Here is a 72,089-nt window from a genome sequence, read left to right on the forward strand (position 1 = left end):
CAAATCAATTTGAATTAAATTGAATTGAATTAATATCCTGATCCTGATCCTGATTTAATTTCAACTCATTTATTTTTAGTCATGAATAGAATAGTTAACTAGTAAAATATCAGTAAATAAATTGATAAACCTTTAACTCTATTTTATTTTATTCCACATCAATTAATGCATCAGCTTACTTTATTATGTATGTGTTATTAATGACTAAAATTCCATGATCGTCAATGTGAGATTCTTGAGAAAAGCCTGCTTTCAGATCTGTGTACACTTGAGTAAAACCTGAAATGTCAATGTACTTAAGACGAGTCAGCATGGAAAAAAATCAACACTCTTCTTGGCCTTGGTTTTGAACCTGTGTCATGTTGAGTTGGTGTAATAGGACACAACCGCTGTGTTTTGACATGCATTTTCAGCACTTTAGCCCTACTCTGTCTTTTGATCTTGCAGCTGGATAACACACTGTGAGAGCTAGTGAGCACAAAAGCCTGAGAAACTCCGAAATTTGAGTTCATTCCATGTGTCTTGGTGTAATAGCATTAATGAAAGTGTACAGTCTGGCTTTGTTTTAGCATTTACTCATTGTACAACATACAAATAGGGCCACACAACTTAAGTCTATGGAACAAACACTGTAGTAATTTTGCACTGAATGTAATTTTCTCTCTGGTCCGGAATGAATGGGACTCCACCTAAGATTAGCATAATTAGATGTGTGATTAAAGTGAAGTTTGTGATTAAAGCATCTTCGTTATTGATGATTAAGGACAAGCTGACCTGGACTTCTTTTCTTGAACTAATCATTTATGAATTAATATACAAATAGTTTTACATTTACTATGAAATGAGTGAAACATGAGATGATGTGATAGTATAGGAAAAAAAAAATCAACAATAGGGTAGGGTGATGATTTTACATATTGTAGTAATAACAGGAATTAATAGGTGTTCTATCACCAGCTACTCTTTTGTTCACTCTCTCGATGCTAATAAGACAAAAAATACAGCTTGTCATATTAACAGCAACATCACAGCAACAACAAAAGATTTACTCCAGGCTTTATAAAGCACATGTATGTGACCCTTTGCCCTGTAAGTCCCAGAGAAAGCCGTTATTATAGAAAACAATAAGGTCATGTCAGTACTGATTTAAGCCATTATATTGTTACCTTGGACTTCACTTCCCATCAGGCCCTTCAGAGCTTAACCAGATCACATGACCCAGTCACCTGCTATTCCATTTGATCACATTAATCTACTTTATAATTCCCAACGTCATTGGTGTGGCTATTCCTGTTCCTGACCTTCCTTTGTCTTGGTACAAATTTGCTTGCTTGTTGCTTGTTATTGAGCATTTTATGCCAGGCTCTTGGTTTGCACAGGTTATGACTTTTAATTTGACCTTGTATATATTGTTTACCTGTTATTTAATAAATTGTCTGCACTTGCATCCATCTCTTTCATTAAATGATACAATTATTAGAACATAATTGTATAGTAAAAAAAAGTATGTCTTGCGATCAGAACTGCAGCCAAAACTATCCATTTATAGAAAAATAATCACTATCTGACCAGATAGATTGTAGACGTGAACAGTGCAGCGGTATAAGAATATCTAATGTGGGTGCAGATGTTGGAAAGCACAGTCCAAAGATACTCTGCTGAAAATATCTTCCTGTTGGTCTTGTTGTAAAGGGGCCAGAAATAATATGACAGAAAACAACTCCGCAACAGAAAAGCAACACAGTGAGTTGGCTGATCCCATGACCTCAAACTGTGGATTTTTCTTAATGAAAACCATTGACAGGACTTCTTCTTATTGTCATTTCCTACTTCTCAGAAACTAATATATTTGTAGCATAATAATACATGTGTTATTGTATTAATCGCCAGTGTAAAGGAGACTTAAGAATATTGGATCACGGTTGTTTAAAGTCCTTTTTATGACCCAAATGTTAAATGCTCAGATGCACTAGATAACGATAAATTGAGTGACGGGGAGTGGTGTGGGGATTTCACTTCATCGTCATATACCATGTATGTGTAATGCTCAGTCAAATAATGCCTGGAGAATGTTACATCATATTGGTATATTGGTTTGATTTAAAGTAAGCCATAGATTTCCACCCTGTCTTTCCAGACTTCATGACTCATAGCAAGCAAATGTCAGAATGAATCAGAATGCATGGTGAAATACTCAGAATGCCACAGGGTTCAGACGATAATATTTTAAATAGCTTGGAACAGTTGTAGAACATTTTCTTAATTAAATATATTTCACTGTAAAAATGCTGGGATATACAAAAGTTGCTAGGTTGAGGGGATGAGCCGTTTGGCTCGGTTGTTTTATGATAAACCGACTTTTGTTAAATTAGATAAATAAAAGAAATAAATAAGATAATTAAATATTCAAAAAAGTTGATTAATTTCCTAGAACAGTTGCTCTGATAGTAGTTCAGGCTGCAAGACAAATGACTACTTGTTTTAAAGTTTAATATATTAATTTGAATATTCTTTCAATATTCTTTTTATTTATTTATTTTAATTTAATTTAATTTATTTTAATTTAATTTTGTTTTATTTTACTTTATTTGAGTATTTACCATTGGGCATTGTAATCTTTGCAAAAGTGTCTGAAAAGATTTTTCTGTTCAGTTTCTAATAAATGTATTCAAATCACTTATTTGGATAAAGAATAATCATGAATATGCTGAATGTCTGAGAGAGAAGGATGCATTACACCCACACACTGACTTGTGACTAGGTCATAATGAGCCTGTTTTGAGGTTAAAGCAACCGAGCAGACGTAACCCAACAGTGTCGGTCAGATTAACCCAGGGTGTGTTCTTTTCTAAACTGACCAACACTGGATTTCCGAAATGACTCTAAGATCACATTTCCTTGAAGAGTTTACAAAGGCAAATACTGTGCATATTACATCATTTTTAACATTACTGTTAATGTTTAGAGGTTTAATATAACATCTATAATTTTGGTCTACAATGGTCCTGAAGGAGCAACTTTAAATAAAACCTTACAAATAAAAAGTGGAAAAAAGAAGTTAGGGCCAAAGTGGGAGTGTAAATTGTGACATGACCAAAAACTTCATACAGAAATGCTCAGAAATAAAAAATAAAAAATATTGCATGTATTTGTGTATTGCATGTATATATATATATATATATATATATATATAGATATATATATATATATATATATATATATATATATATATATATATAGAGAGAGAGAGAGAGAGAGAGAGAGAGAGAGAGAGATTATATAAAGGCTAAAGGGCCTGAGATCTCTGTCCTCAGCCAGGTACAAAGCAATTTATAATCCATGTGGTGAACACATGTCTACCATCCATAGATCAAATGATTCATTCTCCCTCACTCAATTTGACAGGATCTTATCTCTTTTGACAGGGTTATTCATTTTCCAAAAGAAATCGGCTAGGAATGTATAAGGAAACTGGAAAATAGTCAATGTGACCTGGTGTGCCCCAGGGATATTGTGCAAATATGCGTAAGCTCAAATCTAATCAACAGAGAAGCTATTAATCAGAGCACTGATCACTGATTTATTGAATGTGAAAAAAGCCAAGCAAGAGACAAAAGATACACCTACAATGGAAAGAATAAAATGGGACTAAAAGTATTTTCAATCTATATACCACAATTTGGTCGAATATCATTTCTATTATGTTAACATTTCTATATTAAGACTTGCACAAGAACTTGGGAAGTAGGTCAGAATCTAAGGCTAATCTAAGGCTTATACCATGCTTTTTGTATGTAGATGGTTTTGTACGTTTTTTATAAGTAGATGATCATGGTCTCCAGTATCAGCTCTTCGTAACAGTCATTACGTTTTCCACCATGAGAAAGTATTCAGCAAAGAGGACAAAATCGCGGTTTCCCCCAAGTTTTTTTTTTATATTTATTAACTAAACAAGCATGATAGTTGCTATATATAAGTGATAAGAGAAAATAACATTTTTCAGATGGCACAATTGTAATTATAAAAGTGTTATGTAGCATTTTAAAATAAATTAAATGTGAAGCTTATGTCAAACAATCACATAATTCTGTCATGGTGGGAATATATTTATCGATTTTTTAAAGTTAGTTCTTAATTAAATTACTGCAATCGTTAGTGAATAAAACACATCGGTATATGCTGTTAGAGAAAAATAATAAAATTTAATATTTTACATTTTTAATAATTCATTTTTACATTAATCCACACCTATGGATCATTGAGTCAGTTGTCACAACAAAATGTTTTTTTCTTTTCTCACTAGAAAAAGAAACAGATTTTTTTTTCAGGTATTCTGATGCTGATGTTGCAGGAAATAAGACATCATTATAATTTTGTACACTGACCAGAAGCACCATTTTAATACTCTAAATAGATGAAGAGCCTTCATCTCCACAAAAGTCCTACAGAAAGTAGTTCCAAATGTAAGCATTTAGGGTAAACTGATTGAACATGATGATGTTGCCCACAGGAGAGTCTGAGGTACAGGCCACACATCTGTTAGGCATATTGCCATCTACAGTCATTATACAGAGATCATCAAAGAAGCTGGAGTGGTGTGGTTTATTTCACACTTTCTTACTTTCTTGCTTTTGATACCGAACATTCTTGAACACTTTTACGTTCCAACCTCGACATACTTGAAGAGCTTCACAGGATAGCCTGTCAAACTGGACATTAAGAATGAAAACACATTCAGATGGTTTCAGTTAGTAACCACTCTCCATACAGCTCATATTAAATAAGACTGTGGTCACTGATAACTTGCTGTATTAACTATTCTATTGATAACTGTAATGGACATGAACGTGATATGCAGAAATTCTTTCACTCAATCAGTCAGAGTAAAAGTGGAATAGTATATTGTAGTATATGGAGTGTACTGTATCTATTTTGCCTGCATGTCCACATGGTGGTTACGATTGTTCCTGGAACCTCAAATGTGAGACATAAACAAGCAGGTGGTGCAGCTCTTGTCCAAGACAAAGTCCTCCAGCAACTCCAGTAATGGCTCTCTGTAGGAGATTTATTTCCAAAAGGAGTTTATGCATCAGCAGCCAGGGTATGTGCGTTTCCAAAATGTTCCACTCTTTCGGCTGGATTTGGCCTCGGAGTCAGTGCTGTTACTTGACCTCATGACAAAACACAAAGAAAGAGTGAACATGGCTGGGTGCGAGTGTTGCATTAAACCACGTGATACTTGCTGGATTTGTGACCTTGAACTCTGACTTCAAATCATTATATATTAAAAGAATCAGACAACTGACAATTGCAGTGTCAGGAATTTTTTCCAAACCAAGAATAGATCGTTTGTTTTTTTTCAAGAACGTATGAAGAAATTGAGGGTATAATGCAAGTTCCAGCAAGTTGCAGAGCTGTAGACATTTGCTCTTCAATGTTCTGTAGCACTTATCCTATGCAGGGTTGCAGGGAACCTGGAGTCGGTCTCAGAGAACTCTGGGAACAAGGCAAAGGAATCCTAGACGGAGTAACAACAACACACCCATTCACACACTATGGATAATTTAGAGATGCCAATGAGCCTACAATGCATATCTATGGAAAGCGGGAGGAAAATCCACAGTAAACCCCAGATGCACAGGGACAACATGCAAACTCCAAATACACAGGGATAAGACAGGACTAAACCTCCAACCCCTAAATAGCTGCAGTTTCTACTTAAACTTGAACTGTGTGTGTCTTAAACAAGAAAGTTTTATTCTAATCTCACACCAATGCTCTATCTGGTGTGTGATCTAAGACAAAAAGAACAAAAATAGGTGCAAGTGTAGAAAAACCTTGTGCCTTTTAGCCTCTGTGTTATCAGGTCTCCAAATTTTAACCGCAAAAAAGTAAATGTAAAAGTAAAACTAACTTAATGTTGCAACCTTCTGCTCTAAGCTTTTCTTCCAGCCTTTTGGGCTGTTGAGAAGGTATTCATGTGCACATGGGGATCAAAATACATACTGCCAAAACCACAGTTATTTGTTATATTTTTACATTTGTTGATTAATATTTTCATTTACAAGACTACATTTATCACTGCTGGGCAAACTGCCTCAGTTCCAGATCTTAAATTTCATATTTTTCATTTAATATATTATCTTTTCCTGCCAACACTTTGCCTAAAAAGATATTTATGGTTCATGTATGATAAGTAAGTGCTTTGTTTAAGTATTCATTTAGCTATATATTAATCCAGGCAGAATGGAGGTGCATTTAGAGTTCCTGCCTCACAACTCTAAGATCTCCTGAGCTTGGGCTCCTGTATAAGTATGTTCTCCCAGTGTTCATGAGAATTTCCTCTGGATTTTTTTTTTTCCTCTCCCCCTGCCCGAAAACATGCTTGTAGGTGGATCGTCTACCCTAAATTACTCCATGGTGTGCATGAGTATGAGAATATGTGTGTGTATGGTGCCATGTGATAAACACATGCCTCACACCTAATGTTCACAGAACAGCAACCAGAACTAAGCAGTTACAGAACATGACTATAATACTGTATATAGAAGAAATAAAAGGAATCAAAATTTTTACATGCATGGGCTTCTGGTATAAACAGGTTAGAAGACTGTTCAACAAAGAGGGAAATAAATCAATATAAGGTTTCGTTTTTGGAATCCACATCAATAATGTGTGTGTGTGTGTGTGTGTGTGTGTGTGTGTGTGTGTGTGTGTGTGTGTGTGTGTGTGTGTGTGTGTGTGTGTGTGTGTGTGTGTGTGTGTGTGTGTGTGTGTGTGTGTGTGTGTGTGTGTGTGTGTGATCTCAGTGGCCATCATCTGACATCAGATATTCCAAAGTGCACATTTTCCTATAACGTAAGACATAAGAAGACCTTGCATGTACAGTACAAGCTTCTAATTTAGTATTTAGCATAAAATACAGTAATTATTTTCTGCGAGCAACTGTCATTCTCACCCTTACAGACAAATGTTGCTTTTTTAAAAGAGATTTTCTTTTCTTTTCTTTTTCTTTTTTTTTTTTTTTACATGTGATAACACATTATTCATATGATGTTACAGGGATTTACTTGAGTTCACATGTGTTTCAGGATTTAAAAAAAAACTGCGAAAAGAGAAGAGCTTTTTATGTGATACTGTATATTACTTACATAAGCACAGGTGAAAAACACATGATCTTATGTGAAATGTATGTAGAATGTGGTCTGCAATGCTGACCAATTGTTCACTGAATAAAGAAAGAAAGAAAGAAAGAAAGAAAGAAAGAAAGAAAGAAAGAAAGAAAGAAAGAAAGAAAGAATAAATGAATGAATGAATGAATGAATGAATGAATGAATGAATGAATGAATGAATGAATTGATGTATATTGTTAACATGCCACTGAATACACTGTGTGCTTACACTGTATACATCTGTGATCACGTTTATGTTAAATATTCAAATGTATAAAAAAAAATCATAGAGCATATAAAATATATGTTGTAGCTGTGTATTTCTTATTGATTTACATAATTCTGCTGATCAATATCTTGCATAACTGTCATGTCTACAATCTATTTAAATGCTTCATTTTGAGCAGAATCTAATTAGTGAGTTAATTCTAGATGACTGTCTCGCTGTCGTGAGGGAACGACCAGCAAAGTTATTCCAGGTTCTGATATTATGCACAGAGGACTTTTTTTGACTTTCTGACTGCCACTTGTTTTCTGGACAGCTCCTAATGCTGCTCAACTTTTTTTTCTTTAACAACATCAGAACATAAGAGTCCCTGGACTGGAAGAAAAAAGAAATTCACAAATCACACCGGTCTCTTCTATGAACTTCATATGCTGTCTATAATGCTGTCCAGGAATCTTTTTTGAGTTACAGGCCATAAAACGACATTTACAGAGTCATCGTTCAGAGCCAAGAGTTAACAGATTCAATTGTTTTAAATTCTTTTTCAAATTCTCCTTTGGACAAAGGGGCCAAAAGTGAAATCAAGAGTGACGTGAATAGCAGAAAAGTGTCAGAGAAGTCCAAATGTATGTAGGAAAGGTGATGTCATGATGGTCTATAGCTGATAGATTTATTTACATAGATTCCTAGTTGCTAGATACAATATCCTGAAATTGTATTTTACATAGAAAAGTGCAACGTGTCATGATTTGTTCTGAAAAAAAAAAAAACAGTATAAGACCCAAATAATTGGTGGGTTGAATGAACACTAGACTTTATCATTTCCACCTGTTCTACCACAGGGAGTTCTCTCAGATTTAATGATATGATGAAAGAGGCATGACTAACCGCATCTGACACTACATAAAGGACCATGCCATTCTTCACAGCCTTAAACAAGATCTCCCCGTTTGCTGGCTTCTTAATTACAAGGGCATTTTCCACTTCTCCATGCATGAGTGACAACCTGAAACTCTGGAACCCTTAACCCAAATAGCTCTTTATGTACAATCACAGTGTCTGCTCATCCGCAAGAGCCTAGGATTTACTCTGTGTGCCACCCAGAATGCCAGCTATGCCAACTCAGCACATATCTGGGTGGTCGAGACTAGGTGAGAGTGAAATTGGAATGCCAGTGGTCATATCCGACCACTCTGTATATCACAAATATGTGTTCATGATGCACCAGCAAAACAGTAAGACACCATAATGGACTGTTTACTTACTGTACATATATACGTGGTCTCAGATGTGTGTGGCCTCATCCTTGAGTGGTTTGACGAGACGGTCTGTCTGTCTGTGCTAAATGTGAGTTAGCTTCAGCCATTTTGGCAACATGTAATGATGTACACATAATGTCTGGGTAGTAATCATGACATGTCAGACTGTGGAGAAAACAGGAGTCATAGATCGTGACTTAAACAGCTTTCTCCGATCCTTTAATTAAGGAGAAACTTTTCTTAACTCACTTCAGGAAGATACTTAAGTACAGTAACTCTTAAAGGATTAAGTGCTTTTAGTTTGAATAGAGGAACTGTATGAAACTACATGTCTATGCAAAAAAAGTATCAGAGAACCATAAATGAAGCCAGCCAGTACATACTGGTTTTAATCTTGTAAGCGTAACGTGATTTCTTTCCACAGATTCAATAAACAGAGTTCAGCATGAACAAATGATTATTAATTAGGGTCCTCTTTACACTGTGAACTTTACACTCTTAATAAGAGTGTAAAAAGTGATCTGTATAAAAGTACTTCAATGGATCTGAACCTCTTCAACCTCTTGTTTCATTAACAAATTACCAATCAAAGCTGGTGCTTACATTTAAGAAGGTGTTAATGATCTAATTTCAGGTTTTAAGCATATGAAACATTTTATTAAACATGTAAAAATATGTTTTAAGATTATTTTTGCATCCATGTTTCAATCATTTATGGCATACACAGTTAATCCAAAGAAAATCTATTTAAAGGTAATTCCTTCATAGATCCAGGTTCCCTTGTTCATGATCCTGAGCTTGGTGTAGTGTATGTGTAGTATTTCACTAAATGTTGTTCTCAAGGGTTTACTTTGGCTTCTTTGGTTTCCTTTCCTCACCTAGAAAACATGTATGGAGGCTTACTGGCTATGTTGTGTGCGCATAGTGTCCTGCCTTGGACCGGCATTTCATCTCTGTTGTATTCCCACCAGATACTCATTGTTCCTGGGATCGACTCTGAATCCACAGAGACCCTGAAAAGGATAAAGTAGTATCTCAAGATGAATGAATGTAAACTTAGTAAATGTATATGTGACTTGACAACATTTGAATATAACTACATACATTTACTCACATATACTCACATATATACTGTATATTACATTTACTCCTTTTAGTGTTTCATTGAACATAAAAAAAAAATATCTGAGATATTTAGAGTTGGATTCACTATGAAGAATCATTTATATTGTGACAGACTAATGACTGAAAAATGTTTTGAATATTATTTACAGCCTGCTGACCATCACATGGCATAAATGTGTAAAGCTCCCAGTAGCCAATGATCTGTACAGGATAGGAAAGATTACACTGAGCACCTGATGGATAAATTTGGACATATGAGACCATTTATTACAGATCACATCATTACGATTGCATTTCTAAGGAAACACATTGAAAACAAGATCAGCTGGGGTCTTTCAGTTCCAAAAAAAAGTGATTTTTGAGATGATTTTCAGGTATTAATCACAATAAAAGGCAGTTGTGTGTCGTAAAGAGAGCATGGTAATGGCCGTATCTTTGTCTTTACAGAACAAAGACCTGTAGCCGATGATTGATTTGTGTAATTTGCTATTGCTTAAGAAAATTCAGGCTTAAATACAATGGTCTGGCCAGTCCCATGAATTAAATGCTGTGAAAACTCATTTACTTGGTTAAAATATAGTAGAGAAAATAATAAGATCATGTATGATGAGCTACACTCTTGGAAAAGGTTAACTGTGGAAATAAAGAGTTATTAACACATTTTCTACATACACAAAGCAAAGTTTATCCCAAAATGGTTCCATAGTGACAACTCAAAAGCCATTTAGCACAACCTTTGCTGTATACATTATTCTGCTATTTTTTATGTAGCTTAGTTGCACTGTGAAGTAATAACTATAGTTAGCTAGTTAAGCACATTACTACTAACCAAGGGAAAGGAGTTTCGGAATTCTCATGAAGAATTAATTCCCTTAAAACAACAACAACAACAACAACAGATTTTTTTCCCAATTTGTTTGTGCCCTCAACAAAGCATGACCAAGCCATTAGCAAACATTTTGGCTTTGAGCTAAATGTTGTGTAGACATATCACAATAAACATGTTATTTGAGTCTGGCTTTTGTCTTTATTTTCCTTGGATGTGTTTAACTGTGAGGTGTCTGGGTGTAGTAAACAGGAGAGTTTTTAGTGTGGTATGCAGTATAGCGGTACAGTATGCAGTATAAAAGAGACAGTATAAAGAATGCCAGTAGAAAAGCCTCTGAGCCAAAAACTCTAACATTGCTGTCTTTAAATTTGGCCTCTTCTCGGACCAGCAGTAATTATAAACAGAGCTCACTGGCCTGTCTGGCTCCACTACAGTTGCAGTATCTAATAAAGAAATAAACAATTTGTGACACATTCCTTTTCTTTTTAATGTGAAGCTGACAAAATTGTGACATCCTTACAAGGTTTAGGATATAATAATTTCGTCTGGTCTATTTTTCTTCTCTTTTTCTTGTTCTGCCCTTCTTGTGACAGCTGGGTAAAACAACCAAGACATTCATTCAACAATGACACGCTGTAAGAATTTCACAAATATTTATCAAATCTTTCTCTTATCACACACACCCATCCATTTTCTGAATCTCTTATTGTAAAAGGTACAGGGTACCATGGTAACTGTTACAGGGAACCTGTAGTCTAGGTGAGTCCAGGGGACTCGGCGCACAAGGCAGGGGACACACCGGACAAGGCGCCAACACTGCAGCACAATCACACACACACACACACACACACACACACACACACACACACACACACACACACACACACACACACACACACACACACACACACACACACACACACACCACAGATCAATTAGAAACTACAGTCAGTCTATCATGTGTCTTTGGACTGGGGGAGGAAACCGGATTGTGCTGAAGAAACCGCTGAAGCACCGGGAGAGCAAGGAATTTAAATCCAGATAATGTAAAGGTGCCTTTCTAAAGTACTTTACATAAATTACAAATAAACCTGATAACAGGTATGATGAATAATATGAAGATGGAAGAAATACACTTCAATTTTAAGAAGAAACACACACACTACACACACATTATATGTGTGTCTTAATATCCTTATGCAAACCTTCCACTGATAAATATTACAAATAAATATCACAAGTAAAAAACAAGTAAAACCAGGCATCTCCCACACATTTGCAGTCAAATATAGTGTCCTAATAGATACTACATGTTTTCCCATGTAAATTTCTAACATCTCATTACAATAAAAGCGTAATCTAACACCCTGCTGTATGTTATGTATCTGGCAGACATGAAGGGCCCCGGGGTGGAGGGTGAGACAATGGAAAGAGTGAGGGGAAAGGTACATGTGGTAAACATATCACTTGGTTATATCACTTTGCTTAAGATTCCTTTAGCTGCCATTAACCTTTCGGATTCAATATAAATAACAGCGAAGGTACACATTGTACTCTGGTATTGTGTTTGTGTGTACGTAGTTGACTCATGTTGGATTAGGAACACTGATAAAATGCTAACCTTCAAATTATGAATATGGCTGGAGGCCTAGGAAAACATTTCTGCATTTATAATTTAGATTTTAAAAAAAAGGAAATAGTTTCTCTTTATCATGGATCTAAACCACATTTTAGGTGTTTATATAAAAAAAAAACATGTTAATGTCTGATTACCTCTAACAGAGAAAAGAGGAACAAATACATTAAAAGATTCCTCTGAAAGACAATACACTAATGACTCTTTTAATTTAATTAGCATTTAATTCATATGTAATCAATGAGATATAGATACTTTTATATAGACAATAAAGTCTATGTCCGTCTGCTGCTTTATACATTGTACTACTGCGTTATTCATATGTAGCTTACAGACTGACAGGTTATTCACTTCACAAATCACATTCATTGCATGGGAAAAGCACATTTAACTACTATATAGCAAGGTTTTGTACATCTTTAAACAGACTATTAAACAGATTATTTTTACCACCACATTTATTAGACTCCCTATCCAACATAATCTCTTTCAGGATGATTTCCTAGGCATCAGTTTAAATGGAAATAAAATTGTCAGATTGTTCTTTGTGAGATTCTTCTTTGGCAAAATTCAGCACTTGCTATATCTGACAGCTATTTCCAGACCACCACATATACGTATATAATGAGGCTTCTGATAACAACAACAATGTCTATCTAGAAAATAATAGAAGTATTATAATGACATAAGATTATCTATCAAAATCAAATTAAAGATGAGACAGGAACATGAAATTTCTCCCCACCCAGAAAGCATTAATATGTGCATTTTGATAGAAAATTCCAGTCACCCCCTAACACCCACCCCCCTTCACCCTCCCACCACCACTACCACCACCACCACCACCACCAACCTCCTCACCTCCTCTTCCTCAGAAAACCTTCCATGTCCCATGTTTGAATCTCATTAGAATTGCACACATTCACAACAAAGATATATAATAAATTTAATATAAATTTAAATGTCCACCGGTAATATAGATTGGGTCTATGTTCCTCTTTTATATGGATTAAAGCAAATAAGACACATTTACTACACCTTCATGATGTTAGGGTAGGAAATGTTCATATATTGGAAAAAATAAAAAGGTTGACATTTAGCTTGTGTAATAAATCCATATCAGCACAGAGAACACATTTCAAAGTGAAATACCATTTTCCGCCTGGTTAATATTCATTTCTTCAGGTGGATCTTTTCCCCACTTGTCACTGAAACCGTTGATGTTGAAAAGCCACATTAGGACCACCACACAGCACAGCTCACAAAAGCACAGTAAATATACGAGACAGATCCTGTACTGTTCTAATACTTTTGTCAGTGTTTCTCCTCAGATGGTCTAATGACTCCATCAGGAAATCCATGTCTTACATCATACTATTTAACAGTATGATAAACTGTAATACGTCTTTGTTGATGAAGTGCACCCAGCTTTAAGGCATTACATTCTAGCTCTCAATGCATTATTCATAGTTTGAAATGTTCAAACTGAACATGTGGCTCTTAGCAGCTTCAAATTACAAATGTCTACACACCGTTCAAAATAAATATTTACATTTGCTGGATATCCATAATTTCTCTGTAAACCCAATACCTTGAACCGTGACTCTTCACCATTTCCTGAATCCATCAGATGCTGATCTTTGCGGAATATTAAACAGCTTTCAGTTTCAATTAACCAGAATGAGAATTTGCTCATAAAATAAGAACCAAGAACCAAAAAAAGGACAACGTCAGTGATCCAAGTAGCTTTCCTGCAGTTTAACAGGGAACACTATCCTGTTGACCAAAGTAATGAGCAGCTGAAAATACAATTAAAACAACATTTAGAGTCAATACTGATTTTAAGAGGATGCAGTAAAGGTCTGAACCTGGCTTCCCATTAGGGAATATTAATCAATCAATCACTTACTACAGATCATATAAAGCACACAACATGGCTGGTGTTTTTCTTCCATTTTGGGCCACAACTTGAAACAATTTGAGACAAAATGTAAATTCAAAAGCTACATGTGTGATGTTGGGAAACTTAATAATCTTATGCATGATATGATGCTAATAACCTAAGCTAGTAAAAGGACTATTTCTACATCATTGTATGGGCTTTGAGATGTGAATATACACTGAGATTTTACTATGAAAGAAAACCTTCACGATAGCCAGGCTCATTCCAAAAAAAAAAAAAAAAAAAAAACACTGTACAAGCTTAGTAGTTATAAGCTAATAATAGTTACTAAAATGCAATAGTAATCATTATTAATATTTTGAACTATTATTTTGGATACAGCTCTAGAGTCACTGGTTTGATCATCGAATAGAGTTAATGTCTGTTTGGAGTTTGGACAGCTGAAGATAAGAAAAGACCAGGTGATGTTTTTCTGATCTTTAAATCAGTTTCAGCGAGTTTGTACTTGCTGCGTCCTCAGATTCCGTTTCCTGGCTAAAACAATGTAGTTTTCTGTTGTTGAAGCCTATCCACCTCAGATTTCTGTGTGTTGTGTATTCTGAGATGCTTTTCTCATCACTGTGGGAGGATAGATGACCTGACTTCTGATCTCTCTCCTCAGCAACGTCTTTCCAGTGGCAGAACTGCTGCTCACTGGATGTTTGTGTTTGTTTTTACATCGTTTTACATCGACTGCTATGCATGAAAATCCCAGTAGTTATATACTTACATGCCACAAACATTGTGTACTGAAATAAAATTATAAATGTATTTAAAATAATAATAAAAAAATGTACCATTTTTGACTCTACTGAGATTTCTTACAGTCAAAGCAGATCCAATGTCACATATCAATATCCGTATCCCAGTAACGTCAGTATTGTCAGAAATCACAAGGCTGTCAGTTAGAACCCTCAATTAAAAGAAGAATACAATAAATTACAGTAAAATTATAGCATTACGATGAAAAGTTCTTCCACTACTAACTTTTTAAATACATATATTTGTTAATAATACTTTTTTGTATGTCTCCATTAGAGTGCAGGCAGAAAAGGTGAGAAAAATAGATTTCTTAAATTACCCTCAAAAGAGAATTTATTTCAAGAAAAAAAAAACTAGGCTGCATGAGATTTCACTCAAGTAAGTATTTTGAATAGTATTTACTTATTTCTATCACTGTTTGATATTTTTTATCACACAGTGTTTATATAACATGTTGAAAGTGCAGATTTATCTACCATTCCCGTGTGAAGAGGCTTTGCCTTGCCAAAATATCTCTGTACATTTTACACTTATTAATTTTCAGCTGCATCTTTTACAGCACAGTAAAACATACTCTGTTTTGTTTTAGTTTCTTATAACAGATTTATCAGCTCGTTTCTGAATGGCGCTGACAGAGTGGTAGCTGAAAGTGATGCAGGCGAGAACGTGGAAAAGGGCAGGATTTCACCTGTGCCTGGCTTTATATTGAGGAGCCAAAGCACATAAAAAGGTTTTATTCATTATAAAAAAAAAATCTTTGGGATATTTTTTAACCAGACCCCTGAAACGATTGAAATAACACCTGTAATTCATATCTCGATGCGACATTTCTTCTGAAGTAATGGAAGCCATAGCATTTTGCTTTCTCTTCTGTGTAGCGAGCAGGTCTTTAACTCCTGCAGTGATTTTAAGAGACCTGTGAGAATGCAAGCCAAATAAAAGATAAAAAGATAATGTTTTCGCTTGCCTGGATTACGCAAGAGGCCGACTTAAAGGGTCTCTGGTGCAGATGTTGGTGCCTAAGTGGAAAAATAGTGTTGGAGCTTAAACAGTCAGGAAAAAAGCTGTAGTATATTTTCTCATGGAACGCTTCTCTGTAGGCTGAAGCGAAGTAATAACGTTTGGTTGTTCAGGACACTTACTTTAAATCTACAGAATTTTTCATTAGGAGCCTTACACATTGCTCCTGGTTTAAAGGGCCTGTGAAATATCTGGAGGCCTTATAAATGGTAGGTTGTGGCACAGCTAACAATTTAATGAAATCCACATGCACTGAAGAGATATCGGTAGTGAAGGTCGCTTACATATGTAATTAATCTTTTCTTGTTAAATGTGTACAGCAAAATCTCATATATAGTTTTATGTAGTCCAAAAAAAAAACAACCTAGTATATATAGCATAAGCTAGCATATACGACTGATAAGTATATGCTAATCTGAATTGAACCCTTCTGAGGATTTAGTGCTTTTCATCGCCAGCAGGAAGAAATCTGCATTTATATCACAGGACAATCTGACAAGGCAATCTAAGTCCAAGTGTTTGCAAATCAGGCTGAAAATGAGGCATGTAATTAGCAAGCTCTACATATTTGGATAAAATCTGGTGAAAGTTTTCCTAAATACAGAGTTTTTTTTAAAGACCCTGGAAGAATATAGAAGAACGAATATATTCCTGATTGCAGGGACATCGTAATCTGTCCACTCTCTCCAAAATTAATTCAGTCTTCAAATTATGTTTTTAGCTACAGAGCCTCAAATATACAAACTAGCAAAACAAAGCTGAATGCATCCATAAACCTGTAAAGCTGGAAACATTATTCACCATATATTATATTATAAACAATACACTACAATATATTTGAAACATTTTTAGCTAATGAATTAATTTCAGAACTAGGAAACGGTGGTTTAGTATATGTGAAGATTACAGTCTTCAATTATTCACATTGTTTCATGAGAAATGTCTGCCACCTAGTGGATTTTCGGTGTTGATACAAGTTGAACTTTTTCCTGGAAAAATGAATTTCATTAATTATTTCATTAATTAGTTAATTTCACAATTCATCAAACTTCACCAATAAACTTTTTATCTCTAAAAATTAAAGGCACGTTCACTTGTTTGGTGATGCATTTACTCTGTGACTATAATTCATCCATTTATCTTCGGTAACCTCTTTACTTAGGTCAGAGTTATGATGAATCCAGAGCGTTTCCTGAAAACACTGTGTCTAAGGGAGATACCAAGCAACCAAAGGGACACCAAAAAAGGGATAAACTTTGCTTTGTGTATACATTATTCTGCTATGTTTTATCACTGTCTTTTATGTAGCTTAATTTAATAACTACAGTTAGCTAGTTAAGTGCATTACTACTAACCAAGGGAAACGAGTTTTGGAATTCTCATGAAGAATTAATTCCCTTAAAACCACAACAACAAATTTTTTTTTCCAATTTGTTTGTGCCCTCAATAAAGCATGACCAAGCCATTAGCAAACATTTTGGCTTTGAGCGGTACAGCATGCAGTATAAAAGAGACAGTATAAAGAATGCCAGTAGAAAAGCCTCTGAGCCAAAAACTCTAACATTGCTGTCTTTAAATTTGGCCTCTTCTCGGACCAGCAGTAATTATAAACAGAGCTCACTGGCCTGTCTGGCTCCACTACAGTTGCAGTATCTAATAAAGAAATAAACAATTTGTGACACATTCCTTTTCTTTTTAATGTGAAGCTGACTAAAATTGTGACATCCTTACAAGGTTTAGGATATAATAATTTCGTCTGGTCTGTTTTCGACTTCTGGTCTATTAGTCTTTTTTTCTTGTTCTGCCCTGTTTGTGACAGTTGGCTAAAACGACCAAGACATTCATTTAACAATGTCACGCTGTAAGAATTTCACAAATCTTTGCCAAATCTTTATCACACACCCTTCCATTTTCTGAATCGCTTAGTTACCATGGTACCCTGTAAAATATTACAGGGAACGTGTAGTCTATCCCAGGGGACTCGGTGCACAAGGCAGGGGACACACCGGACAAGGCGCCAACTCTGTGCAGCACACACACACACACACACACACACACACACACACACACACACACACACAACCAAAAAAAAACCAGATCAGTTAGAAACGACAGTCAGTCATGCGTCTTTGGACTGCGGAGGAAACCGAATTGCGCTGAGGAAACCCCTGAAGCACAGGGAGAGCAAGGAGGCAGGAATTTAAATCCAGATAATGTAAAGGTGCCTTTCTAAAGTACTTTACATAAATTACAAATAAACCTGATAACAGGTATGATGAATTATTGTCACAACCGGAAGCGGAAGGAGACAGACCCGTATGCAGGATAGCTTCAAAGGAAAGGGGTTTAATATATAATAAAGACATAAGACGATAACAAAAGCAATACAAATGAAGACACTTAACAAAGACTAGACATGACGAGGGGTAAACGTAACTAATGATTCCGACCTGCACTCGGCAACGCGGCCCACTTAAATATAAAAAGACACGATGACACAATAAGGATCAGGTGTGAAGACAGGGAGGGGCAGACGAAGGCGGGGCAGACGAAGGCGGGGCAGACGAAGGCGGGGCAGACGAAGGCGGGGCAGACGAAGGCGGGGCAGACACGTGACGAAGAAGATAAACAAAAACAGCACGTGGCCAAAAGTCCGGGTTGAGTCCTGACAATTATATGAAGTTGGAAGAAATACAATTTTAAAAAGAAACACACACACACACACACACACACACACACACACACACACACACACACACCAATTTTGTTTATCCAATACACCCACAGGCATGTGTCTGTGGGTTGGGAGAAAACCAGAGAACCCAAAAGAAAGCCTACAGTGACAAAGAAGGAACTCCACACAGGAGTAACCCTGAACTCAGAATCAAACCACGAACCCTCAGACCAGACACTGTATCCATTACAACACAAATATACATAAGGATTGCTTTGCTTCATGTGCCTAATTGGAGCGAGCCACAATGTCACAGACATTTCTGATTTCTCTTCAACCTACAGTTTTCTAGAGTATTTAACCTGAATTCATTCATTGATGTTTAACCAAAAAATGATAGTACACTGTGTTCCAATATATTCACTATCTAGCAATAGATTCACTATTTAGAATTGTGCTTACTAATAATAAACATTCTTCAAAAAAAGATTTCTAAACATAGTTGATCAAATGCAAGAAGTGAAAAACTAAAGAATAGTTGTATAAAATATCATGCAACTAAATGACAGAACAAAAATGTAGCATCCCTTATAACTTAGTTACCCATAAAGGAAAAATTGTAATTGAAAGGGTACATTAGGACAGAATAGAAAAATCAAAGTATATAAAAAAAGAAGTTTATTATACAGAACTATTAACTCTATGGTCTTGTGTAAATGTGTAATGAGAACAGAAGAAAGAAGATAATGCACACTAATATAGCATGTATGCACGAACTGTTCATATAAGATAAAATAATGTGTTTTCAATTACACTATTTTACACTCCAGGCTCTTTATTTATATACATTTAAGCGAGCAGATGACATTTACAGAGAAGACACAGTGAAGGATTATCTCAGAATTTCTTTACTGTTCCTGTACGGATATTTTCTTACTCTCAAGCTACAGTATCTCTTCTTTTCCGCTTTGCTGAAATGGTCCTTTTGACCCCAAGTTTTACTGACAATCCGCCCTTGCTATGTGTTAGAGATGGAGGTCATGAGCTGGGATACAATGCAGACTGGTGAGAACTATAGGAAAGAAGAGTTTTGGCACAATTAAGCTGGAACGCAGTTCTGACACAGGCTTGAAAATGTTGGCAAAGCCATCAAATGGTGTTTGTAAAACTGCAATAATGCTAGTCAAATTACATAACTCGGCATTTACATAACACCCTAAAAGTAAAGTATGGGTTAATGATTATACAAAAGCTAACGGATTTAAGCACATAAGGTCACCATAACTATCTTGCTCTTCCTTGACTTAGATATCTACATATTGTTTTCCCATCAAAATACAAAAGTATAAGACATGCCAATTGTTAAAACACTGCATTGCAACTTTTTAAGTAACTGAAGGTAAAAATGTATTTTTAAATAGAAAACATGAAAAGTTTTTTTTCTTAGTAGTTACCTATAAACTTCAGTTTGTGTCATGGAATATCTGTGGCTTTGGATAATGCAGAGGAGTGATGTAATTACACTTTTTGCCCAGAGATCATGTGTGCTAAGCTAGCTAGATTAGTTGACTAATATTGATGACAAACACAATAGTTTTGATTGTCAGGGTACATTTTGAAAATTGGATGGCAACATGGGATACTGTAAATTTAGCTAATTTGCTAGCAGTTTGCTGCATAAAGACGAGCAGTTGTATTTAATAGTAGCAAGAAATCTTTCCTTTTATTTATTGATTTATGGGATTGACTTAATGCATATTAAACGATGTATACAATTCAATCCAATTCAATTTATTTGTATAGCATTTTTAACAATTGTCTAAAAGCAGCTTTACAGAAGTACGGAAACAAGAGTGAGAGAAAAAATAAATAAATATAATATATATATATATATAAATCTTACCAAGTATTCTTGATATATATACAGTGGCAAGGAAAGACTCCCTGAGAGGATATGAGGAGGAAACCTCGAGAGGAACCAGACTCAGAAGGGAAGCCATCCTCATTTAGGTGACACTCTACAGTACATTAAATAATGTAAAATTTTTAATGTAAAATGTCCTATCACCAACATTGTTCCTTATAAGATTACTTTCATTGTTTTGCATCTTCATGGATACTTTAGTATGTATTTTTCACTCTATCAACAGATTATAAAGGGATATAATGATGGAAGAACCTGCACTGAACCATCACTGTATACACGTCGACCACGTGACTCCCATCACTGGTACATAACGTGAGTTCAGCACTATAGGGTTCTTGGTTGTTGTACTTGGTACAGTAGTTGTCATACCAACAGACGATGCACGCGCTACGTGAGCCCCTCCCTCCCTCCCTCCTCTAGCTAGCAGCTGGTAAAACTCAAACAACGCTTTCAGTTGGAGAGAAACGCGAAACAAGGTCAAACAAGTTGGGAATAAAACCGAGAATAACGAGTTTTAGGTGGTTATCTATCTTTACTTTGGTGTTTGGAAGGTATCCAGAGATGTAGTAGTTTGTTAAGGCGTTAACTGAACAGGTGCTACAGGAACTTTCCCTCAGAGAGATGAGTTAAACCTGGTAAGTAACACAATTTGGGCTAATTATTTTTATTTACAGTAATTGGCTTTAATACATATACATCTACAGTACTGAGAAATTTAGTTACTGCGTCCTTAGTTGTTTTTTTTTGGGCTCAGCAGGAAGTTTAAAAGTGTGTCTCTGACCAATCAACCGTGGGGCTGCGGCTGTACCCCAAATCACGCTATAGTGCCCTTCGCACGTGCACTACACTAACGAGGAAGTGCACACTTTTAAACACTATGTAGGGCTGTGTGTGTTTACTACGCAGCGATTTGGGTTTCAGTCCGTAGCTGTGTTTGTATTGGAATTTACCAAAAAGGAAGGAAAGAATTAAACGTGAGCTTTTCTGCCGTAATTCTAGCTTTATAAATTTTCCCTTTCTCATTTTAATTTTCACTGTTTTTTTTTCACCTGCGTTTGTGGCCGTTTATTTAAAGGTAGTCAAGCACGTATTGTTGTTGAAAACGAAAATGACATGATCTATAGAAAATTTTTTTTTTTTCTTCCAGGAATCAGGTTCTTGTAGGTTCAGGAAGATAATAGTCTCTTTGTTTGCTGTTTAACTTGAGTATACATAAATCTCCTACTTGTTTTAGTCATAAACTGGTGTGTGTGTGTGTGTGTGTGTGTGTGTGTGTGTGTGTGTGTGTGTGTGTGTGTGTGTGTGTGTGTATATGTGTATATGTGTATATATGTGTGTGTGTGTTTGTGTGTATATATGTGTGTGTGTGTGTTTGTGTGTTTGTGTGTTGTGTTCATGCACTTTCAGGTCCGTCTAAATCACAGGTACAAATCCACAAAGCCAAGACATCTGGAATGAATATAACCAGGAGGTTCTGAATGAATGATTGAATGAACAAATGGCTGAAACTGATCATAGATTAACACCTCATTTATCCAGTAAAACAGGATGTTGACAAAATAACACATACAGATGGAGTTTTACAAGAACTTCTGTTGTTATTTTCTCTGGATAGTTTCAAATCTGTTTAAGACCGACTATTATTTATTTGATTTATTTTGTCATTTATTCCAGAGTCAGGTTCAAGAGAAAGAAAGAAGACACAAGTTGTATTAGATACACTTTAGTTTTAAGTTAAAGCTATGAATCTAAATAATATTGCCGATGTTATTGCTTACTTCTTAATATTTTTTTGGACTGGAGTTTGTTTGAGGTTTGTTTGATGGCCCAGATTCTTAGCTAATGGAACTGTCTAGTCACTTTTGTGTAAAGAAGCTACACACTTCTACAGTGAGTTTTATATACTCTATTTGGTTGACGTTGCAGGACTTTTATAGTGTTTCCTTTTTTGTTGTCATTATGCACACAGGACAGCATGGTGGTGTAGCTCCCTCATACTGGATTTTCCTCAGGGTTCAAAACACATCCCAGTAAGTGGACTGACTGTACGAAATTCACCCCAAGATTTTAATGAGTGTCTGAATGTGTGTGCATGTTCTGTCCTCCCATTCAGGGTGTATTCCTGAAGATGACTGATTAAATGGTTATGCATTCAAAAGAACAAGACCAAGAAAACATCAGCTAGTGGTGAACTACAGTACGTCTTTGTGTTTGTCTACTGTATTTACTTATCACATACAGTATGATGACACTGGCTCAATGTAAACATTATAGAAAATGTATTTTTTTCTTTTTATGTGAGTTCTGCAATTTTTCCTCCAGAGCCTTGACATTACATACATTTTTCTGAAGGTCATGAAGGGAGATAAAGATTGCATGGAAAGCAGAAATTCTCATTATCGCGGTTCCTACTACTGGTCTGTGTGAACGAGGAAGTTTCTCTTATATCAGGCCAAGCAGGGCGGGTTCAGTTAAAGCTGTTCAGGGTGGTGCAGTTTTATTGTTTACCATCTTTGTCACTACTAACCTTGTATTGAATTGCATCTGACTGAACATTTAAACCAAATAGATGTTTGCATACCTGCACGTAAGGTTGGGCAAGTGTATTGTACTGTGTTAAATTTCTTTTGTTCTGTGGAGCATTCAGTCGACTATGGAGAATGAAAAGAGTTGCAGTTTACTGATAATGTTAGTCTTACAGTACTCATACAGCCGCAGTATGGAAAAAAAACACCCAAAAACCATTCTTTTGCCATGAGTTTATCACTTTCCAGTTTGAGTGGTAAGCTCCTGGAAGAATAGGTGCTTTGGGGCTTTCTTCAGCATTTTCCTCAATATCTCACACTTTTGTATTTTAAAGATTGCGGTTTTGATTATTCAGTATTATGCAGTATTCAGTACTTAGTGTTTAGCTCATGTTAACCATTAATTTCCTGACTGTGGACCTCTACCTCCTAAATACTGTACAGTATATACATTTTTATATATAAATTTATATATACATTTTTATTACATTTTATATACAAAAAACAGTACGGTATAAAAGTGGAAGAACTGTGTAATTCATTTGTTTATTCTTGATTCATGAATTTAAAAAAAAGTAAAGAAAGAAATTTTAACTAAACAACAAAAAAAAAAACAATTACCCAACATGCCAAGTGCAAACTCCTGATTTTGTGATGAGCTCAGAATCAGGTTTATTGCCAGGTACTGTAGGGTCTACATGTACAGGAATTTGTCTTGGTATTGGACTTGTCTTGGTTATACTCTTCAGATCTTTTGGTCTGTCAATTCAACAGAAAAGTTTATTGAAAGAGAAATATTTTGAATTACAATATATAGCCAACAACTGATTATCACACCAATATACCAAGTATACCAGTATACTTCCACAACTGTTACCACAAAGTTGTAAGCACACAATTGTCCAGTGCCTGACCTTACAGCCATGCTCTACAGTAGTCAAAAGCGTACCCAGAATAATAGAGGTTATTATTATAGCAAAGCAGGGACTGGATGCTCCAAAAGCACATAGGGTTTGGGAAGGCACCGAACAACACACACACACACACACCCCAACTGCTCCCTGGGTGCTGCAGCATAAATGGCTGCCCACTGCTCCGGGTGTGTGTTCACGGTGTGTGTGTGCACTTTGGATGGGTTAAACGCAGAGAACACATTCTGATTTTGGGTCACCATATTTAGCCGTATGTCACGTCACTAGTCACTAGGGTTGTGATAGTCTGGTGTCCATTAAACGTTGGCTATTTAGTATTGGCTACTTTTGAATATGTTGCTCTTCATTTATGAAAATCACTGTTGAATCTTTGAGGACCAAACCAAAAAACTTCAAACAAATACATTTATCCACAGGACAAAGATTCAAACCCATTGTAGCAGTTAAATTCTGCATGTTGTTATGTTTCGTGACATAAGTGCAAGCAAGTATTCTGTTATATTTAACTGACCTAGAGGTCAATAAGTGGATGCTCTGAAAAGATCTCACAATCACTACCTATTTAGGTAATAATCATTAACCTTACAATCTACCATGCTGTTTATGCTTTAAAAGTGCTCTCTCTCTGGCTCTCTACCTCTGCATATCTCTGCAGCTTCATTGACTAATTAAAGAGGCAGTTGCTAAGAGATGGCGGGCAGCAACCATTTCTGAAAGGCAAGGCGATGTGTTTGAAACTCTGTGTTCTTTTAATTCTCCCATCTAGAGCTGACCCATGTAAGGAAGGAGACTGGAGGTCTCTCACACATAACGACTACACACAAGGGCACTACAATGGCAGCTTTCAGTGGCACCTGTGACTCTAAGGCGTGTCGGCCATCCAGGCTCAGGCGAAAGGACACAAAAAGCAGGTCCAGTGTGTGTGCAAGTCCTCTGGAGAAGAGTGACTGTAGCACCGTGCTGGAGAAGAGTCAAGAATTCTTTCAGATCTGTGACACTGAGGAAAAGGGCTTTGTTACTCGATGGGACATGCAGGTAAGACTTCACCTTGCTTTTAAGTAAATGTGACGCATCACAGATTCTGAATAACTAGGAAATTTATCATCTGCCACAAGGTCCAACATTATTTGGAATTGTTTATCCGGATGGTCAAAGCACATCAGTGTAATACACCCAAAATTTAGACAGAAAAGTTGTTAATGTGTCCCAATATTTTTAAATGCATTTGAGAGAAGTGACTAAGTTGTGTCACACTCAATTTGTTGTGGGTGATATGAAAAAATTATCAAGACACTTACAGACATTTATACAATACCTGATATACAGGGTTGCTTACAAAAAAAGTAATATTGTAAAATAAAGTTTATAGAAAACTAAAAAAAAAAAGTTAAACGGCAAACTATTTAGTTTTCTAACAAAACGATACAGTTAACATAAGAGATGATATTTAGTCTGTAGTCAGTTGTACCAGTAGAATGTTTTCTCTGTTATTGCATAAATATACATATACATGTTATACATAAACTTCAGATATCGCAGGATAATAAATAAATAGTATACACTGCTTTATCAAGCGTTTAACTTTTCTAGCACAAAATGTCACTTAAAGTCATCATAAATTTTTTCAAACATTTTCCCTTAGTGGATTATTATATTGTTGTGCTTTAATGTTATGCTGCTTATATATTTGACGTTGCTACTCAAGCATAACAGGCACATTAAATACAAAGACAAAAGATTGGTCATTTGAGCCACCACTTTATTGTAAACACAGTTTATTCTGTTTATTCTGATTTTATTAAAAGTACTAACTCAATTGAGAAAGACAGGTGTGTCTTCCCTTTATCTTGATCATGGATGTAGTATGACCAGGTTAAATGATTGTTTGGTAATGAATCTATATGTCATTCTGTGCAATAAAGTTTCTATCTACAGTACAATCGCCTGATGTACTGTTTCTTATAACATGATTTAAACCTCTTTAATGGACTCATACTAGTTGAAACACATTCAGCTTATGTTTTCTGACTGCTATTATTGCTTAATATCTATCAAATTTATCTCTAACCGGTGGCTGAGGCTGAAATTAGTTTTTGTCGACTCACTGCAAGGATGTTTTGATAGTCGCAGAATGTAGTGCTGCAGAAAAAAGAATTGATGACGTCCCAGGTGCTATTTATACAGCAGATCATTTAATGCTAGAAAGGATTTGAATGAGGATGCAGAACATGATCAACCAGTAGTTGTTGTTGTTTTTTTTATGTGTAGAGATATAGTCTTCACTTTCACTCTGTCAATTTAGTGGAGTCTGTGAAACAGCTTTGGCAGCCTAAGTAGGGAAAGGGTAGCGCTTCGATAGACAACCCTTACGCTTGTATTATTGTGCAGATTGGTCAGCCTCATCAGTTCCTATCTATTGTGGCTGTTCTCTTTGATGGCCCACTTGTGGGCTTATACTCTGAACCCTTAACAGCTTTGATCTGATGTATATGGAGATGCACTGATATCCAAAAGCTCTACATCTTTATTCAGGTTCAACACAAATACTCTCAACACATTCGGATACAAAAGTCCCGAACGTTTCCATTTCTTTTCTTTTGTTTTGCTTCATTGTTTGTGTGAATGCATTTGAGTGGAAACCAATAGCGAAATATTTGCATATTTGCTGAAAAACATGCATCAAGCGACTGAACGTTTTAAAGATAATTGCTAGATCTCTTGAATTAGATTATAAATCATTGTTCTCTTCATGTGTACATATATTAATAAAAAGGCATCAATTTATTTTCATTCAGCTGAACTGAGAGCAGAACTGAATAAGCATTGTACCTTTGAAATATTATGTTTGTAATCAGTATATTTATTTTTAAAAAAGACCATATGACCAGGCATTTTTTTCCTCCATAAAACACATACGAGTTCCACTTAGTGTATGTTGAGGAGTACTGGCTGACACGTTGTGCTTACTTTTTCACACCAGAAACTAAAGTGTTAACAACTTGCATTTTAAAGCCACACAACAGAACAGCCTGCTGACACACTAGTCACACCTAAGCCTGATAAACAGAAGCTTTGGTCTACAAGTTCTTCCATAATACTCACAGAATCTTTACAGTCATATGAGGCAGTTGGCCACTTGCCTGTCTTTTGTAAACGTGTGTCTATTCCCAATAGAGGATGTGGTATTTGCTTTTAGGAATAGGGCTGTTTACACTGTATCTATATGTTTGAGCACTGACAAGTAAACACAGTGCAATTATGGAGGTCATTCAAGTCTTGTAGGCAGAATGAGCCGCTCAATAGACCAATAGGCCATAATTACATTTTAATGAAATATAATTAATTACCTTTGTGACATTGCATACTAAGCATCACAAATTTATTTTAGTAGGTATTTAGATTGAATCATAAGTTCAAAACACATTCAGGCTACCAAATATTATTTCTCCTATCTGAAGATATCCCTGCATAATATATCAAGGTACCAATACATAATAGACTAAACAGATTAAATATAACCTGCCTGCATAATATGCAAGGAATATAACTGGTGTGAGACAGCTTAGTGTAATCTAAAGTTTTATTTCTCTTATCACTGGCAAATTGCTATGGGATTATTTTTCTAATTAGTGAAAGAACAATACAATGTACTCTTTAACATCACAATCATTTCCTTATCAGTATCTTTATCAGTATCTTTTGAAGTTAAAGAGATTTTTAAGTTCAACTTTTCATGTTCCTGAGAAAATGCAAAAATCTTCTCTTCTTTATTGGGACAGAAAACTTACGGACTGTTACAAAGCACTGCTGGAGACTCCTTCATACATTTTAAATACATATCTTTTCATTAAAGCCGCTCTTATGTGTGTTTATATTTTTTCTATGTGAAATAGCAGCATATTTATTCTATCTAGTATTGGACTCTGATTATGTGGCGCTGATTATCTGATTAAGTCCCTGTGAATGAGCTGTTACACAAACAATAACGCAGGATTATTTTAGATTGTCAGAGCTGCTGTTATAAATATTGAATCTGACCAATCAAATTACAGAATTGAACGGCACTGTGATATCAATGTAACATTCATTTATTTTATGCATTGTACATTTATCCTATATTGTGTTTCAGAGGCTGCTTGGAGAGTTGCCTCTGAGTGCTGAGGAGCTGGAGAATGTGTTTGATACCCTGGATGCTGATGGAAACGGATATCTCACCCCAGATGAGTTCTCCTCTGGCTTTAGTGGGTTTTTATATTATTAAAATTTAGCAAGTATAGCATATAGCAAGGAAAATTGTCTGTAGTGTGTGAGTGAATGAGAGTGTGTGTGAGCGCCCTGCGATGGGTTGGCACTCCGTCCAGGGTGTATCCTGCCTCGATGCCCGATGACGCCTGAGATAGGCACAGGCTCCCCATGACCCGAGGTAGTTCGGATAAAGCGGTAGAAAATGAGAGAGAGAGAGAGAGCATATAGCAAGTATATGCCAGCTTTCCAACTGTTTTGTCTTATGTCAATGTTATTTCTATTAAGAACAATCGGGCGTTATTCTTGTTTACTTCTGCACTTATGTGCTCTACACACAGCTTTTACATGTTACCTTGTCCTGTGGAGTGGGCTGGATGACAGAGTAGGAAAAAAAGACCTAAGAATTTTGAATAATGATGATAATAAACTTTGCATATTTCATTTAAAGGTGAGTTCGTATTTGGTCCTGCAGCAGCCTCAGCAGCCACTCTACCACCCGTTCCAGAGCATGCTGGAGAGTCAGTTTCACCTGATATGCTCTACCAGAGTGATTGGGAGGACAAGCTCAATGTAAGCGAGGATGATGAAGAGAAACATTTCAGCTTGCTGATGGAGAACCTGGGAGCCAGCAACGTCTTCGAGGAGTGCGTGTAACCTGTTTGCAATCACACTCACTGAAGAACATGCAGGCTGACAGCATTTCTCTTGCACAAACACTATTTGTGACACACTGATATGTTCCACACTGAAAATCTATAAAAAAAAAAAAAAAAAACTTTTACTGTATTTTTCTTAAATTGCTTGATCTCTTCAGTAAAACACAATCAGCCGTGGATTGCTTTTTTCTTTAAGAATAAAAAAGCCTGAAATTAATTTAGCTCCCTTTTGCATTCCATTTCATTTTCATCAGTGCATGCAAGTCGTGTCACAGTGAAATGTAATCACGATCCAATTACATCCCTAAGCCATTCTCAGCAATGAGGTTGTAAATGGAGTTTAAATTTTCAGGAAACATTAGACAGAATCTTCTCCTTAGGCTATACTTAGATAAGATACTGTAAATGGACTTAAGCAAATCTCAGTTCCTGAAAAATACAGAAAGGTCCCGAATAGCACAGGCTGAAAGAGACCGAGCTGTTCTCAAGGGAATCCTGTCTAATTAAACAGAGACATTTTATTATCCTGACTTCCCTCATCTTTGATTATGAGAAGCTAATGTCATTCATGTGTCGCCTGAATAGTTTACCACATTGCAATCATTCTATAATGTTGGAAAGAGAATTGTAGTGGAAGACATTGAGTTGATGAAGTGCAACTTATTGCCTTATGTTGATCTTCCAAATAAACCCTGACGATTTTAATTGCATAGTACGCGTACACCATAAATGCCAGACCATGTCAAAGGATTTCATAATTAGTTTATGAATTCTGCTCATTATACAAAGTGACAGCTTGTATACAACACGTGAACGTCGGCCATTAATGTTTGAGCTATATAAAGTGCTTTACGTTTCAGAGGATAAACTACAAGCAAGACTTGCGCTCAGATTACAGCATTTAGAAATCTGCATCTCACTTATGTCTTAAATGATTATGTTTTTCATTGTATAAAACAACAATAGATAGATATCATAATGAAATTGATGCAAATTCAAAGTAAATATACTCGTAATATAAAACATGGTAAAGGTGAGTGACTGAACCTTCTCTGATTGTTTTTAGTCCAAGAATAGTGCGCAGTCTATGGGCTCAGCTGCGCAGCGATGAGCCTCGTCTGCTGTCTAACTTCGAGGATTTCCTTGCCAGAGTCGCTTACCAAATTAAAGAAGCTAATAAGGAGAAGAGTGAGATGGAAACTGCTTTGAAAAGGTCAGTCATTTACTATTTTATTTTTTAGCTTATCGCTGCAGAATTTGTTGAATTTCTTGCTTGATTAGGTACAGTATCCTTCATTGATAAAACGATGGGCTTAACAAATGTTTGGCCATTTTATTATATCTCCAATGTGGTTTATGGCTGCAGCTTTCATTAACGAACTTCTTAGTATCATCTGTTTTTGCAGTAATTGCAGAAAGCAAAAGGTGCTCACCAAGCTCAGATTTTAAATCTACTCTGTGGCCCTGATCTGGAAACCTCTAACAATTTGCCTTATGTGTCACTTAAAATCCAGGAACACTCGAGTGCTTATTATTCTCTACTTTCTCTGTAAGGAGAAATTGCACCAGTGGATATAATTAAAATAAGAATCATTACAGTGAAATGCCTAGAATAAAATGAAAATAAAATAGCTGTTAAAATGAATTAATGGTTACCCAACCCATTTCAGGAGCAGTAACAGCTTTGATTTGATTCTAAAAAAAAAAAAGTGCAATCCTTATAACAAATAATTTTTTGGAAATAATTCTGCTAACATTTGTCTTTCTGACTACAGTCAAATCAGCCAGCGAATGCAAAAGTAAACCATTTTGTGCCAATACATCCTGTACAGGAAAGCAGCTTCTCATGATGATGAAATCCAGCGTCTCTATGAGGAAATGGAGCAACAGATCAAAAATGAGAAAGACAGGATTATTTTACAGGTATGACGATTGACACATTGACCTTTTGTAAATGTTAACTGTTTTGCATGCATTTATTTTCAAACATACTATTTATCAGACATTCAAGGAAACTCTTATTATTTTTATCTAACAGCTCAATGGAACATGTTTTATTACTTACATACTATACTGTATGTTGGGAGCCTTCTTTCTTCAAGGTGTCATTTGTCCTACAGGATTCTGAAAGGTTTTTAACTCGCAGTCAAGATCTCGAGTACCAGCTTTCTAGCAAAGAGAAGGAACTTGAACTGCTTTCCAACAAACAGAAACGGGTGCGTGTTCTACATTTCTATGACCTTGCACGTATTTGCACATACATACAGAATAAAACAAACGTGGATATTTACGTACTGTACAGTATATCTGTTTACGGCCATACACGGTGCATTCATATGTGAAATTGTGTATGCATGTGTGTCTAATAGTGTGTGATTATAATGGGCATGATTTGGTTTTTCCAGTGATACAGTTTCAGTATTTAATATATTCCCAAGAATTGCCATTTTTCTTTTCAGACCGATGTGTTATAAATTTAAGGAAGATGTACCTTGGGTAATTAAGTAAAGAAACTCTAATACTGCTGACATAATAATAACATTCATGATGAGGAGACAATTAGCGTACTCTTCTTATCACCAGTAAAAACACCAGTAAGACAGCTTAGATTCTTATTCTAATTAAGAAACCCAAGTGTATTAGCAGCAAGTGCATTTCTTTTTTTAAATTATCACACCCTCCAGTGTCACCCAAATGAGGATGAGGTTCCCTTTGGTCTGGTTCCTCTCGAGGTTTCGGGGGTTTTTCCTCACCACAGTCGCCTCAGTCACCTCAGGATTGTTCACTGTGCATAAATACAAACACCTTTAAATATATCTAATATGAAAACATTTGTAATATATTAATCTTTTTATAATATGAAACTTTTTACTATATTCTGACAATTTGAGAAATTGAGAATTCAATTTTCTCTATTGGTCAAGTCATCAAATAAAACAGAGGAGGCCCACTAATGTTTTGTTTATCAGAGCGTTAACACTGAATGCTGTCTAATCACGGTGCAGTGCATCTCAGCTTTTGAGGGATCCAGTATGGTCTATTTTTGGCATTGTGCACTACTTGACACCACTGTTCCTGCTTTCTTATCAAATTGCACATGATCCTCTAGTGCTGGACATCACTCTTTTGACAGTACTCAAAATACTGACCCTGTAGTTAAGTGCATAAAGTGTTTTGTTTACGATGGCTTGTTGGTTGCACTCCTACCTGCTTAGAATTGTACATTATAAAGATACAATGTTTTCTTGAATTACTGGCACCCTTAATAAATATGAGCAGAAATGAGTGTATAAAATAAACATTAATCATACAAATTTATGTTTCTTATGTTTCAGTCTTTTTTTTCCTCTCATGCAATAAGCAAAATTATTTATATTTATTTTAACAAAAAATCATTCTCATTGTCATATGTGCCACAATTTATTATTATTTTTTTTTTACATTTTTTTTTTACATTTTTATATTTAAAACAAATTAGAGATTATAACAATAAGAAAAAGAATAATAATTTTCCATTTGCCCTCAGTCCACAGGATCTTGTCCAGTTCCCCCTGGGGTTTAAATATCCTGTTTCACACATGATACAAGCTTTTATTTCCCTAGGGAATAGAAAAAAAATACTTTCAGCAGAAATAGTGCATACAAGAAACCCTACCTGTTACCGGCTGCACAATATGGTGGTGAATCATTGATTCTTTGTGTCTGGATTTTATTTTTTGGCAGGTACTTCAGGGCCTTTTGTCAAGATTGACAAAACTCCTGTGGTCTGAATTTAAGAGAGAAGTTCACATGTTCAAGCCTAAGAATATAAAGGATCTTAAAATGTATAGAAGTGGGCAGCCTTTTAAGAAATTTCTCGAATCTTGTTAAAAATTACAGGAAGACACTACTTTTGTTCTATCCATGGCATGACAGAAACCATTCAATGCAATTTAATCAGTTTTTGCATATAATCCTTTTTATATATTCATAAAGGCTGCCAATAATTCTCAAGGCCACTGTATTTCTTTAAAGTGCTTTGAGATAATGAGTTCTTGTAAATGTGTGTGTGTGTGTGTGTGTGTGTGTGTGTGTGTGTGTGTGTGTGTGTGTGTGTGTGTGTGTGTGTGTGTGTGTGTGTGTGTGTGTGTGTCAGTTAGAGCAGCAGTGTCGTGAGCTACACAGCGAGCAGAGGGAGACTGCAGTAGAGAATGTAAAACTAAAGCAATACAATGATGAGCTGGCTCACGAGCTGGAGCACACCACTCAGGAGCTGGGTTTAGCACAAGAACAGCTCATTCTGTTGCAGGAACAAGCCTCTCACCTACAGGGAGAGCGAGAGATGTGAGAGACACAATTTTCACCTTACTTTACTTTTTAACTCATTCAAAGTATTATGAGCAACAGGTTGCCCACCAGCATTACATGAGCATGTCCATGTGGTGTTGTCTTTTCTTCCCCAGTTCTTTATGCTGTTTTCTGATTTTTCAGGGAGATGTACAGAATCACTGAGGGTTTGCAAAGAGAAAGAGCAAGTCTACTTAAGCAACTAGATTTACTAAGGCAAGAATACGACTGCAAATCCAGTAAACAACAGTCTGTTATGTCTGTATGATTCTAAACGTCTGAACAGATCAAATAGCTGTTTTTCGCTGTTTTAGGGAAATGAACAAACATTTACGAGATGAGCAGGATATGTCCTATCAAGTAAGTTAATAGAAATCATAGACATTATTTTCGACCTGGCGGTTTGTGGAGGGCTTCAAAACAGGAAGGTTATATAATCATTTTTGTTTCTTAGAAACCGAGGAACTCGGCTGTAAATGCACCAAGGGCTCAGAGATCTGGATATACAGAAAGGAAGCAATCATTTAAGAGGTACATTCTATTAAATAGAAGTACATTACATTTAAAGAACGCATAATCAGGTAATTGTCTAAAAAAAAGGGGTAAAAATGCATTTGCATATTTGTATATATTACTGTTTCCTTACACTCTTCAGTGATGATGAAGACGACATACTGCCACATTCTAAGAGGAAGAGTGCAGTAGGTGTAAAGGTGCCTAGTTTAACTGTAGGGCAGGAGGATCAAGAGGGATTGCGTTCTCCTGCACACCAGCTTCAGAGGATCATCTCCATCGAGGAAGATCACCTCCCCCAGCTCCTGCAGAAGGAATACCAGCCTGAGCTCAGGAACTGGAGTGAGGAAGAGGAAGACCTAGAAGAGGGAATTGACCTCCGAATGACCAGTATCTTTCCTTCTACCAGCACGCCAATCTCACAGTGTCCTTCAGCAGAGAGCAGATATGCACACACTCCCACCTCACCCAGGGGGCAACCTGTGGGCAAGGAGACTGTTCAGCTGGTGAGAAGCCATTCACACTTTCCTTAAGTGCGTACACATGTATACATACAGTATATACATGTGAACACGTTTAAAGAAATGCTGCTGTGTCACCTGAGTCTGCTGCACCAGTGCATGCTTCCATAGTGTGTTAGATAAGACAGCTTTGTTTTATTTTGGGGCAGGGAAGGTCAATGGGAGCAGTGTATTTCCTGAATGTTCCTGGTAACATGAGCTTTGTTAAAAGGGCAAAAAAAATCTTCTGGGCAGACTACAATGTCTGAAATATCTGATGATAATATCCTTCACACCGATCCTTTAACAGTCCCCTTTAGTCAAGTCAATTCTGCAGTATTCTGTGGAGATTGCAATTTCTGTAAATAACCAAATATTAGAAATAGATTTGGGCCAAGTGATATATTCTGTGATATTGTGTGTTTGTGTAACTCCAAATACACTATTCCCAGTATCTCACAGTTGCCAAGTAAGGAATGAAACGCAACAGAGCACACGGTTGTACAAAATTAATCAACAATGAAATGGCATGATATTTTTTAGTTGTATATACATCTAGTTTTGTGGAAAGATAATTGCTGTTAGTATTTATTTATAGTAGTTATAAACAGTTCCCTCATTTGCATATATTGCTTGATGGAGAGAAAAAAACATCACTATATCAACTGTTAAACTTTAACAGAAGTAAGTTGTTACTATAGAAACACTAACGTATAGAATTAGTGCACTATAACCTGTGATTTAAGACTTCAGTGGTAGCTGGTCTGCTCTCTCATTCAGGAGGGAGGAGCAAACTCAGGACCAGACCGCCTGTTTAAGATTGTTCTGGTGGGAAACTCCAGTGTTGGCAAGACCTCTCTACTGCGCCGCTTCTGTGATGACTGTTTCTACTCAGGAACCTCAGCGACTGTTGGTCTGTCTTCCCATAATGTTTTTCCCATCATATTGTCAGCATTTGGCTGTTCTGTGCGTAAACTCTGAAATGGTTGTTTTTCACTTGTGTGTTTGGGAATTTCAAACCTGCTGACTGTGTTAACAGCACAGAGTGCTGAGGAAACCTTTCTGTCCTAGACACCAGTTTGATTATGAAATATTCTGTAGATACCTGTACATTCTGTACTGTAGCTACTTCCCAAGGTAGTGCGTTTCTAACAGTTGTTATACAGAGAGCTCAAAAGCAAGTTGGATTTCAATGTCAATAGAGATGCAGATGCTTATTCCCTCTTACAGTACATCAATATTACTGTCTGTCCCAACATCAGATCAATCATCTATGCCCTTTACTCTCAGGCTACACTCGTCACATGCTCATTGATCTATGAACCCCAAGGGAGACAGAAAGCTTAAAAAAAAGTACAGAGGATCAAAAAGAAATGAAGCACAAACAGTTGACATCAATTTAAAACATCACATATTTCTGTAAAAAAAAATTTTTTGTTTTTTGCCATTCTCCATTTATATATAGGTATTGACTACAGTGTAAAGACACTTCTAGTGGATCACAGCCAGATAGCTCTGCAGATGTGGGATACAGCTGGGCAGGAAAGGTAAGTGCACTATTAATGTTATGTACTGTAAGTGGTTTTTATTTTCCGACAACAGAGCTTTATTCCGCTTGTACTACAGTTAAACTTGAAACTTGCAGAACAATGTTTCAAACTGTATCAATGAAGAACACCATGAACTATTTACTGCTTATAGGTACATGTATGCAGCTTAAGCTTTTTCCTGTTGTCATCTTATAGTGGCTAGAAATAAGCATCTCAAACTTTTCCCCCCTCTTCTAAAGTTAATAAGACAAAATATCTCACTTTGTCAAGGAAGAATCACATGTGGGAAAACTTTGTGAGACTTTGTCTGCAAATCATTTTACCAGAAGCTTCAGTGTATAGATGATTAGCCATTTTTCTTCCTTAAATAAAAATACCTTTTAAAATCCATTTAATGTTAGGGTTAAATTTTGTAATAATTTGCGTTTACACTAATTTCCTTTCCAATCTTCTGGCAGGTACCGGAGCATCACGAAACAGTTTTTTCGAAAAGCAGATGGCGTAGTTGTCATGTATGATATCGCTTGTGAAAAGACTTTTACAGCAGTGAGATCATGGCTGGCCAGTGTACAGGTAACCCATAGTGGAACACACCTTTTGATAAGCTCAAAAGAAATGTAAATTTATGCATACCTAGTTCGGCTACACCGATGCTTAAATTTGACTTTCTGGGTGACCCATTCAAATGATTAAAACTGCCTGTGATGTAACATGCCTGTAAATGTTCATAATTTTATTCAAATAAGGAAAAAAGAACTTTATTCTAAAATTCAGAACTTTTTTTTTTAATTTTTTATAGCATTTTGTATTTTGTATATCTTCTTTTCCTTTTAGGAAGGAGCAGGAGATGACATTCCTGTCATGTTGCTGGGAAATAAGACGGATCTGGAGGGCCAGAGAGAGATCCAGTTCAGTATGGGAGAGAAACTGGCTAAAGTGAGTAAGGTCACCTGGAAGCCAGTGAAATAAACCAAGATGAATAAAGGAGCGTCGGGAGAAAAGGCAGAATAAGAGATATTACAAACCTCAAAACCTCACCATAATAAATCCAATATTTATTATTAATAATAATACAACTAATCTAGCTAGGAATTATTTTAAGCAAAGCTTTCTAATTATCTCATGTATGATTTGCAAAAAAACAAAAGTAACAGGCATCATGTTTTCTATAACAGCCACCTATTGTGAAAAGAACTTAAATGCATAAGTGAAAATAGATGAAAACAGCGTTTTCCAGCAAGTAGATCATAAATAATTTTCTTTCTTTCATTTAGTTTTCATCTGCTCTTATACAGTACTTCCCCTCTTCACACTCCAGACCTGTGATGTTTTAAGTGCTTTTGAATCCATTTGATCTCATAAAAGCTCTTGAATTTGTATTTTTTTTTTAAATAAAAGCCTCGCTGAAAGGAAGAGGTAGATAGGATGACGTGGTGTTGCTTGTATTTGTTATGTAATATCGCATGTACTTCAGCAGGTTGATCATTGTGCTGTCTTGCAGGAGGCTCGGCTGATTTTCTTTGAGTGCAGTGCGTTTTCTGGCCAAAACGTGACCGAGTCCATGGTGAGCTTGGCAAGGTATGTTAGCTTAGATGTTGCTTCACTACAGCGCAAGAAGGGCTGTTGTGTTATTGAGTGCTAAAACTACTCAACTACAAATATATACTGATGTCTTGTTTATGCACTGAAAAACAAGACCCCTTTCCTTTTAGGATTCTAAAGGAACAAGAGGACAGAGTGAAAGAGAAAACTGTCTCTCTGGTTGATGCCCCTTCAAAGAAGAAGTCCTGCTGCTGATCCTGACACACACACAAACACACACACGCACAGACACACACACACACACACACACACACACACACACACACACACTCAGTGTGCTCAGAGGCAGCTTAATCACCTCCATCCCTCCGGATCTATTGGTGCAGTATGCTTTACACAGTTTACACTCACTCTCTGCACCTGATTTTTAACATCATATAACACTTTTAGACATATTTTCTGATCGTTTTTAAACTATGAGAAGGTAATACATGAGCAGTGTTATGATGACAGTAAAGATTTGCACTATACAGTTTTGGTAGATCACCTGTACATATAAAAATAGGCTCATCATATCAAAGGCGAGATTAAGCTTTATTATGATATTTACAGAAAGATATATTAACTGTTGAGGAAAAAAAGATGAAGGAAATTTCATATTTAAACTTTTGTTGTTTACAGTACAAGCGTTTACATCTTTACACATTTTAAGTGCCAAATTGGTATTTATTTGGCAGTGAAATACAAAACAGCTTGCCTTCCTGGGATGTATGACTGAAGCAAGATGTCATAAGCATCTAGAAGAGCATAATTCTAGTTCTGGATTTTATTGAACAAACGTTTGTTTTAGAGGTTTTTTGACAGGAAAGCTGCCCACTTTGTGAATTCAAAACATTTGTTCTGGGCAGCAGGGTTTGTGTTTGCAAGTTTGTTATTTGTGTTAAGTTGTCGTGCTTTTTTGATACATGGCCGAAATCCACTAACTTTGCACAAGCATTTTAGTGTAATCAGTGTTGACACCACTGCCAAATCTCAGTAGACGCTCAGAGCTGTTTATATGCAGCTATTTTTTACACATTTTGTGCTCCCTGTGGTGCAGCTATTTGTTTGTTATTCACATACTTTTGGCTTCTCTATCTGTCAAGGATAAATATCTAACACCCTAGCACTTTGTGAGGATCAAAAAAAAGGGCTTGGTTTTGATTCTAGCCAGTAAATCTCTCGGCCATGAAACAAATTGGGATCAGGATCAATTTGTTCTGTCTATAACATGAGCTTGGTTTCATCATCACTGTTCTGCGTGACAAATGAATATGATGCTATTAGATCAAGTCACGTCCCTCTGTGTGTGTTCACTTTAAATGTTCAAACACACTTCCCGCTCGTGGACCTGCACGTCCTCTGTAGTGTACCATATGTGTATTTTTCCTGCTTAAAACACATGAAGGACTCGATTATTAATTGACAAGACAAGCTGTTGACACTGTCCATGAAGGGTGACACTGTTGTAATAGAAATTTATTGTATAATTATTTTGAAGCAATTGAAATAAAAATTAAAAAAACATATTTACATGAACATTTTTTTTTAATGGATACATGTTGAAACACTGGGTTCTCTACTTCCTGTCAGAACTTCCTGTAAAAAAGGTTGAACAATAATAGTATTGTTCATAGTCAAATTAAACAGTTTAGTTTATTTAAACATGCATGAGCTGTAATTTTTCTGGAAAAAAAACACTTAAAAATAGCTAATAAACTATATGAATATTTATTTATTCATTTATTTTTCTATTTTTTTTGTATACATTACATACGATTGACTTCACTAGGGTGGTATTCCTATAACAGATATTCCTAAACTTCAGTTTTGTTTTGTTTTTTCTTAACATATGCTTTCTTACATCTATAACTCTTTTTAAACATTATTTAAGACTTTTTTCCCCCTCTTTAATCAGATCAGAATGTTTGAAGACGTTATATTTACCATACCAGATTTTTGGTGAACGTGAATATAGTCAATGTCAGTTAATTACCATGTCATTTGAAACAGAATATCTTTGGATTAAAGCAGGACAGAAGGTCAGGAGGTACCTCGGTGATGAGTTCAGTAAGAGCACAGGTGAATACACACATACACCCACACATGCATCCTGCTGTACTGAAAGAGTCCTGCATTACCCCACGTCTCATCCTCTATCTGTCGTTCTTTTCATTCCCTGATCTGTTGGTAGATATAGCTGGATATGTAACTATATATTTGCATTATAACACAAATACTGACACCGAGGAACAAGACGCTTTCACACTCACTACATTTTGCAGAAACACAACAAAAAGAAAAAAAAAACAATGTGCTATAATTATTTCTTATTCACCTAAATGCCTTCAACAGCTATTGTAGTCAATTTTCTTGAACAATACTATAAAAAATAAATCCTTAAATGTGTGCTGCTGGATTGCACATCTAATTCTTGTAAAATACTTTATTGTAGTGCAGTAGATTAGTGCTTATAGTAAAATGGTCTAATATACTGTCTTGACTTTACACCACAACCTAAAATACAGCTAAAAAATAATCTCTTTGCCATTAGACTCTCACTAGAACCAAAATTGACTCTTTACCAAAGAAAACTGTAAACTGACTCTTCACATTCATGAGAATTGTAACATTCTTGAGCTTAATTAGCAGTACATTCAAAGTTGCCTTGTTGAACAGTCTTAGAAATGTTGGACTAGTGCACGCTGTTATTGGCCATGGCAAGGCTGCTATTGCTCAGAGAGGCACTCAGCTCCAGAAATATTAGCACATCTCTCAAAGATGAGCAGAGTCGTGGCCTAGGGCATTACGCACTCAGCCTCTGTGCCTGGTCTCTGGCACTATGGGTAGGGAAGTGCCACTTCCTTGGACACCATGGTGGTACATGGGCACTTTATCGCCCCCTTCTGGATGCTTAGCGCATCTTATAGTCATGAGAGATGTCAACTTCACATAGCTGACCTTTAAAATCCAGCTCAAACGTGAACTCCAGATCACGCTGTAGGAAGACAGAAAAAGAGAATAAAGAAAGATAGTTTTGGGATATTGGTTATTTCTTGGAATGATGATAAGAAAGCTGTTATTCATACTCACTGCATTACTTTCATTGGGCCTCATGGTGATGGTGCCTACAATCTCTTCTCCCTTCTTCACAGTCAGATACTCCTCGAGGTAAAAAACGGTCTGCTTCCAATGTGTGTAGGGAGAATCTGGTGCTACAAAACAAAACAACCAAACAAACAAAAGCAGACAAAAAAAAAACATCAAACCCTGAAAATTAAAACATTTCTGGCAGCAATTTTAACAAAGCTAAATATCTCTTAGGATGTGCAACCTTATTAAAATGGCTTTGTGTGTGTGTGTGTGTGTGTGTGTGTGTGTGTGTGTGTGTGTGTGTGTGTGTGTGTGTGTGTGTGTGTGTATTCCTTTGTAAACAGTTATCTCTGCTTTTTGCCCCTGGACAATTTTAAGGAACTTGTCCCAGGCCATAGCACCAGAATGCTAAAATTCTAATTGATAATGTGGTAAAGGTCAAAAGAGCTATAATAAGCTCTTCCCAGGGTTCAGTTTGTCTCATACCAGCTGCATGGAGAGTGTTAGTGCATCCTTTATAGCACATCAATATTTTAAACTGAATATGAAAAATGTTTGATGGAATTTGAAGACAAAACAAAATGGTTCTAATGCAGCATATCGTATATACACATTATTATCAGCTGTCTGATAAATATACTGTAAATCTGCTCATTTTACCTACGATGCATTTGTTTTAAGGGTAAGGTATTGATTTTGCTGCAAGTTCTATAATTACATAACCGTTTTCATTTCAATTGCATGAGTTCAATTTCAAATTTATGTGACATTTAAACATCCAGGAAGGAAAAGAAACATTACATCTGACAGCAAAATATATGGTAGTCTAAAGCCCTATTCAGACTGGGTTAGAATTACAATTAGGAAATAAGGGAATTGTTATAAGAATACACATACTCTACTGTAGGATTTTAGTTCTATCTCAATCCGGCATGTCTTTCATTTTTAGAGACTGAGAATGTAAAAATCACACCAGATAATACATATCCCATCCAAACCCAACATGCTGGTACAGATTCTATAATATAATTTGAGAAAAGAGGATTTTCGTGGATTTTATTTTAATCTATTGAGTCTAATACATAGTAGGAATAAGAAAATATTGCTGACATTGATGAAAAAAGGAGAAGCCATGTTCCTGGTGAATTTAGACATGCTCCTAGAAGAGGTACAGTATAGCCTTCATACATTTTATGATCATGTGACACACTGACGCTTATCAACACAGCCACAGATGTTAAAATCAAGTGTTTATAATAAAGATCAATTTTAAAGAAAATAAAGATTTCTTCAGTGGGAATAATATTATTTAAAGACACCTCCTGAAATATTATCCCATCCAAAAAGTACATAATATACTCTAATACAGAAGAGTATTCCACTGCTGAAGAGCTCTCATTTAAGCAGTGGATCTCATTGTCAACACTGAAGTGATGCTCACATGTTAATATTTGTGCTGACAGGACAAGCGTATACAGTAAAGCGGCGTTGTTTTTACTTATTTATTTAATCAAATCATTTTTAAACCTATTTCAGCGTTCCTAACTGCAATGGGTGGTGTTTTAACACCTGTCGTGACCTTTAACACGAAGTCACACAGTCGCTATGAGACACTATAAAATGCCATTAAGTCTGTATTAGTTTGGAACGTTCTCGGTCAGTCTTCGTACAACACGGTTATATATAACAATATTTTACAGATTGCTTGTGAAACAGTCCAATATAAACTAGGATATAAAATACTATAAACTATAAAATTATATTCTTTATAAAAAGAAACATGTTGAGTCCAGTGACACTGATGAAAAGTAACATCCACTGCACATGTAAGAAGATTTAGCTTATAACTGTATACATAGAAGGTGGTCCAGCAATGTACAGTGTCTAAATGTGTCTAAGAATTTAGCCATTAAGAATATATAGTACTAAACTAAACTCTCAACTGCTGTGTGGATAGTTCACCACCCAGGTAATATCGACTCCGTAGTAGTTTGCGTGGTCAGTTTGCAGACAAATTGTTCATACCAGCATATGAGCTAGATTCTGTAATTGTGTACTTAAATGATAGATTTCAGAAGAGAAATTGCCTAATTTTTGTTTATATCCCTGACTTCTGTAAACTGCTAACAATGGTTATGTAACAGTATAACTCAATAGCATTGTCTTTACATATGCAAGACATTTAATAGTGTTATCATTTAGTATAATGGTTTAATAATATTTTGGTGAAATGATCTTTTGATTTTTTGATGATATTAGTATAACCACAAGAGGGCAGTCTCTACTCATTAAAAAAATCATTTGACCTCGTTCAGGTTATGTTCAATCAGTTCTCTTGTAAATGAATTAAAGAGCAGTTTGAGATATCATGATGCATTTAGGTTTAGTTCCTGGTTTAATCATAAGTGAAATTATTTCTTTAAACATACTGGCAATCCAATGGAATATTCACTGTACACTCTGTGTAAAATACAATAGAAAAGAAAATATCTATTCTAGACATACACTTATATCTCCATCTCAACTGACACTCTTTCGAGTGAGAATTATCTTGAATTCGATGCTCGGTTTCAATAACAAAATAAAGGGTTAATTCTGTGTGAATGTGGACAAAAATGAAGCACTGCATTTAGGCAGGTTTACAGGAACCTAACCTGTGGAGAAGCCGGTCTTCTTGTGACACTTTGTGAACTCGATTTTAAAGTAGGTGACAAGTGCATGGATATAGTCGTTCCTCTGGATCTGCAGGCAGACGGCTGAGGTGAAGGACAGGTCCTCTGGCTGCACGGTGTAGATATCCACCTCCTGAAGTAGACAAAACAGGCTTTGTTAATTAAAACTAATTAAAACATAATAATTATTTAGCTTTTATCTGGTGATGAACAATCATTTACAAAAAAAGTAATACCTCTGATACATAATCAGTGTATGAGGATATCCTGCAAGGCAAATCCCAGGTTTATGCACTCATTTTAATGTTATCATTTCTATAGGACCATCTAACTCAAGGAAATGTGGACATGGATGTCTCAATTTAAGTGCATGAATAACACGTGTTGTTGGTGTGTTGTTATTTAACTAAAGGAAAGGTATAACTGTTAAAAATAAAAGTGAGACCATTAAAAAAATGTAACATGGACAAATTCCACAACAATGAATATAAGTAGAAACAGATCAAAAAAGTATGACATACAAAGTGACATGACATACGGTTACAGTAAGTACAGTGACCCATACTCAGAATTTGTTCTCTGCATTTAACCCATCCAAAGTGCACACACACACAGTAGTGAACACACACCAGGAGCAGTGGGCAGCCATTTATGCTGCGGCACCTGGGGAGCAGTTGGGGTGGGGATCGGTGCCTTGCTCAAGGGCACCTCAGTCGTGGCCGGCCCGAGACTCGAACCCACAACCTTAGGGTTAGGAGTCAAACTCTCTAACTATTAGGCCACAACTTCCCCCATTAATATTCCCTGTTCATTTGTGATCGAAATATAACATTTCATTCAAATAACACTATAATTTTTTATATAAACACACCATGATGTGATTAATTTCTTGATTTTTATACGACCTTACAAAAATATCAGAGATAAAAGAAAGAATAAAAGCTTTAATTATCTTTTTATATTTTGTCTACTATACTATACAGTATATGTAGTTTATTATTAAGCTTTATTAGCAGCAGACTGCAGACATAGTAATGTCGTGGTAATCACGTTTATGTGCTCTCGCTGGGCTCTTAGGAGGCATTAGGGGCAATTGAGATAAACCAAACATCAAAACTCAGATTACAGTATGAGAGAGAAGCAAAAAGACAACACGCATCTCTCTACTGCATTCCTCTCAAAGGAGCACAGCATGTTTATCAGACAAACATCATCACTCATCACTTGAATTACCGCACGGTAGTACAAACATCTCTTACAGAAGAAGGATTTAATCCTGATCAAAAAAGAAGATGGTTCCAGTCTTCTTTATTTACTTTTATACACTGAAAACCTAGATTCCTAAAAATCTACCACTGTGTATACAAAAGTGTTTGTGTGTCTAAGTAACACAATGATATCTCACAATGATATCTCAATATGCATGTTCTGTGTTATTGTTTTTTTAAATAGTTAACAAACTCATCTTGTGAATGCTCCATGTAATATGAGAATAATTAGAACATTTATTAACATTTGGAAACTGCTTGGATGTTGCTTAACAAATGATGTTTACTGATAAAGTGGTAAAGTTCTTTGTCATTAATGTGAGGAGTCTCGGTTATAAGGACTCTCGGTCTCGCTTACAGTGTCCATTTTCTCAGTAAATATTAATGGACTCAATTTATAGAACATAAAACAACACTCTGGAACAATAGTGGCTCACTGATTAAGGCAAAGGGTGTTTAAGCTTCAGCAATGCGGAGTCCTTGAAAAGTTTCCCTGTTCATTGTTGATACCCAATCAAATGCCCCGATGGAAACCGTTTTCCCGAATTTTGTGGGAAAAAGTGACTTTTCACTTCACAGATTTTTCATTTTATTTACCCTCTGCGTAGTGAACTGATGGCCTGGGTTGTTCAAAATCCATTGTGTAAAGAGTTGACAGAGAAATATGTGATCTTTTACACTGTGTCAAATGTCTTATCTCTTCAGGGTCCATGGGGTTAATAATAAGTGGTAATTTACAGTGCCACTATAAAACAAAATCATTACAGCATCACAAAACCACACTGAATTGTCTTAGAGCCGTAAACTAATGATCTGTGGTTAAGCATTATAAGGTAACTGTATTTGCTATTCAGTCATGTTATTTGCTTATCTGGATTTAATGTTGATTCTGTGTCTGATAAAGTGTAACAACAGAAAACAGGACGAAAAGTTATATTTTATTATATTTATTTACATACACTAGCATATGTATTACCATCCTTGTGAGGCCACCCTGCATGCGTCCAAATGAACCTGATCATAATCTTCCAGTCCATTATCCAGCACATCAATGTGAAATGAGATTTCATTTCTATGAGTCATTAAACAACAGCCATACCTCATTAGTGAACTAAAGAGCAGCCAAAAGTCTATACAGCAGATCTTTTCATGGTCAATTATCACAAACTAAACATTGTTCTAACTCCAAACCAAAAACACACAAACATCACAAACAGAATGCAAGTGATGATTTAAAGAAATGATTAGGAGTGGTGTCTGTACATGTGTACCTCACACGTGTACACACATATACACACGTAAACAAAAGTGCATGTGGAGGAAAAGCGGAAAGATTGCTTACTTTGATGAGGCACGCGTTGGTCACCACTTGCTTTGGGTCCACTATATCAACCAGTGGCTCTTTCATTGCTACATTTCGGATGCAGGTCATGTCAAAGCCATAGACATTTTCCCACCCTGTACACACACACACACACACACACACACACACACACACACACACACACACACACACACACACACACACACACACACACACACAGATATACAAATTTCATATTGATAAAGCACTTTGTTTTCTTTCCTGTCAAGTTCCAGTCTTGGTTTAATAGTTCTGTCATTATCAGCGACAGAAAATTGTATAAAATTACTATGTTTGCAAGACAGTTCAGGTCTTCCCACAATCACCATCAAGCCAAAACGTTCCCAGGAGAGAATGCATATATAGACAGAGCTATATATAATCTTGGAGGCATTTCGGTTTCAATTTTAAGACCATCATCAGATTCTTGACATACCTGCCCAGTTCATATCTAAAAATGTGCACAATAACCTGTGTGTCACTCTGGTCTTATTTTTGTTCTAGTTTCTATGTGAGATGCTCTGACCTCATATCAGTCAAAATCTGTATTGAAGCTCACATTTTTCTGTGTAGAATAAATAACTTGGTTCGGTGTCTTCACAGAAAAATGCAGCAGCGTCAAAATTATAAGCAGGTAGAGAAGTGCCTACATTTTGAAGAAGGTTGTAAATGATTGGCATTTACTGGTAAAAAAAAAAATGGGTGCACAAATCCTTGTGGCTGCCCGGGAAAATGTAATAAAGTTTTGTAATCAGATCATTTATAGATTTGAGGCATTTGTTAATTGTCATAAATAGCAGATCTCGTCTGTTTTGAACATTCATGATTTGAAGTTTGGTAGCATATGGGACAGATGGTATTTGAATTAAGTAAACTGAATTGATTATACTGGATTTAGGTCACATAGCTTTCCAACAATTTGATTAAAATGTGAGAAAAGCACACTTAGCTCGCCAGCTATTGAACAACTTTAAGCAGACTGACTGTACTTACTTCTGAACGTAGAAAACATGATATTTTGTGATATCACTCATGTTTTCCAGGGAGTTTTCATTTAAAAAAACAGAGGTCATCATTTCCACATTGAAGCCAGACTGCTGACTCAAATGGTTTCCTTCAGAATTATTTAAACATTAAAAAAACATGATTTCAGCCCAACAATAAAAATCACAACATATCTTGTCATGTAATTCCCCAGTGACAAAAACAGCTCAAGCACAAGGCTCTATGTTGTTTTTTTCCCTCCTTGTCTCAATTCTTATAAAAAAAAGATTTTAACTCTGATTCTATTACAGGATGAGTATGAGGATAAGTGTAGGTTGTGGAGAACAAGCTTGCCCAGGGCTTCAGCTTTACAGAGCAATGCCACTCAAATATAATATGTGTTGACTTTACTGGATTACTTATTATCACACACCCTGCAGCGGTGTGACTGTGGAATAAAGTTGTGTCAAATGTGTTGCACACACAAGCCTGTACTCTCTGCTTTACAGTGCTGTCTCTATCTTTCTCTTGCACAGTACCTCAGTGTGTGGGTGTGTGTATGCACTCACAGTGAATCTTGAAGTCCTTGTACTGCCTGTCCTCAATGGCCACAACATAGAGAGCAGCTCGGTCTGGAAACATCAGGCCACCAGGTTTCTGTCAAGACAGCATAGAGACTTACACTGAAAGCTCTCTCTCTCTCTTTTACACACAAACACACACACACTTACCAGCCACTTGTCTCTGGCATAGATGACAGTATTGAGCATGGACTCATAGAAAAGGCAGTAGCCCATCCACTCTGAAATAATGATGTCCACCTTGTCCACTGGCAGCTCTGTCTCCTCTACCTTCCCTTTAAAGATGGTGATAACTGAAATATACAACATGAGATATACCCACAACCCACACAAAATTCCTGGACAAATATGAGTCTCTATTCAGTGTCTCAACAAACAGATGATCTCATTTTTGCAGAACAGCTTGAGTGTGTGTGGGCATGTTTTTCTATCTTGGTGTAGACCAAATGTCTGCTCTCTATGAGGCAAACTGTTCATCCATCCATCCATCCATCCATCCATCCATCCATCCATCCATCCATCCATCCATCCATCTATCTATCTATCTATCTATCTATCTATCTATCTATCTATCTATCTATCTATCTATCTATCTATCTATCTATCTATCTATCTATCTAATCTAATCTAATCTAATCTAATCTAATCTATGCCAAAACGTTTCATTGGTGTTACTGAAGCTAAGGTTATGTTTACATTTATATACCTGCATACAATTAACTAACTGCATTAATAATTCTGTTTGTGAAAGGTCCTCAAAAGGATTGTAAAATGTGTGTGAGTGTGTGTGTGTGTGTGTGTGTGTGTGTGTGTGTGTGTGTGTGTGTGTGTGTGTGTGTGTGTGTGTGTGTGTGTGTGTTTGGCATATGAGCAGGGTCACTCTATTCAAAAAGTGGCAGTTTTTACAGCTCAGCTTTCGATCAGCTTCCTTGGGGAGTTATTGAATCTGTTTTGTTCAGAGCAGCAGTCAGCAAGAAACCTGAAACATCCGATACCCTTCACCGGCTGTCCTGCCGGAATGCAGCTCTGCTCCAGGACTTGAATTTGGTAAAAAGCTAAACTCTTGTATAACAGCACAGAGATTTGCAAAGATTTATTTGCACAAATGATTGGTCATCTTTGACATGGTTGTAATTTTGCAGAAGGCTCATTCTGTTTGCAAGAGCCCTTACCACTGTCCAGATGATTGGCTTTGATGATTTTCTCCGAGTACTCTGATATGCTTGAGCATTCGATCTGAAATGACAAGATCATCACCCTTAGAGCATCATTTCATTTTGCTTTATGTCAATTATCAGGTGATCTCATCCAGATTAACATACTGAAGTACTTCTGCTACTATAATACAAAACAACTACTGATACTCTAGATCAGCCTGGGTCTAAATATAACAAGAGGTTTAGGTATTGGTGTTGATACACTCTTAGACATGAATCAAACTAATCTGTTCTAATCTGGTGATATCGTTAATGGGCCAGGTTTTGTACCAATAATGAGAATCGTCGTAACCATTAAAATAATTTTAGGTACATAATTATACATAAGCCTGAACAGTAGACCATGACATGCTTTTAAAAGGTACACCACATATACCTACAAAGTGAAAGATTGTACCAAAGGTTCAAAAGGCATACCATCGATGGTACAATTCCAGATTGTTAACTTTGTTTATGAGAGTGTATACTGTATAAAGAATGCATATCTGAATTGCGTCATCACTGCTTGGTGATTCCTTATTAAAGATTGCATATCGGGACCAGCACTACAGAAAAGAGTATTAATACTTGCCTTCCTAGTGCCTTAAAGGGCATTGAGTTGAATCAAGCCATAGTTATGGTTTAAAGTTAGCTTGAAGTAAGTTCCTGAATGGACCCATTACCATGAGGTGGAAGATGGTTATCCATAGCTAGATTCGTAGCCGAATGAAAGAGGACCAGCTAGGTGCAAGTTTTAGTAGTTAAGTCGAGATATGTCATGGATAAACAAACACCATGAGGAGAAATGTCAATGGAGTCATGTTTGCAATAGTTACAAATAGCGATAACTCGTTTAACACTACACACTTGTGTAGAACAGATGCTACAATATTGCTAAGATTTAGCTTCTAATATTTCACCCATAATAAAACATCTGCCAGACCTGTTGTGATTGAAGAGTCACATAAATAAGCAAGTAAGTAGAGATCGGAAAGAAGAAGAGGACCGTGTACCGAGGCTTGAGTAATACCAGTGGAAAACCTGTATAGAGCACCTACAAGGCACTGCAGGATCGACAAACAGTTCTACCATTCTAAACCAATAATTCCAGCATTAGTGAGGCTTAAGAAATGCATATTACATTAACTGTGTTGAAGTCTGGAGAAACATAAAGTAGGATCAAGATGCATGAAGCTGGTTTAAGGGCAGACTCTGGATAGTTTGCCATTTGAGGCCATTTGTTGCTTGGGATGCAGGAGCTATTTCTGGTGGAAGTAATCAACAGCTGACACGATATAATAACTGTTATCGAAAGAACCAGAGAATACAGTATTAACCAGGTCAGGGTTATTCTCCTGGGAACCCTGGGCATGAGAAGGGAATCCATCTATCTTAGGGCATCATGCACATACTGAGGAGAAACTTAGAGTAGCCAGTCAATCTAATAGCATGTTTTTGCGGCGTGATAGGAAATCAGCAAACCCAGAGGAAACCCACACACATACAGTACAGGAAGAACAAGCTAACTCCGCACAGACAGTAACCCGAGCTCCATTCCAAGTCAGGGGCTCTATAACTGAAGGCAACATTGCTACATGCTGCACCACCATGCCACCATCTTCCTTGGTTATTCCTTTGTTTATGCTCCTTGTTTTTTCTCTCATTCACAGGTAGAAAAGGCCAGTGTGATATAGTGTAGATATAAAAACACCCAAGCACACAAGGTTGTATGTACTCTCCTTAACCTCTTTTCACTTATTCCACCCAAGTTCCCCTGTGCTCATTAGAGCAGGCCATGAGAACTCTCCTCAGGATTTAACAGTGACGGACTTCACGCTCAAAGGACTGAGGTACATTGTGGGGGAAAGGGCATTAATGAGAACGCTGCATCTAGGCTATTATCAGCATTATCATGGGAAAGAAAGTTGGATAGCGAGAAGGGAGAAATTTAGCTTTCTCATTGTACCCTTGGTGTCTGCAGTAGCCGTCCCCATCCACTTTACATTTCCCATGCACAGAGAGTGTGATGACTTGCTCTTAGAGAGAGAAAATACATAATGCAGGAAAAAGCAAGCTGAACTATAGCTGATAGCTGATCTGCAAAAGGCTTCTGTCTCACCCAGCACACCACTCTCCACTAAAGAGGAGAGGTTTTTGACACATTATCAGAAGAAAGCATAGTCACTCTGGGACTTAATCATGACAATGTGCCACTCCCTCTGATTTCTGTCTGATTGTGGATGTAAAAGCTTGTTGAAAGTTTTCCTCCATCACCTAACTCTTTCTCACTCTCCCTATTCTCTCTGCATTGCCACATTTACAACTTAGATACTGTATATACATATACACCCTAATTACGATGTCAGTTTCTGCATTTCACAAAATGCTGATGTAGCTGTTTTCGAGGTAAAAGGTAAAAAATCTCTTGCAATAGTCCCTGTTCTCAGAAAGTTTGATGCAGATTGGAAATGACACATGCAGATTACTGCAGTATACAAATCTCATTTCTTCAATGTCTTGGACATTAATATCTCATATTTGAGTGAGCCCACAGGTTCATCCTTCAGGTACAGACATTCCTATCAGTGAACACCAACACATGATAGCCCTTAACTCTTTGGCATTTAGCACTTATACAGCCCTCGAGGGAGATTCTGATTACCCCAGAATAGCTACTTCAGAGCAGCTAGGTACAAATCAGATGAACTCAGTCACAGCTTGCACATGGCATAGACCCAGAGGAAAGTCATCTCTGCTGACAATGACATAATAAGAGCTGGAACTGTCAGGTACATTTGAACCTTCCGATGAAGTGTGAGAGGTCTGGTACAGTAGCAGAAGTACTAATCTCATTCTCCAGAGAAGAGCAGCCATCCATGATGCTATTTTGGTAATCAAGCTTTAGCACAGTAACACCCTGCAGATTCAGCCTTCTTACCCCATACACATGCTTGGCACCGGCCTTGGCAGCAAACATGGACAGGATGCCAGTACCACTCCCTACATCGAGCACAATTTTGTCCTTGAAGACATGTTTGTTGTGGTACATGGAGTTCCTGTAGGTCAGTGTCCTGACCTCATCCTTCAGCATTTCCTACGATAAAGACAATAAAAACAATAAGCAAACACATGTAAGCCTTAACTGATCGAATACTAAGCATCTAGTAATTACATTAGTGCATGAACTCTATAGGTAACACTTTACAGTAAGTTAGGTTTTAATATTTTATTCATGTTAATAATAAATTATTGTATACACTTCATTATTTCTCAAGGAGTTGTGCATGCATTTATTCATCGTTCTAAAAGCATTAGTTGAGTACTAAGTCTTTACTTATCTGTGGACATTATAGCAAAGTGTCAGCAGTATGTCTTTTTGATATTTTTACTATTGGCACTGGGGAAATAACAGAAATATGGGCATGTAGTTATCTTCTAAATGTCACAGAAATTGCGACTCTTCCCAGCATGGTTTTATTCCGCTTCAAAACAACAGTTTCTTTCATGACATTTGAGAATGAGATTTCTGGCATTTGTTTCAAATTTAGAACAGAATATAACTGTATATTATGGATATACCATTTTTTTTAGTCTAAATGTCTAAATGATTATACCTAAACTGGGATTATAATGACATTTGAAAGCATCTACATACAACCTAGGTGAATTTTTAGACTTGTACAGAGCTCAGTCTACCTCATGGATGCCAAAGTGAGCATAGGAGTCAAAGTAGTAGTCTCTGGAGGTCATCTCTTCTGGATTGAGGAACTTAGCCATCTTGCCTCTGCCTGGGCAGTTGGACAGGGATGCTGCATGAGGAGTGTGTGGGTTGTGTGAGGGGTGTGTGGGCCGTGCAGTACGATTAACTGAGGGCACTGGTTTAGGCAATGGAGAAGGTTGCACTGAGTGAGATGGTGCTGAGCTGAGGGGCTGCTGCTGTTAAAGGCAACAGGAAAGAACAATAGACAGACCGACAGAAAAAGACAAAAAGAAAGAAGAAAGATTACTGTGATACTCATGAGCTATATTTAGACAAGGCACCAAAGAGTCATCTTTCATGACCCATTTGTAATGTCCTAAGGCGCTAGTTTTTAACCTACCACCACAATCTATACCACCACTGCAAATTCACTGCTTTTCAGACAGTTTCTATGAGTGCAGATATATAATATTTCCTAAAATAAAATAATCCTCCTCCACATGCAGGCCGTCTAGCATCTCAGTGCAGGCTCTGGGAGACAGTGGGAGAGTGTTTGAATGCACTAACAGGAGGGTCAGGGCCGGAAAGAAAGCAGACGGTAAAAGGAGTGGCACCTACGGTGAGCCTCTCTTGCTCTGATTAACAAATTCACTACCTACAGTGAGAAAGTGAGAGAGTGCAAGAGACAATGGGGCTCTCACTGGCAATATAGCTGACTTAACAACACATTGCTTTAAAGCAGTCAGAATGCAACCAAGACCAGTGCTAGATCCATTACCAGTGATGTGGTGTAAACTAATTAAAAATAAATATATTGTACACATCTGCCAAAGCACCGTGTTCTCAACATTCATTAAAAGCTCGGTCATATATTACTGTGGAGTGTTGTTCTCAAATGAGAAAAACTTTGCAATATATCTTGAATATTTCAAAAACCTTTTTTAGAAAATGAAGACAAATCAGTTGAATTCTATTTTATTCGTAAAGTGTTTTTTTTTTATCGATATACCTTGCGACAAAGCAGCTTTACAAAAATCCAGCAGTAGACTTAGATCCCTAATAGGCCAATGATCCCTGATGAGGTGAGAATGACAAGGAAAAACACTCTGACACAAAATAAGGAAGAAACCCTTGAAGGAACCTGACTTAAATGGGAGTCATCCTCTTCTGGGTGCCACCAAATAGTGGGATTACATATCATTATAGTATACAGTGGTACAAGTAAATGCAAACAATTTATAGGATGTTCAATACACAAAGATTGTGAATAAAACTCCTGGCCAGGCTTTATGTTTATAGCAGCAGCTATTACATACACATACTGTATAATCTCAGGGATCTACTAAGGAAAGAGTTTGTTTAGGTGTAAATCTTTTGTGAGTCTTCATTGATCATATTATATGCTGTTCTTGCTGAAAATTCATTAGTATTCTGTACAGTGCAAGTTTAATCAAAATGCATCCAATGGATCATTTTAGCATCAATAGCCCTTTCAGCATAGCTGTTATTATAATACAATGATGATAAGGGCAATGATTTGGAACCAAATGTAGCCATTATGTTGAGGCATTAGCTCTCTCAGATTTGTGTAAGCAACAAAAGCAACAAAAAATCTGGTTGGGATATTGCTCAAAATCATTACCTATGTTGTGCAGATAATTAAAAAATATTGTTCTTTAGTTGTTTAGACTCTCTAGGCTTCCTAATGGTGTTTTACTTTGGTATATCTCTTAAAGAAAGACTCTCTGGTGTAGGTTTCTACATGAAAACGGAATAGGTACATTCATTATCCACTGCTTCACTGATATTCTGCCTCATTTCTCAGATGTGGCTTGAACATAAGGCATGATTGAAGACAACAGACAATATATATATTGTGTATGTGTGTGTGTGTGTGTGTGTGTGTGTGTGTGTGTGTGTGTGTGTGTGTGTGTGTGTGTTCGTGTGTGTTCGTGTGTGTTTGTGTGTGTGTGTGTGTGTGTTCGTGTGTGTGTGTGTGTGTGTGTGCGTGTTTGTGTGTGTGTGTTTGTGTGTGTGTGCGTGTTTGTGTTTGTGTGTGCGTGTCTGTGTGCGTGTTTGTGTGTGTTTGTGTTTGTGTTTGTGTGTGCGTGTCTGTGTGCTTGTCTGTGTGTGTGTTTGTGTGTGTGCGTGTTTGTGCGTGTGTGTGGGGGGGGGGTGTGTGTGTGTGTGTGTGTGTGTGTGTGTGTGTGTGGGTGTGTGTGTGTGTGGGTGTGAGTGTGTGTGTGTGTGCGTGCGTGTGTGTGTGCGCGTGTGTGTGTGCGTGCGTGTGTGTGTGTGTGTGTGTGTGCCCAGCCAAACCTTTTGGGCTAAAATTCTCTTGTGCTGCCCTTTTGGTAGACTTGACTTCCCAGATTGTTCCCATTAAGTTTAATCGAATGAAAATGCCAGCACAATGGGCAGCATTGAATAGTTGACATTTCAAAGCGAGAACACATGGAATTGCTTCACATAGGAGAAACCTTGGAGAAGCTGTGTTTTTAAGATTTATGCAGGTGTAACGACAGACTAGTGAGGTGAGTTTCCAGCACTTGGGTTGAATTAAATTATCATCACTCCCTGTAGGTTACCATTTTTATCACCTGCTAGATGCAGAAAGCTATGGCGTCTGTAACAAAGCAAATTTTGTTCCAGGCAAGGGTAGAGCTGCATCTCTCTATAGACTTGCACTAGTTTACAAATGATTTTCACCTCTGCTAATGTGCCTGGGGCATTGATATATGAAAGTGCTTTAGCAACAGATGCTAAAGCGGCATCTAGATTTCCTATATCTCTGACCCACACAGTGAAAGGATTTAAACATTAGCAGTAAGCAGCTACTTTAAGAAACATCAATCTGCCAAGATAATATCTAACAGCAGCAAGAGAGAGGCACAAATGTCCTTCACTCTGCAGCCAACAAAAAACAAATCCCATTTCACTCTCTATTTTTAGTCCAAATAATAATAAAAAAAAAAGCCAATGGCCAAAACTACACATAAAAATTTCATTTTGGATGTGAGAGTGAAACAAAAATACTAAAGGATCCCACATATCATATAGATACCTCATAGCATATAGATACCAACAAGGGCAAGCCACATGCTGAAAATGTTTGCAGAGACTTCTTAAAAGAATAATTATGGCTCTAAAATTACACAAGTAGAACACAAGAGGAAAATTCATAACAGACTGCATTATTGGTTAAGGTCAAAATTAAGCATTATTTTTACATTTTTTTTACATTTAGATATTTACATTTACATATTTTTACATTTAGCAGATCCAGAGCGACTTACATTTTATCTCATTTTCATACAACTGAGCAATTAAGGGTTAAGGGCCTTGCTCAGGGCCCCAGCAGTGGCAGCTCAGTGGACGTAGGAATCAAACTCACAACCTTCCGGGTTATCAATAATCCTCAAATCAGATTACAGATAATTTTACAGTTCTGATTAGAAATACTCCTTGTTTTATGCAATAGTACAATTCTCTCTCTCTCTCTCTCTCTCTCTCTCTCTCTCTCTCTCTCTCTCTCTCTTTTCTTTCCTCTTAGTGATTTCAAGGGCAGTCACTGAGCTGAAATGGGAGAGCATGCTCGCACCACCTCTTGGCTTTCCAATTAATACACTCTAGAACTCTGGGTCATTTGGGAACCACCTGGAACCGAAAGTGCACTTTCAAATCTATAAATGGGAATACACAGGAGCAAAAATAATTGATTCACTTGCCATCACTCTACAGTGTTGTTACCTGGCAATAATTAACCCTTCACCATCGCTTCAATAATGATAATTGGGTACAAGATAACAATGTCTATTGGTTGTTATAGTGTTTTACAGGGCCAGTCTTCATCGAGGTAATTCACTGAGGACTGTGAGATGTAAGGAATAAAATACACAGGTTTTTTCTCTTAGAGGAAAATAATACTGGGTGGTCTGATGTGTTCCAGGCCAAAGTAGACTTACCATCCTGAAGCATGAATAACATCATGGCCTGAGGTGTTGTTGTTTTTTACCTCATATAATATTGATTTACTAATGATAATTTATTTATTTAATTAATGCCATTTTGTATGTGTGTTTTTTTTTTTTAAAACACAAAATGTTTTGTTTTTTTTTAAAAAAAAAAAAGCTATTTTTTTTTTCCTCACCAGGTTATGTGTTTTTTCTCTTTCTTGAATTTAGTAAAAGAACACAACGTGTTAGGTTTCAGATAGACCCTAGAACACAAATTCCTCTTCTTTGAAGACCTTCTGATGGAGAACATACTAAAAATGTGAAATAAATAAAGTATGGCTTCTTCTATTAATGCCAATAGAATGTTTCCATAAAGAGAGCTTTGCACATGATGATTGATTGCACATTTTTGTTTGTTAATAAAAAAGATTTATTCATTTATTATTTTACTTTTTATACTTTTATAGGGCCCAAATCTCTACACAGGGAAAACAATATTTGACAGGTTTGACCTTTCCGCAACATTTGTCTGTGCCCGTTGAGTATAAATGCTTTAACACATACATACGTACATAAATACATACATACATACATACATACATACATACATACATACATACATACATACATACATACAACAAAATCTGCATCAAATGTTTCTTGAGCTTAGATTAGGGGCAGATTTAGTAGCATAGCATTAATCATTAATTAGCCACAACAAACAATGTCAATTATGTCAGCGGTCCTCCCAAGGATAGCACGCCAAACGTACGTGTGTGTGTGTGTGTGTGTGTGTGTGTGTGTGTGTGTGTGTGTGCGTGTGTGTGTGTGTGTGAGTGAGCGTGTGTGAGTGTGTGTGAGTGTGTGTGTGTGTGTGTGTGTGTGTGAGAGAGAGAGAGAGAGAGAGAGAGAGAGAGAGAGAGAGAGAGAGAGTGTGTGTGTGTGTGTGTGTGTGTGTGTGTGTGTGTGTGTGTGTGTGTGTGTGTGTGTGTGTGTGTGTGTGTGTGTGTGTGTGTGTCTGTGTGTCTGTGTGTGTGAGTGTGTCTGTGTGTGCAGGACCAAGGACAGCGCTTGCGCTCCTACTCCTGAAATCCAGACGGTAAAAATGTTCAGCGCTGCTTTAGCACAACACTCACAATAATATATAATATTTAGCTTTTCACAAACCAATGTGGATTTTTAAACATATATAAATAACATAAAAGAGGAACGTGTACCCTTTAAAAACCACATTTGTCTATGTTTACCGGCCGCGTGCTGTTTATTCATACCTGCATATCATTTCTGCAGTTTGTTATCAGTGTGTGATAGTAAACTATTTATTAAGGAAAAAACATTTAACGCAATACAAAACAGCCGGAATGTCTTTACCTTCTCATGCATACAAGTCAAAAACACCATTAAACATCATTATCCGGATTTAAGATCCTAGTCCATGTGCACTGTTTATACCACTAACCTCAGGGCTGTCCGGTTCCGCCATTTTCCTCCTGAGGAGCAAACAGCGGCTGGAGTGTTTTATTCCCATAAGGACCACCGGGATGTGCTCAACTAGACCGAACTGAAAGATGCTCTGATATGATGAATGAATGACAGGAGCTGAAAAAAGTCGTCTGAAATTTTAGAAGTAAAAATGAGGTGAAAATAAAAAACGCACACCTGAAAACTCAAACCTTTCTCGTCTCCATAGTGGAAAAGTTAGTAGATATCCACTGGGATGTTTGTTAAAATTACAGAAAGCAGCATTAAATTGATAGAAATCAGCACTAAGTCATGTCACGTGTTTCTTCGTACACACGAGTGATATTCACATGTACAGCCTATTAACCAGGACCTCCTGTGGAATTGTGCACAAAGCTTCATTTTACATGCGTAAAGCAACCCAATGTGGACGAAAGCACAAGTTTCAGCAGGAGATACGCAATGCCCTTCATGTCTCCTCTTCTAACAGATGTCTGTCCTGATCTCAAAATGATTTAAAAGAATTGCACTTCGTTTCCGAGTCACATTTTTCCCCCGCGTGGAACAACGGAAAGTTTCGCTCACGGAAAAAAATGTCCAGCTCGCGAAGATACAGTGCACAGGCTTTCAGGCAGAAAATCTCATTTTAGACCTGCATGTTGGTGTGTGATCTACCTTCTGGTCTAATGCTGAAGGACAAATTAGTTGGATTCCTATAGATGAAGAGCTCACGGAGCCAATGAGAGCCAATGAGAGCCGCTTTCATCTCGCCATCTGAACAGCTGAGTGCGGAGCGCACGCGCTCTCTCTCTCTCTCTCTCTCTCTCTCTCTCTCTCTCTCTCTCTCTCTCTCTCTCTCTCTCTCTCTCTCCCCCTCTCATTGGAGTTGACTGTTGCTCATACACACATGACATTAAAGCTGTTACACTTTACTCATAAACCCAGACCAGACTAGAAGTGTCTATCCCCATTTCTAGTAGCTTATATCTCATGTATAGGGCAGCACTGTGCCAAGATTACTCCATTTAGGCTGCAACTATGATCTCAGGGCTGTAACTAGGATAAAAAAAAATGTTTTGTGAGTTTACTAAATATAACAATGCCAAATGTATAGCACATTTTTCTGGACTGCATATCCTACAGAGGTTAATGGGGAACCTGGAGTCTATCCCAAAGGACTCACAATGCAGTGGACACCCTTGTCAGGGTTTTCGTCTATCACAGGGCACAAACAAACAAACTCACACACCCAGTCACACAATATAAGAAAAGATAGTTTTACTATTTATATCTATACTATGCATGTATGTTTATGTTTAATATTTAATATTGTATTCTTTCCTTATTTTTTATGTGTATGTTTGCTTTGTCTTTCATGTATAATGCTCGAACACTCAAATCTCCTCTTGGGATCAATAAATGTAGTATGTGAATTTGGCAAGGTGTATTTACATTTACGGCATTTAGCAGACACTCTTATCCAGAGTGACTTACATTTTCTTTTTATACACCTGAGCAATTGAGGGTTAAGGGCCTTGCTCTGGGTCCTGCAGTGGCAAATTCAAACCAATGACCTTCCGATCAGTAGTCGGACACCTTAACCACTGAGCTACCACATCCCATCCAGGGGTCCTTCTGATAGGTACCATTTTCATTACAACCTTGACAAGGATAAAGCCATCATTGATGATATATGAATGAATGAATGAATGAATGAATAATGTGTTAACTCACTCTTTCTCTGTGCATGTGTTTATCATCCTTTTCTCTCTTGCTTATCACTGATCACTGAAAAAAATAAACTTTACTAAAACTAGCTGGCTTTGGCTGGTAAAATTTAAGTATTGTAAGTATTCTTCCCTAACTCAAATATGTATATCATAGCTATGCTTGAAGAAAATCTCGTTTTAGACCTGCATGTTGGTGTGTGATCTACCTTCTGGTTTAATCCTGAAGGACAAATTAGTTGGATTCCTATAGATGAAGAGCTCACAGAGCCAATGAGAGCCGCTTTCATCTCGCCATCTGAACATATGAAAATATGTATATCATAGCTATGCTTGAAGTTAGTCTATAATTGAGCCATAACGCTCAACATTTGGTGAGAGACCAACATTTGGTGGGAGCTAAACATAATCTCTGTTCCATCACTGCTAGTTTTTCCACATGAGGTTTTCCACATAGTAGGCTACATTCATTATCAGGATGTCACTGTTTCCATATTGAATTTGACAGTGGGAGATGGGATATAAAGTCTAAAAAAACATTTGTACAATAGGGTGAAATTAGGTTGTCTAGATTTTATAACAAGAAACATTTTGGATTTTAAAAAGTTTTTTATTTTTTTATTTTTCCAGAAACCTTTATAATTTAAACAAATTAAATTATAAATGTGTTCTGTGATGAATCCCTTTCTTTTGGTTAGTTGTGGATTTGTTAATATTGGGGATTAGAAGTGGAATAATAATGATAACTATATGACAAGTACATTTAAGTGATAAAAAACAAACAGACAAACAAAAAACAAACAAACAAACAAACAATAATAATAATAATAATAATAATAATAATAATAATAATAATAATAATAATAATAATAATAATATACAGCTGAGTTGAAGCAAGACAAATGTTTATTTATTAAAGCCTAAATCCCCAAATCCCCAAATGTACCCCATGAACCAAATGGCACATTTTGTTAATCTAGATGAGAACGACTGAGACTGTGCTGTCTTATGCTATTTTTAGCAAATCATTTCTGCCGTCTGATGTTCTATGAATGGCAAGACTCACTTTTCTCGCTGTCTTTACCTTCAAATGTGACATGCCTTCTAAATAAGTATGAGATAATCATTAAGTGTGTTTTATGCATAAAATATCTTGTTAATACTAAAGTTAAAATACAAAAGCATGAAGGTTATTTTCAGACCAGACCAGCCTACAGCGGTCCTCTTCTCCACCCACCCATTATATCCTTGTATAATTTAGCAGGTTAGTGACAAGTGATGCATAGTGTTCTCTGCAGACTACATAGTGTGTGACAAACCCACACTGCTCTGCTCTATACAGTCCTATATAACCAAAGAATACTACACAACCAAACATACAGTATGACTCCAGAGAACTATGGAATTATGTATTTCTCTGCATGTTTGTGTGGCGTTTTTTTTAGAAATCAAGCCTTTAATATTGATTATAAATAACAAAAAGTTTGTATAATGAACAGTAAAAGAACTACTTTTGTTTGAGTAACTAAAAAAGAAAGCAAAATAGTCAAATAATAAATATATATTTGTTATATAATTATATAATTATAATTGATAGACATTTCTCTTGCATTATTCATTGTAACAAGTACATTAGATAATCTATAGTTAGATATTGGTTTAATTAGTAGGCTGTGTACTGTGAATATCCTTAAAATGTGATTTTAATATCTAGAGGACTTGACTGCAATATGCCTTTTATTACTGCTGAGCAAATTGCTTCTGAGCAATTTAAAACGCTGCAGAAGGATCGTATTGAGGATCAGGAATTTATTTATTATGTCTTCCTCGGTCACGAAGTCACCACTGGACAGGTGAGTCGTACACAAGCAACCTGAAGCATACAAGTTACAAAAATATCTAGGCACAGAGACAGTAGAAAGTGCAGCATGGTTCAGTATGGCTTGACTTGGTTTACACTATCATGTCTAACATAAGTGTGGATTGCATGCACCGGCCAACATCTGATGGCTTTTCCCCTTTAGCATATGCGCAGCTGGAAGTCTGAGTGCTAAAGAAGACAATTCTAAGGGATCACATTCATAATAAGTTGTTGAATACGTATATCTGCACTTTATTAAATATAGTCATGCTCTTCTACTACTGAGTGACTTTCATATTTACATTTTTCCATATAAGATCTTGCCTTCTTTCCTGTATACTGTAGTAAATTCTACTTTTTATTGAAACTCTTTTCTTTGTATATTTTTATTCTTTTTTATATATTTTTATTGCATAGATCCCCTTTTTTATGATGCAGCTAGTCATAAAAGCATTTCAGTGTATCCTACTGTGTATAATTGTGTATGTGACAAATAATTCAAATTAATGTTTGACCCGCTTTTTATTTTTCAGGATTGTTGTAGATTCTGAGCCTACTCCAGTAAGTCTGTTTAAATTGAGAATAAACTCTGCAGGAATCAGTAAACCAGATGCCATCAACCAAGAGGAATTAATGTTTAGACCCTTCATTCTCTATCACACACACACACACACACACACACACACACACACACACACACACACACACACACACACACACACACACACACACACACACACACACACACACACACACACACACACACAATTCTGTTATATAGATGGAACCTGAAGAACCCAGAGACAATAATGAGGAATTTGGTGGACTACATTTAGACAACAGAGAGCTGTGATCCTGTTGAACAACTCGACCTTCTGCACCAGTTCAGTCCTCAGCACATACAGTACAATAAAATGCAAATTTTACTGTACATTGTTTTTGAAGAGACTGTAGTCTGTTTAAATTGCAAAAAGGTCAGTTGTTGGGGAAGAAGACTTTTCAGTTATGCCCAGGATTCTGTATTATTTTATCGCAATGCCCTTTTAGCATAGGTCAAATTTTGAATACATAATCTCAGCAGTCTTATAATTAACATGTTCTCGCCATGCAATACATCATATAGAGCTACAATTTTGACAGATAACATATTCATCCTGTTTTACATATTTCGAAGAAGCACTTCTGATCTTTTTTCCATCTTTGAAAAAGACAAGAAAAGGACAAGTTAACCACTCAATAAAGTGCCATTACTACGCTCTCAACCTCATATAACCAGCGGAGTGTAGAGACAGTGCTGAATTGCATTTGTCATGTGTAGTACAAAAGTGTGTACTGTATGTAAGAATTACTGACTGATGCCTTCAAATGACATTCAAAAACACTGATAGAGTTATTAATATTATGTCTATACTGACATTAAAGTAGTCTTATTAAACTGAGTAGAGTGTCACCCATTCTGGTTTTCTTTCTGCAAATTAGTAAATCAGATCACGCCTGTATCTGTTTATCAGTCGTGTTAATTGTAAGGTAATTAAGCATAGCCAGCTGTGGAACCTGAAGAAAACAATTGAGCTGTCAGTCACGGTATCCGAAATGGATGATTGACAGGAAAATAGGGTGTGATTAAACTGCTAAGCTTGATATGTGCTCAGTCTGTAGAAGTCAGATATAAGCTTCTAACTTACATGTACCTAAGCTGTGGATATTATTAATTTATTCATTTATTTTCTACCGCTTATCCGAACTATTCTCGGGTCACGGGGAGCCTGTGCCTATCTCAGGCTTCATTGGGCATCAAGGCAGGATACACCCTGGACAGAGTGCCAACCCATCGCAGGGCACACACACACTCTCATTCACTCACACACTCATACACCATGGACAATTTTCCAGACATGCCAATCAACCTACCATGCATGTCTTTGGACCGGGGGAGGAAACCAGAGTACCCGGAGGAAACCCCAGAGGCACGGGGAGAACATGCAAACTCCACACACACAAGGCGGGCCGGAAACTGAACACCCAACCCTGGAGGTGTGAGGCGAACGTGCTAACCACTAAGCCACCGTGCCCCCTGCTGTGGATATTAAATCTTTGCTATTTGTACTAATGGTAGTATCAGTGACATTGTGATGCAGTGGATAGTGTTGTTGTCGTCCTCTTCTGATAAAGTTTAGGTTACTGCTGTCTGTGTGAGTTTAGGTGTGCTCTCTTTATGTTCACATGGGCTTCCTCTGTCTGGGATTTCTGGGTTTACTCCAACTATTCCAAAACATGCAGGTGGGTGCATTGATTATGCAAAGTTGCAAAGTGTGAATGTGTTTGTGAATGTGTCTGGTAGCCCGGCACTGCGGGGATGAAGAACATGAAAATTTGTATGAAATGCAGCTATATTGGTGGATTATAGCAATGTAAAGTGCATGACTGGTTCCTTGATATGTGGAAGTAATTTAGCCAGCAAGAAGTTTATAATTTATAAACTTTTTGTTATTACATTTTAGACCTCAGTTGTGGATGAGTGGGTGTTTTTGCACATTTATTATTTAAACTATATTCCTGGTGGTTTAGCTAGCTAATCGTTTTCCACAAATCATATGAATCATTTTAAATATATATTTCCATTTCATTTTTTCATTCTCTAATTAGAGAAATAGTCACTTATGGAACTTTTGTTCTTGAACATTTGTGCCTTGACTATTTAATGAGCGTGCAACGTGACAGTTGCTAAAAGAAACCCCAAATCTCCTTCTAGGCTCATTAGCAGTGTGTTCCTTACACTTTTAATAATATGACATGTCATGCACTTTGAGGAACTTCTTTGCACAATGGGAGAACTAACCTGCTCTTGTTTAATTGAGTCTAAATTGTTCTGTTCCCAGTTGAAAACAGCTGGTACCCCACTTTTAAGCAGAAATCATATCTCGTGTCACACGCTCCGTATCTACAACAGATTTGTGTGAAATGGGTTGATAAGGTAAAAGGAAAGTGTAAGGAATGATACATTCATGATAAATGCTTCTTATGATCTTATGCAATGAAAAATGCAATGAAAAACACATGCACACACAAATGTAATATGTGACTAATAAGTTTACCCACAGTTTTTATTTTGTTTTATTTAATTTTTTCACATTTTTTGAATTCTACATGTTTTAATTCTACATTTTTTATTTTTTATTATGTAATTTTTGTATGGTTAAATAAATCTAAATGTGCTTTTTCATATGTGATCGTACAGTACATTACTCGTACAAGCACATGCAAAAATTACAATACATGCAATATATGTGATTTGTATATATATATATATGATATATATAATAGGCACAGGCTCCCCGTGACCCGAGAAGTTCGGATAAGCGGTACTGTATATATAGGGTTAGTATTATTGTTAATTTTAAACTGGAATAATCGGCTATTATGCAGCAATGCTTTTTTTCTTCTCTGTCTGAGTCTGTTCCTCTATGCTAGTCAGTGAAGATGGAAGGCTATTGAGCACAATAGAGAGGTAGAGCCGTGCTCTTTGGCAGAGGAGCCATTGACCTCTAATGTGTCCAGCTGTGTGTGAGTGAAACAGCTTCTTCCTATTTACCCAGTACATGTTCGGTTCGGGCTGCGTTGAGCAACAGGGGTCCACTGTGTGTGACTAATCTACATCTCTGCGGGAACAGAAGGATGAACTGCACTGTCATGTGAGGCATAACAACAGTGTGGTCATTAGGCCACTACTTCATATCATCAGTCCTGCTGTGCAGAAAGATAGCGAGAGCAGGTGTTTCAGTGTGAGACACACTCTGTGCATGTCTGCAAGTGTGCATGAATGGATTTGAGAGACTAAAGTTGGTAGATCATAAAAATTGTGTTGCTGAAATGTTGTATTGTTTTTGTAAGTGCACATGCACATTATTTTGGCCAAGATGAATAAAATGTATGCTTTTGTGGTTACAGGAATCTAACAGTATGTGTTTATGTCACAGTTCACAGCAGCTATTTGAGCCTTGTTGAAATCTCTGCAGACTTCATTCTGCAAACACAAACATGCGACGATGCTGAAAGATGTCTTTTAAAGCCTGCATTGAAATCAGAAAAAGTTTAGCCACTCCCTAACAACGATTAGCTCTGCACAGGGACATATGTGTGTGGTAAGATAAACAACGTTTGTTCATGCCATAAGAATACAGAAGACAACACTGGAGCAACTCACTCTTTCCCCTATTTTTACTCTCTCACATCAGAAAGATGAAGGATTGACATTTAGTGCACCAGCTATATTGAAATGAGGCACAAGCTAGCACAAGAAATCTAACTGACAAACCCGAGACAGTATGAAGCGCCGTTAACCATTTTTTGATTTAAGATTGGAAGGGTTTCTGTAAGACAGGAAATATAGTTTACATCTTCTTCAACAGAATGAAAATACAAGTTTTCATGATTGCTAACTCTTTCTGCGACATGTTTCTAAATAAGCAACCTTTTTTTATTGATCAGGAACAGTGATACAATTTCACTCTCATTGACTGTGTGTGTGTGTGTGTGTGTGTGTGGAGGGGAATTAATACAATATAGATGTGGAAATATCTGATAATTATATTTTGTCTTTGCTGTACCTGTGTAATTATAGCTGAATACATTATTTACTAAAAAATGACAGGTCTATACTGTTAGGTTCAATAATAAAGAAGAAAGCAGTTTATTTTTTATTCTGCACTGGAATTACACAGCTTCCTACACTGAAATATGTGTTTTGACAGCTTTTTTGTTAGCTTTGACATTAGATTGGAGAATTGCCATATTAACTGAAAAAAAGGTCTGTATAGGTCTGTACAGTTTTCTCTAAGTGATGTATACAGAGGTGACACCGGCACACACTCTAATGGTGGTGTTCACTGGTCAATTATTCACTGTAGTGTGGAAAACATGGCTTGTCATCTTAGCTCATGTGAAAAATGGTGCGTGATATTTTGATATGAATGTTACAGTTTGAGGAAAAAGTTTATGAGCGTTCAAAAATTCTGTTTTATTATTCTGTAGTGGATCAACATTGGCTTTTTTCTAGGTTGTACGGCTTTATGATTTCTTATAAACGATTTATATTTAGTATTATTCCATGGTGATTAAAACCAAGGCAAAACCAAAACCAAGCAAAAATCAGTTTAAGGGGGTTAGAGGTCTAGCTTGAAGGTCCACCTAAAGCTGTTCTGGGATATTAAGTGTTCTGGTGCCTAGCGCTGAAGCTTGTCCACTGAGCTCCCACTGCCCAACAAATACGGGAATATTACTTGCTTTGTTTTTCACTATGAAAAATCTATTCCAGGTTTATTATTCTGAAGGAAAGGCAGCACTTTGGCACACCAGGAGTCACCTTTACAATTCCTGGTTTGACTCTGAGTTATTGTTGATGTATAGTTTCACGTATCCTCCTTGTGCCTGGTTGGGTTTCCTCCTGATCTCTTCCTAAAAACATGTGAGAAGGATTGCCTACTCTAATTTGTCTCTAGGTATTAAGCTGTCTGTGCATAGTGGAAGTAGAAGTAATGGATAAGACAAAATAAAGCTTTTCTTGCTTGTTAGTTACTTAAAATGCATGAATAAATGCATGAATGTTCTGCATCCTTTCATATTTTTAAAATAAGCTGAAAAAAACAAATCCACATGAAGGCTTTACCATGCACAACTGACATATTTGCATTTTTAGAAGTATTTACACACGCAGTAGTAAGACTGACCAGATCAGGAAAGCACTGAAGCTTTGAGAGTCTATGAAGTTTGTCTTCACAAGAAGCTCTAAGTCTGGTACATGAGGAAAACAGCATTAAACCACACAGAGCACAGCTTCATTACCGATGGCATTTATCCTGTGCAATAGATATTGTCCATTTCCTCTCTGCCAAATAAAACAGTACTTCTGAGTACAATTGTCTTGTAGCTGTTTTTGTGTGAATGTAATTAACAGCAGGAAAGTAGCATTTTTATTGCATTTTATTTATTTTTTATTTTTTTGCAGACATATTAAACTGGGATATGCATTGATTTGTTTCGTGCAAATGCTATTTCATCAGAATTAGATTCAGCTCCCATCTCTGAGCCACTCAAACCTGCAGGCATCTTCTTTTCTAATTATGATTCCTTTCCTTATCAGCTAAGGTTTCATTTCATGCATGGGATATATGCAAATTGCTGTGACTGTATGCAGATTTGCTGCCAGCTGTTTGCGTAGTGAACCCCATCATTTTTGATCTTCATCTCATTAGGGAGAGAATAAGGCAAAGATAGATAAGTCCTGTACTCTTCATGTGCTGTCATTATTCTGACACAGAGCCACCTAACACTGACTTCGTTCACTCATCCCAATGCTGGTACGAGGCGCTTCAATTGCAGACGAGCACATTTCTGGCAGTGAAGAGACAACTGTGGCCACAGGCTCACCAAAACGTAAAAAAAAAATATTCCCCATGGTGTGAATGAGTGAACTCTGGTTCTGGACCCATCATAACCATAAACATATTGCATATTTTGTAACAGACATTACCCAGACATTGTATTTCACTTACTTAATATTTGACACTCGTTAACTTAATTTCTTTTTAGATTTATTCATTAATACAGTCATTTAAAAGTCGACAATCCTTGCCCTAGGGCTTGTAGTATTCTTTTCAAAACCAGTCATAATAGTCTGGCAGGCACAAAACGTTAATGTCAGTATGTCCTGCTGTGAGATTCCCGTCTACAACAGAAATCCTGCTTGTATAACAAATAGCAATGTTGTGCTGTGACGTGCCACCATAGGCATTAAGTAGACTTTTGTGAGGATAAAGTACTTTAAAAAGTCATGTTTTAAGGGCCATTTTCTTCTGTTTTGGCTGTACATTTGCATGGTGTGTGGATGCACGCACACACACACACACACACACACATACACACACACACACACACACACACACACACACACACACACACACACACACACACACACACACACACACACACACACACACACACACATTTTGCCATCAAAATTTGGATTCAGATATTTGGGACAACATGCAGATACAGATAGTGTCATCACGTTAGACCCCTAGCATGGAGGCAGACAGTGCAGATCTTTCTGAATATGTGAATTGAAAGACATCTTGGGGTTTCTTGAAGAACCAGATGAGTGTGATTAAAGGCTGTGCTCAGAGGGAGGATATACTTTGATAGATGAGCAGGATGGAGAAAACTGTGTCAGAAGTGTCAGAAGCATCAATATTTTTAATCTCATTTCTAGATTTTATTATATCTGACATCCAGATCATTTTCCTTGAGTCACTATGTTTTGAAATGTTTCTAAGTATGTGGCATGGTGCAGCAAGCAGGAGATCTGGAGAGGGAAGATAACGGTGAAGTTCTGGGTTCAGTCAGGGTGACAGCCTTTTTGTGATGATTAGTTTGATTTAGAGTGAAGAGATTTTGACCTGATAACACAGCCAGCTTAAGTAAGTTTGCTTTAAAACATCAAAACAAGTTTTATGTAAATAATTTTATCAATATGGTACACAGTGTATGGTAGGCTTAATATTTTTAAAGCTACTCTTTATTGCTGTTTCCTTTATAAATCATTTTTTCGACCTGGATTTCTCTGATTGTGTTGTTTCATGGGTACATCTTTTTTGGATTCAGATTGGTCTGCTGTTGTTACAGGAAGCAGGTGGTGCTGTATTTGCTCCTGTGCCTGTGCAAAAACATAACACATATTCCTACACAGCTTTGTTTATTCCTGCACTGGCAGGAACATTGTGGGCAGAGCAAGCTCGGAATTAATTTACTGAACTCTTCTATCTCTGTTCCAGTCTGCTCTCATTTACCATATGTTTCTTCTTTCCTTGTAATCCAAGCTATCAATACTGGTCAGAACCACATGTGCACCTCATTTTATTACTCCCTGAAATATTGAACATTCTGTATGTCTTTCACTTATCATTATAATCAAATTATGGACCATATGTTTGTTAGAGATAAGGCATAATATCACCACTTTATAATCTGTCATAGGTGCAATTTAAAAAAGAAAATGATGCTAGAAAGCATTAAGTATTGAGGTAATGAGGTATAATCAGATTTCAGATCTAAATGTCACATTAATTCTTTCATTGTGTAAAAATAAAAATGGCTGATTAAAATTTTCAACAAATAGGATATGTGAGTCTTCTTCAACTGTGAGTACATAGTCGTTATATAAGTCCTAATCTTTATAATGTCAGGGGATTTATCAAGTGTGGCATTTATTCGGATTAATTACACATTTTATCAATTTTGTAACTCACGTGTTGTTTGAGTTAGTACCTGAAAATCAGTTTTAAGACTTCAGCAAAATACCACCTCTAATCTAGCATCTGCAGTGAGTGTGGGTTTGGCAGGTAGAATCACAAAATCACTTTTGGATCGAAGTTGGTTTGAACAAATTCCCCCATTTCAGCCAGGTCAGAACAGATGCTTTTATTTCTGACAACAAAAATAGCATCGTAGCTCAAAAAGGAACAAATCTTTGGAGCCAAATGATCAATATTCTGGCATAACAAATTACTGGCAATTTTGACTTACTATTTCTACAGGACAGAAAATTGCCTGAAATGAAATGTATGGTGGCCAAGAAGTGCAAACCAAATTAACAAATCCGAAAACAAATTAACAAATCTGAAAACACATAACAAATCCGAAAACACAACAACAATTTAGACAACCCGGAAATGGTAGGTATCGTTTGTGAATGGAAACTTACCAATCATTGGACAAGACACCTGTCATTCAAGATATACAGGTGAATGACAGGTGTCTTGTCTGATGATCGGCAAGTTTCCATTCAGAAAGGATAAGAAAGCATATGAAGACATACAGTACCACATTGCTTTATGTCCTTAATGCTTTTAATGGTTTCGTGAAAAGTATCAAATAATGTTATATTGTCAAACTTCATTTTTGGATTAGTGCAATCAATATCTAACTGGTTTTCATAATCCATCTATGTTAGTAATAAGACAAAAATGACACAATGACAGCCCTAATGTTGTAATATTGAATCTATCAGTAGTCATTATTGAATAGAGTCATTGAAAATTCCTGTTAACAATAAGGAAGAAATGCATTAATTCCATTTTGTGGATAGCTGAAAAGCATAATAGTCATATTCCTGTTATTTATTTCAGGTTAACGGATTACTGCCTTATTTGTCACTGTGTTCAGAAACCATAAAGCACATTTGCATCCATATCAGCTCCAAGTCCTCCAGTTACCACTCCGAAAGCTTTCTGAGATAATATAGATTCAGATGGACATAATGGCTCGCTATCACTTGCAATTAGCCTTAGGGAGGTTTATGGATTTCTTTTTCCAGGTTGTAAAGGTGCTTTCGACATTAATGGAGGTCAGGAGGAGAGTGCTCTGGCTCCAAGTGACAAAGCCTTTATCATAGTAGATTCTGCAGCACTATAGAGACTCCGGCCAGAAGCGACTACACCTGCATATCGTAAAGAACACTGCAGTAGCTTGCAGAACTGCTAAAATGTGCAGGTGATGCTTATATTATTTATTTTCTTGTGACATTTTGAGTACTTTTCAGCTAAAGAGCTGAGTAATCATTTCTTCCTGTATAAACTGAGGAGAACACTGGGCACTGATGTGGCTGTTCAGGGTAATCTTATCAGTAGAGTCAGTAGATACACCTTCAGTGTATAATAGCATGCTGATATGAGATTTGATTTGGTTCAGTGTTTTAGATGTGAGGAATATTAGATTACATGTTGCACTGTCATTCCTATAGTAGCATTATTCATTTGGACTCTTATGGTAGATGTGCTACAGACCGATGATCCAAGTAATTAAAGACAAATAATAATTGGATTTTTTTTTTTTTTTTTTGGTGAAGTTTTATATTTCTTTAATACGTATAGAAGGAGTTGCTTATCTTTATGTTGTTTTTCACAACAAGATACAATTTAAAAAATATATTTGTACAGTGCTTTTAACAATGGACACGGCTTCAAAGCAGCTTTACAGAACATAAGAAACATAATACAAAATAGTTTCATATTATACAGATTAATATAAAGCAAAACTAAATTCAAGATTAATATTAGACTTATATTTAAATGTGTTTGTATTTATGTGCAAAGAAAAGGTCTGATGTAACTGAGGTGACTGTGGCAAGGAAAAAGTCCCTTAGATGGAAGAGGAAGACTCCGCGAGATGAACCAGACTCAAAAGGGAACTTCATCCTCATTGGGTGACACCGGAGGGTGTGATTATAAATATACAGTCCGTCAATTGTTTATTGATGAGGAGGCTTTTGTCCTCAAAGACCACATGTAGTTGGCATCTCCTCTTAGAATGTCCGAATATTTCATGAAACAGAGTCCAAATGGAGCTGGTACATCTCTCACATTGTTGGACTCATTTTAATGAAGATCCAAAATCTTCATGAAATGGAAAATAAGTGGATCTGGTACAAGTTCTGGATGCCTTGTTTGACAAATTAACCATTGTAATAGCTGAAAAACCACAGCAAAACCTGTCATGTACATAATGCAATTATTTTTTATTTTTTATTAGAAATAATGCAATTATTTCTTTTATTATTACTTTGAAAGTGTTTACTTCTATTTTTTGCCCTTCATACTGACTTTGGGCATCATGACTGTGTTTTATAACAGTTTTAATAAGCTGTTGCTTCTGTTCTCTGGCTTAGGTGTTTGTCTATGTTAGATGAAGATCATTTTCTGGTGCTGAACAGAAAGAAACCTTTTATCAGTCTCTCAGATAGGCTGTCTGTTTTTTCTGTGTGGTCTGCAATGC

At 36.6% G+C, this 72,089-nt stretch overlaps 2 protein-coding genes across 11 annotated transcripts; one reads left to right on the forward strand and one right to left on the reverse strand.

The window, feature by feature from the left end:
* Positions 1-20,962: 20,962 nt before the first annotated feature.
* On the forward strand, positions 20,963-38,929 carry cracr2aa (calcium release activated channel regulator 2Aa). Of its 10 annotated transcripts, XM_027161928.2 has the most exons (21): positions 20,963-21,207; positions 21,980-21,996; positions 22,542-22,602; positions 22,686-22,769; positions 24,796-25,064; positions 28,159-28,270; positions 28,723-28,918; positions 29,997-30,143; positions 30,763-30,853; positions 31,051-31,146; positions 33,066-33,253; positions 33,401-33,472; positions 33,571-33,616; positions 33,711-33,787; positions 33,912-34,275; positions 35,050-35,182; positions 35,735-35,816; positions 36,278-36,392; positions 36,654-36,755; positions 37,321-37,397; positions 37,532-38,929. In XM_027161928.2, the coding sequence occupies exons 5-21, from the start codon at positions 24,864-24,866 to the stop codon at positions 37,614-37,616; spliced, it is 2,184 nt and encodes a 727-aa protein (XP_027017729.2). In that variant the 5' UTR covers positions 20,963-21,207; positions 21,980-21,996; positions 22,542-22,602; positions 22,686-22,769; positions 24,796-24,863; the 3' UTR covers positions 37,617-38,929. The 10 variants fall into 10 exon arrangements, with proteins under 10 accessions (XP_027017729.2, XP_047678573.1, XP_027017728.2 ...); XM_047822617.1 differs by lacking the exon at positions 22,686-22,769; XM_027161927.2 differs by lacking the exon at positions 21,980-21,996.
* A 74-nt stretch (positions 38,930-39,003) lies between these two features.
* On the reverse strand, positions 39,004-58,448 carry LOC113652698 (protein arginine N-methyltransferase 8-B). The gene is made up of 10 exons (XM_027161939.2): positions 57,673-58,448; positions 52,254-52,493; positions 51,496-51,651; positions 48,534-48,597; positions 47,512-47,654; positions 47,350-47,437; positions 45,776-45,891; positions 43,148-43,298; positions 40,494-40,615; positions 39,004-40,398 (listed from the first exon to the last, which is right to left on the reverse strand). Exons 1-10 carry the CDS (start codon positions 57,739-57,741, stop codon positions 40,315-40,317), a joined length of 1,233 nt encoding a protein of 410 aa, XP_027017740.1. The 5' UTR covers positions 57,742-58,448; the 3' UTR covers positions 39,004-40,314.
* Between the last annotated feature and the right edge of the window lie 13,641 nt (positions 58,449-72,089).

This window comes from Tachysurus fulvidraco, chromosome 13, assembly GCF_022655615.1.
Source record: "Tachysurus fulvidraco isolate hzauxx_2018 chromosome 13, HZAU_PFXX_2.0, whole genome shotgun sequence".
NCBI classification, from domain to species: Eukaryota; Metazoa; Chordata; class Actinopteri; order Siluriformes; family Bagridae; genus Tachysurus; species Tachysurus fulvidraco.

Excerpts from the sequence above, each read along its gene's own strand:
- cracr2aa (XM_027161928.2), top strand. The coding sequence starts at position 24,864 with ATGGCAGCTTTCAGTGGCACCTGTGACTCTAAGGCGTGTCGGCCATCC. Across the intron at positions 30,854-31,050 it reads AAGACAGGATTATTTTACAG|GATTCTGAAAGGTTTTTAAC; the intron begins GTATGACGATTG and ends TTTGTCCTACAG. Across the intron at positions 37,398-37,531 it reads TCCATGGTGAGCTTGGCAAG|GATTCTAAAGGAACAAGAGG; the intron begins GTATGTTAGCTT and ends CTTTCCTTTTAG.
- LOC113652698 (XM_027161939.2), bottom strand. The coding sequence starts at position 57,741 with ATGGGAATAAAACACTCCAGCCGCTGTTTGCTCCTCAGGAGGAAAATG. Across the intron at positions 52,494-57,672 it reads CGGAACCGGACAGCCCTGAG|CAGCAGCCCCTCAGCTCAGC; the intron begins GTTAGTGGTATA and ends TGCCTTTAACAG. Across the intron at positions 48,598-51,495 it reads GTGCCAAGCATGTGTATGGG|ATCGAATGCTCAAGCATATC; the intron begins GTAAGAAGGCTG and ends TTGTCATTTCAG.